At 51.3% G+C, this 70,918-nt stretch overlaps 3 protein-coding genes across 3 annotated transcripts; 1 reads left to right on the forward strand and 2 right to left on the reverse strand.

The window, feature by feature from the left end:
• Nucleotides 1-15,572: 15,572 nt before the first annotated feature.
• On the reverse strand, nt 15,573-17,463 carry LOC144246957 (olfactory receptor 14J1-like). Its single transcript, XM_077785988.2, has one exon. The coding sequence runs from the start codon at nt 17,262-17,264 to the stop codon at nt 16,341-16,343; it is 924 nt and encodes a 307-aa protein (XP_077642114.2). The 5' UTR covers nt 17,265-17,463; the 3' UTR covers nt 15,573-16,340.
• Nucleotides 17,464-32,663: 15,200 nt separating this feature from the next.
• Nucleotides 32,664-34,595, reverse strand: LOC146764139 (endogenous retrovirus group K member 113 Gag polyprotein-like). The gene has a single exon (XM_085565460.1). The coding sequence runs from the start codon at nt 34,593-34,595 to the stop codon at nt 33,252-33,254; it is 1,344 nt and encodes a 447-aa protein (XP_085421586.1). The 3' UTR covers nt 32,664-33,251.
• Nucleotides 34,596-44,571: 9,976 nt separating this feature from the next.
• Nucleotides 44,572-46,394, forward strand: LOC146764140 (endogenous retrovirus group K member 6 Gag polyprotein-like). The gene has a single exon (XM_085565461.1). It carries the CDS (start codon nt 44,631-44,633, stop codon nt 46,392-46,394), a length of 1,764 nt encoding a protein of 587 aa, XP_085421587.1. The 5' UTR covers nt 44,572-44,630.
• The last annotated feature ends 24,524 nt before the right edge of the window (nt 46,395-70,918 follow it).

The following is a 70,918-nucleotide window of genomic DNA, read 5'->3' on the forward strand; positions in this document are numbered from 1 at the left end:
CAGCTCCTGCTCTGGGGGAGGAAGGACAAGGAGAGGATGGGATTTGCCAGAGGGAAGGGCAGGGAGATCCCCCGAGTGCGTCCCCAGCAGGAGGACACCGGCAGCGGGGCTGTCCTGCAGCTGGGGGCCAGGCTGGGCTGGGAGATGGAGCAGGAGAGAGAGGGAAAGGGGCACTGACTTCCTCCTCACCTGCCTGGGCATCCCAGGGCATCTTCCTCTTCCTTGCAGCCTCCTCCTCCATCTGGAAGATATTTGGAGATGGGAAATCCTGTTTTTAAAGGAAAACAAGGGATGAGCACAGTGAGTTTTGTACTGGTTTCAAAGCAAACCTGGGAGAGAGTCTAAGCCAGAAGGACAATTTAATAGGAAAATTAAGATCAAAGCTATGATACAGAAAGACTGGTTTAAACTCACAGAGTCAGGATATAACCTGACACCCTGATAATCAGGGTGGTGGTAGCAGGCTGATGAAATGGTGGCTGCAGTCCGGCTGGAGTGATGAACGTGATTCTGTCAAAGCAGTGATCCTGTAGAAGGGTCTGGTCTTCCTCTGAAGGTCCAGTGGTGGTTATGGAGCTCTTGTCCTCTGGGAATGCAGTAGGCAAGGTGGTCGTGGTGTTGCAAGGGTGAGATTATATCCAGGTAGGAATGCTTGGTTCCTCCCCCTGGGCGGAGCATCCCACAATGGGATGATGTAATTTTATCAGTCCTGCAGTGACACTCAATGGCCCATTAAGAGAAGATGGCCCCTGGAGGGCGTTATCAGGGCTGAGCCATGGAAGAGATAAAGAACACTGCCCCACCTGTTGATAACAGTTTATGGACATGGGGACTGAAAACACTTTTGGTTACATCTGACACTGTAACCTGAAACAGTGAGGCAATCCCTGCTCGGGGTGGGGATGAACACCACCCCCCTTACCCAAACTGGCTCAGGTGTAAAACCCTCACCCTGGGAAGGCCACGCACACAGGGGACAATGTCACACTTGCCCTGTCCCAGGGGAGATCTCTGTTCCTGTCAGTCCCTTGCTCTCTCCCCTTTTCTCTTTCTTTCCATCTCTCTCTCTACCTCACATTTACTGTCAATAAAATCCACTTTGGATTTGGTCTCCTTAGCAGCTTAATTGCGGCAGAGGCATCTCTCCAACAATTTTGTTAACCAGATTGTGACATTATTTTTGCACAGTGAGTTCAGGGCACTGTTGTCTGACCCCAAGCGTGTTTGACAGCAGCGTGGTTCCCTCCTCTGAGAAGGTTTTGCCTCTTTCTGGAGGATCTCTTGGAAACTTGGATGCAGCTTCCTCTGAGTGACTTTTGGGAGAATTTATGAGGAGAATGGCTCTCGTGGGTGGCCAGTGTAGAGAAAATATTTTGTTTTCCTTCTTTGAAAAGTCTGTTAAAATCACTGGAAGAAAGGGATAAAATCATACCAGCAAGACTGGCAAGGATCATTCACCACGCAGTGAGGAACAAAAGGTTACTAACGTCCCACAAGAAGTCCTGCTAAAGTAGCTAAATGCCAAATAACTCCTGAATACACAAGCTTTGGGGCTTTGCCAAATGTGAGAATCATTTTCTCTTGCTACCTGTCTCCTTTGTGACAGCTACAATGAGCTTTCCCTCCCTTTTAATAACCTGTATTGGGCTAAATGTCCACTTTTATCACAACCTGCCAGCAGCTGAGCTGGAGTTGTGCCGGAAGTGGTGAAATTTGGAATTGCCACAGAATTGCTTCTATTGTCAGTTTATTAATGTTTGGGATTTGTTTGCATTTTCATCACAAGTGACTTGTGGGAAGAGCAAATATTCCTCAAGGCATTTTTTGTAGGGTTAAGTTTGATTTCTGGCAAGTTTGTTTAATCTGGTCCCCAGGGGATGCTCGAGTGGTCTCTGTGCTTCTTACCCTGGGGGATGCTTGGGAGGGGCTTGGATGGGTTGTCCCTTTCCCTGTCACTCCAGGCCATTCCCCAGGGGTGTCCCTGGCCCTGTTACCCCAGGGCATTCCCTGAGGGGTTGTCCCCATCTCTTTCACCCCAGGCTATTCCACAGGGGCTGTCCCTGTCCCTATCCCTGTTACCCCAGGCCATTCCTGAGGAGGTGTCTCTCTCCCCGTCACCCCAAGCCATTCCCCAGGGGGTCTCCATCATTCTCACCCCTATGCCAGGGGAGTGCTCTGTCCCTCTCAGGCAAGATGTGCTTGGGCGTTGAAACAGGGTATTTTACAGGTTAAATTTAACAGGGTAGAAATCCATTTGGATTTAGGTGAAATGTGCTGTTTTGAAGTATTAGCAGCTTGCTAACATAGGTAAAATGTGCTGTTTAATCTGCTAGCTCTGTTGCTGAAACGCAGATAGAAAATCAATCCCCACAAATCCTGTAAGGAGTTGTATGGACGGTATGTTTATTGCAGCGCTGGACGCATGTGGGGATCGTTCCCCTTCAAAGGACATCAGCACCCTGTGTAAGAGACGGTCCCAAGTTCCCCTCATTTTTGCCTCATGTTTGCCGCAATGGCAGAGACTGAGATCCTGGAGACCCTGATTGGAGTTCCGGCTTGGAGAGGTTATTTTTGCAGGTGTATTTGCTGTACCACCACAGACCACTTCTTCGAGCAGGGCCTGGCAAGGACCTGGCAAGGAGTGGCTTGTTGTACATGCTCACACCGGCTTCATGATACCTGCTGAACCCACGGATTTTCCCACCTCTTGGCCAAATGAACTTTGGGGTAACTCTGGTGATCTCTCATGGAAGACCCCTCATCTCTCTCGTGACCACTGTGACAGACAGAGATCGAAGCCCCTCCCAAGGACTGAGACTGAGACCCCCACCACAGAGAGGAGGGCTGGCCTGATCAATGTGAGATGTTTCCCAGGTGTGGTTGATGGACTAAGAAGACAATGTCTCTCTTTCACAGCTGAAAACATGACCTGTTCCTCCTCGGTGGCTTCAATGGACTTATTCTTCATTCTACCTGTTCCCCCTCAATTACTTCAATAGACTTTCATTTTCTTTTGCCTGTTTCCCCCACTTAGACAGAGGACCATGAAAGACCCCTGAGATTACCAAGATTTTGAGATTCTCCCTGACACAAGAAAATAGATTGTCATTGTCTGGACCAGAGAGGATTTTGTCTGCTTTGAAACTATAAACCTCTTTCCCCTCCTTTTCTTTCTATCCTTTATTTCCCTTCTGTCCCCTCCATTGCATTTGCTGTTGGCACTCTATAATTAAGATGCATTTGTTGTGATTAAAGTGATGGTCCCCTGCTGTTTGCCTTTTTGCATTTTCGGGATTAGTAAATGAAACATCATGACACCCTGCTCCTCCAAACGGATCTTGACACTCCCTCACGGGATTGGGACCTGCAGGCAGGGTCCCTTCCTACCCCAATAGTTCTGGGATTCTGTCAGGGACTCGCTTCCCTTTCCTTCTTCCCTCTGCTTCCAGCTGTGAATGTGTCAGAAAATGCCCAGCAAATCCACCTTTGCTGTGTGCTTTGGGAGCTCACACAGCTGCTGCACCTTGTCCCCTGCCCTGCACAGCTCCTTGGGAGGCACAGCAGGAGCAGCACCCTGAGAGCCTCGGGAATGCCCCTCTGGGATCCATGTCACACACTCCCAGGGGCTGGAATTCCAGTTCCCAGCCAGGAAAAGATGTTCCTGCCCTTGAAGGAAAAGCTCTTAACAAGGACCCAAAAGCCAAGTGGAGCAAGATCCTACAGTGACATTTCACTGCCAGCCTTCATAACTTCACCCATGGTTGTTGTAGCTCATGGATTGGGAATGAAATCAGGGCAGGGTCTTTTGTAAGAGCTGCCCTGGGTCAAGGGAGACACTGAGAGAGAAACAGAGCAGGTGAAGGAAGGCAGGAGAGAAAGGAGGACACAAACACAATCAGCTGAGAAGGTGGCACTCTGAAAACAGAAATGCCATGGACTGAAAATGAATGGGATGAAAAGAAATAATTTTGTATCTTGTATTTCCAATCAAAACACAATTTCCTCACTTTTTCACCAACCTCCTCCTGGTGTCATTCAGTAGGGCTGTCAGAAAGTTCTTCATTCTGAGCGGATGCTCCAGGCTGCAGCCACAAGGAAACAGGGAATGGGGATTTTCCTACTCCTGGGGAGTTTGACATCATCAGCTGAGGAGAGAAGGAGGCAGCAGCAGAAAAGGACAGCTGGGCTTCACCCTTCCAGAAGAAAGAGGAGGGGAAAAATCTCTCATCATGTTTGCAGCTGCTCCCACAGGGATGTGAGGGCTGATCCCAGAGCCCCAAGGATCACATTCAGGGCAGCCCTCAGGGAATGTTCACCTGGTATTGGGGGGCTGCATGGGAGCACCTGGATCTTGGAGCACCCAGCTGCCCCCCATGTTTGGAGGTGCCTGAGGAGGGCTGGGACGATGCCAGGGACATCCTGCAGTGATATCCCCCGTCCCACTCTGTGTGTGCTCAGTCCCAACCCTGACCCTGATCCTGGTCTCAATCTCACTCCACGGTTAGACACACTCAGAGTTCCGTATTTAATCTCAGCCCAGTGCCAAACTTATCTAGGCCCAGACCCAATCCCAGCCTCAGCCCTAAAGCCAATCCCATGTTTTGCCTTAACCCCAATCCCAGCTCTAATCCAAATCTCAGCCCCAACTCCAACCCCAGACCCAATTCCAGCCCTTTCCTAAATCCTCAGCCCCAAACCAAATCCCAGGTTCAGCCCTTCTGGGGGTTTGGGGGTGTCTCTGTCCCTCTGACCCCAATGATGTTTGGGTGGGGTCACACCAGGGCTGAGAGGGACAGAGACCCCCCGGCCTCCCCAAGGATGAGAAGGTCGGAGAGCCCCCCCAGCCCCGAGCACCCTCAGCGGTGAGAGGGACACAGAGCCCCTGGTCCCCAGCCCTGCACAAACTTTCCCGGAGGTCAGAGGGATGAAGACCCCCTGAGCATCCCCCAGGGTGAGGGGACAGAGACCCCTTGAATATCCCCTGGGAACCAGACAAAATAAACTTGCAGAAATCAAACATAACTCTGCATAAAGTACTTTGATGAATATTTCATTTTCCCACAAGTCACTTGTGATGGAAACGCAAACAAATCCCAAACATGAATAAACCAAGAATAGAAGCGATTCTGTGGCAATTCGAAGTTTCATCAGTTCCCATGCAGCTCCAGCTCAGCTGCTGGCAGGTTCAAATAAAAGAAAAGTGAAAATTTGGCCCAATACAGATTATTAAAAGGAAGGGACTGCGCTGTGTAGCTATGACAAAGGTGACAGGGAGGAAAAAGATATTGATTCTCATATTTGGACAAAACCTCCAAACCTGTGAATTTGGGAGTTATTCAGGAATTTAGTGAGAGCTGGGCTTCTTGTAGGACTTGTCAGTCTTGCTGGTATCATTTGTTACCTTTCTTTCAGTGATTTTAACAGACTTTGCAGGGAAGGACAAGAAAATATTATCTTTACACTGGCCACCTACAACAGCCATTTTCCTCATAAGTTCTTCCATAAGTTGCTCAGAGAAAGATGCATCCAAGTTTCCAAGAGATCCTCCAGAAAGAGGCAAAACCTTCTCAGAGGAGGGAACCACGCTGCTGTCAAACACGCTTGGGGTCAGACAACAGTGCCCTGAACTCACTGTGCAAAAATAATGTCACAATCTGGTTAACAAAATTGTTGGAGAGATGCCTCTGCCGCAATTAAGCTGCTAAGGAGACCAAATCCAAAGTGGATTTTATTGACAGTAAATGTGAGGTAGAGAGAGAGATGGAAAGAAAGAGAAAAGGGGAGAGAGCAAGGGACTGACAGGAACAGAGATCTCCCCTGGGACAGGGCAAGTGTGACATTGTCCCCTGTGTGCGTGGCCTTCCCAGGGTGAGGGTTTTACACCTGAGCCAGTTTGGGTAAGGGGGGTGGTGTTCATCCCCACCCCGAGCAGGGATTGCCTCACTGTTTCAGGTTACAGTGTCAGATGTAACCAAAAGTGTTTTCAGTCCCCATCTCCAAAAACTGTTATCAACAGGTGGGGCAGTGTTCTTTATCTCTTCCATGGCTCAGCCCTGATAACGCTCTCCAGGGGCCATCTTCTGTTAATGGGCCATTGAGTGTCACTGCAGGACTGATAAAATTACATCATCCCATTGTGGGATGCTCCGCCCAGGGGGAGGAACCAAGCATTCCTACCTGGATATAATCTCACCCTTGCAACACCACGACCACCTTGCCTACTGCATTCCCAGAGGACAAGAGCTCCATAAGCACCATTGGACCTTCAGAGGAAGACCAGACCCTTCTACAGGATCACTGCTTTGACAGAATCACGTTCATCACTCCAGCCGGACTGCAGCCACCATTTCATCAGCCTGCTACCACCACCCTGATTATCAGGGTGTCAGGTTATATCCTGACTCTGTGAGTTTAAACCAGTCTTTCTGTATCATAGCTTTGATCTTAATTTTCCTATTAAATTGTCCTTCTGGCTTAGACTCTCTCCCAGGTTTGCTTTGAAACCAGTACAAAACTCACTGTGCTCATCCCTTGTTTTCCTTTAAAAACAGGATTTCCCATCTCCAAATATCTTCCAGATGGAGGAGGAGGCTGCAAGGAAGAGGAAGATGCCCTGGGATGCCCAGGCAGGTGAGGAGGAAGTCAGTGCCCCTTTCCCTCTCTCTCCTGCTCCATCTCCCAGCCCAGCCTGGCCCCCAGCTGCAGGACAGCCCCGCTACCGGTGTCCTCCTGCTGGGGATGCACTCGGGGGATCTCCCTGCCCTTCCCTCTGGCAAATCCCATCCTCTCCTTGTCCTTCCTCCCCCAGAGCAGGAGCTGCAGATGGAGACCAGGAAGGACAAATCCCCGCAGCAGAACCTCATGGAAGAGGCCATTTTGACTGGCTCCACAGCACAGGAACCCAACGGGGAGGAAAAGCCCCAGAGATCCCGCAGGAGGAGGGGCTGCAAAACCAGCCCAAGGTCATCTGAGGAGGAAAGACACACCCAGTGTCAGGAAGGTGGGCAGAGCTTCAGCCAGAGCTCAGAGCTGGTGGTCCATGAGCAGCTTCATGATGGGGAGAAGCCGTACAAGTGCTCGGAGTGTGGGAAGAGCTTCGGGCGGAAATCCCACCTGATCCGCCACCAGATGATCCACACCGGGGAATGGCCCTACAAGTGTGGGGAGTGTGGGAAGGGCTTCGGCTGGAGCTCAGAACTCATCATCCACCAACGCATCCACACTGGGGAGAGGCCCTATGAGTGTCCCGAGTGTCAGAAGAGGTTTAGGTGGAGCTCTGCTCTCTGCAAGCACCAGCGGATTCACAACGGGGAGAGGCCCTTCCGCTGCCCTGACTGCAGGAGGGGCTTCAAGCAAAACTCCCACCTTGTCCGGCACCGGCACATCCACACCAGGCAGAGGCCCTATGAGTGTCCCCTGTGTGGGAAGAGCTTCTCCAGGAGCTTTCACTTGACTCGACACCAACTTAGGCACAGGTAAGGGAAGCCCTGTGACTGCCCCGACTGCAGGAAGAGCTTCGTGCGCTGCTCCTACTCCATCCCCCTTTAGAAGACCCATGTTGGTCAGAGCCCTGGTGACCCACATTCCTTGTGATCTCTGATGAGAAGACACCTGGAAAGTGGTCTTCAAATCCTCCTGGATGCCCATAGACACCTGGATGAACACAGACCAGGAAAATCCATCGGGACTCTGATCAACATTGAAAATTAATTGGGAAGAGCTGTTTCTTTGACTTTAAAGCCCAAGAAATTCTTACCTGCTGTGTCACTTTTTCTTCTGGTGGCATCAAGCAATAATGGATGATCATGGAGATCTTTTCCCACCTGAATAATCTCCTTGTTTATCCCATCAAAACACCTAGAATTGGGGTAAAAATAAAGAAATCAAGTAAAGAGATCTAAAGCTGAATCATTTTACTGGGATTTGAATGTGAATTTGAGGTTAAGGGGAGGATTTGGTTGTTCTGGGACCATCCAAGCCAAGGGACATGGCCATGTTCTTGTAGTTGTTCCAGCAGAACGGGTCCATCTAACCTCATCTGTTCTCCAGGAATTCTGGCTGTCTGTCCCAGTCCCTGGCCTGCGTCTGCCCAGTCCAAGTGTTCCCCACAAAATGCCCAAATTGCTGCTGAAGTGTCCTAGCTGACCCTTGCTGGGGATGTTCCTGTCCACCAACCTTTCCCGCTCAGCTCCATGGAGGGCTGGGAGGGGTTTTAGGGACTCCTAGTGGGACTGAGAGAGGCTGTTGTGGCTCTTGGGGCCATTTGTGGTGCTGGGAGGGGGTTTGGGGGCCTGCTGGAGGTAACTGGGATATACTGGGAATGAGTGAGGTCATCCTGGGGGCAACTGGAACCATACTGGGGACTCTGGGGTGACTGGGATCGAGCATGCTGGGGGCAATTGGAATATACTGGAAGTGTCTGGCACCATACTGGAGGGGACAACACTGGGAACAGCTGGGACCATTTTGGGGGCAAGTGAGGGCAACTGCGAGTGACTGTGTCTGTAATGGGGGCCACTGAGGTCATACTGGCAGTGAGCAGGACTGTACTAGGGGTGACTAGGTGCAACTGGGAACATACTGGGTGGAACTGGAACAACACTGAGGGGGACTGGGATCATACTGGGAGTGACCAGGAACATTCTGAGGGCAGTTTGGACCATGGTCGGTGCAACTGGGATATACTGGGAGCAACTGGTACTGCACTGAGGGTGGCTAGAAGTGGTTCTGGGCAACTGGAATTATGCTGGAAGCAACTGGGAGGAAGTGGGTGTGACTGGGAGCATGCTGGGATCAAGTGGGATATACTGAGAGAGACTGGGAATCACTGGGATCATACTGGGAGGGACTGGAACCATAGCAATGGCCTGGGCTGGGTGATGTGGGGCCTCAGAGAGCGCAGGGAGCATTGTGACACTGCGGGGCCTGATGGATCCAAGGGGACATTGTGACACTCTGGGCCCGGCCTGGCCGTGGGGTGTTTTGGCAGCCCCGGGGTACCCAGGGCAGCAGAGCAGAGCCTCTGGCTCAGGGGCAGCAGCTCCTCGGGAAAACCTGGGCGGGCAGCAGGGGATGCGCAGGGAGAAGAAGCCATAGCCCAGAGCCCCAAGGGTGGCACTGGCTGAGGGACGGGGCAGGAGGGAGAGGCCACTGCTGGGATGGCGCCGGAACTGCCCAGCATCACAGGGCCTGTATGACATTACAGACTGGGCTGTGTGACATCACAGAGATGGCTATGTGACATCTGAGAGGCTGTGTGAGGTCACTGGGGAGGTCACTCTGCCCCATTCCCCTCCCAGTTCCCCCAGAGAAGTCCAACGCTGCTCGTGCACAGTGGGGTCCCCTGTGCCCCCAAGTCCCCCTGCCCCTGGCGCCGCAGCCTCCCCCAGAGGATGTTCCACGAGATCGACCCCAGAGCCTGACACGGGGACGGGGGCTGGAGCCATGGGGGGTGGGACAGGGGGACAGGGACCCCCCGGCAGTGTCCCCGTGTCCCCCAGGGCCAGAGCCTGGGCCAGGGCTCCTTCAGCCTGTGACCAATGAGGGTTTGAGAGCGCTGAAAAAATCCCCAGCAAAAACCAGATTTAATATTAAAGTGACAGCAGCACAAAGTTCCTTGGCAAGAGTCACTCTGCTCCTGACTGGACACTTCAGGCACAGCAAGGAAACAAAGCAACAACAAAACCAAACAAAATCCAGGCAATCAAACCAGAAATGAACCGAGAACTGTCCCTGTGTGTGTGACACAAAAAAAATGAGGGCAAGGATAAAAGGAATATGGCCCAAAACCTTAACAGACCTAAAACCTAATAGGAGTTACCTTATACCTTTACCTTAATTTCTACATTAAACTTAACAATTTAGCAAAAGAACAGAGCTTAACAGTATTTAACCTAACTTATAACCTATAACTATGCAATTTAAAACAGGAATAACATTTAACAATATTTAACTTAACATATAACTTATATTAAACATATGAACTTAGCAAAAGAACAACTCTTAGCAGCGTTTAACTTAGCTTAGACCTCGTGATTTAGCCTTACCTACAGGCCTGACTGGCTCAGCTATCCAAGGCAGTCAGACCCCTCAGGGAGCAGCATTCCTGCCACATTTCCCCAGCACAGGCACTCCTGTGTGCACACAGACACAGAGAGTCAGTGCAGGGCACCTGTGAGAAATTCCCCTGAGCAAAGGGAAATGCTCCCTGGGGATGCTTTGGCATCTCCCCAGCAGGGAAGGGTTGAGCCTGGAGGAGTGGGGGGATCGGCCCAGGCTCCCTCGTTGTTGGGGATCCCCGAGTGCAGCAAACGGGAGAGTTCCCGGCTCGGAGAGGCCCCACTCAGAGGGAGTCGCTGGCCCAGGAGAGCTCCAAGGGCTCCTTTGGGAGCGCTGTTTGTAGGGCCCCAAGAGAGGGGCTGCAGTCCCAGCCATGTTTCACCCTGGCCGCACTTGGCATCAGCAGCTTTCTTTGGCAGGCTGAGAACAGGGATGTTGTGCCACCGAGGGAACACAAACAGTTCCCAGGGCTGCTCCTAAAGCAGCCAGGAGCTGGCTGGGCAGCAGCAGTGCCTGGAGCAGAGCGTGTTTGTGCTGAGCTCCAGAGGAGCTGAGCCCAGGGGCTGCTGGCCAAGGCTGAGGCCAGCGAGCATTTCTCATCTGGCAGGGCGGCCTGAGAAGGGGAGGGGGGAATGCACCAGCACAGGAACCATGGAACCAAGGGAGCATTGTGACACTGTGGGGCCTGTGGGACCAAGGGACCATTGTGACACCGTGGGGCACCATGGAACCAAGGGGCCATTGTGACACTGTGGGGCCTGTGGGACCAAGGGACCATTGTGACACCGTGGGGCCTCATGGAACCATGGAGACCCTTATGACACTTTGGGGTGTCATGGGACCAAGGGATAGTTGTGACATGGTGAGATCCCAGGGAGCCAAAGGTCCATTGTGACATTGGAAGGCCACATGGAATCATGGAGACACCATTAAGAGACTTCACAGCTTCATGGAACCAAGGGGCCATTGTGACACTGTGGGGCACCATGGAATCATGGAGACCATTGGGATACTGTGAGGCCCCACGGAATAAGCAAAGCATTGTGACACTGTGAGGCCTTACAGCACCAGTGAGACCATTGTGATCCTGGGGGTCCCCACAGAACCAAGAGGACCATTGTGACACTGTGGGGCCTCATGAAACCAAGAGGCCTTTGTGGCACTGCAGGGCTGCAGGGAACCAAAGGTCCATTGTGACACTGCAGGGCCTCGTGTCATCAGTGCTCCATTGTGACCCTGTGGAGCCAAAGGAGACCATTGTGACACCACAAACCCCCAGAGTCCAAAGGTCCATCGTGACATTTTGGGCCTCATGGAACAGCGGAGTCACTTGACATTGTGGGGCCTGGGAACCACGGAGACCACTGGGACACTGTGGGGTCCCAAGGATCCAAGGGAACATGGAGCAGGTCTGGCTGGTTTGACCTCCAGGGGCTGCCTGACAGCTTGGCACCTGCAGGGTCTCTTCTCACTGGGGCTCGGGGCTTTCCTTCCTATAGAAAAGAACTGTCCTTCTCCTGCAGGTGTCAATGGCCATATTGGGATTTCAGCACCAATGTTGACTGTTGTGACAGACTGGAGGAGATTGCTGGCTGGAAACATTTCAGTGTGGGGGAGGAAGGGGCAGGTCCAGCCTTGCCCTGCCCTGGAACCCCAGCACTGCCCTGCCCTGGAACCCCAATCCCCCCAGGGCCTCTATCCCAGCCCAGCAGTGTCTGCCAGTCCCTGGCACAGTACAGGCAATGCTCCACAGCCACCTCTGGAGCCCCAGCCCAGCTCCTGAGTGACCAAATGACCCCAGGTCCCACTTGGGGGAAGGGCTCAGGAACACCAAGGGGTATTTAAGGCTGACCACAAGGCAAGCACACATCTTGACCCTTCCTCCTCTTGGAATTTCCAGCTGAACATTGCTGGAATCCAGGAGTTGGTAGCTCTGTGTGTGCTTCTCTAAGTATTATTTTTCTCTCTTTCTGTGTCTACTTCTTCTGTTTCTGTCCTCTTGCAAATTTTGATTATCTTAAAATTGAACAGGCTTAGAGTTTCTGAAGTTGAATGGGCCAAGTTCATGCCTTGAGAAGTTTTTTTTGTTGATTGAATGCCATATTAAAACATTTGCCAAAGTTTCTCTGATTTTTCTAAATTTCCCAGTAAAGGCTGTTTTGTTGTTTAGAGCTCCTGAGAAACTCTTGATAGTATTGCTCCAGTCCATCCAACTCAGAGGACAGAAATAATTGTCATTCCTTTTGAATGTCTCCTTTAGAGAGTTTTTTAGTGGATGGGGGTCAGGGCTTGTCTGTCCTGCTTGGCACAGCCCAGGCAGGGCTTTCACAGCCCCATCCCACACTCCATTTCCCAGCTGGAGCCACTGGTGCCTCTGAGTTCTGCTGCCCCAGCCCCAGGGACGCTCTCCTTGTCTGCCCATTCCCCCAGGGCCTCTGGGCAGGGATGGCCTCAGTGGGGGCTGCTGACATCCTCAGCAACTTGGAGGCTGCTGCTGAATTTTCCTGCTCCAGAGGCTTCTTCAGCCTTCAGCTCTTCAGTTCAGGTATTCAGTGTTCCAGGGCTCATTAACATTCAGAACACCTTAACAAGCCAAGCCTCTGGGAATAATTTGATTTATGTTTTCAAATCCTTTGTGGTTAGTTAGGCAGATTCCATTAGTGTAATTGAAATGAATGAATTTTGTTTACACAGGGAGTGAGGAACCATTTTTTAGGTCCCATTTTGATTTTTTAGTTAATACATTGATATGTGCAATCTCCAATTGACACTGAATCCAAGTACCTCCTCATCCAGTTTGAATAGATATGAAAATAAAGACCCTTTATGGCTGACAATCCAACAGACTCTGTCCCTACCCTCACCCCACCATTTCCCCCATCCCAGCCCTGGCACTCCGAGCAGACTTGTGCAAATCTGAGCTCCCTCCAGCCCAGGCTGCACCTGCAGGTTTCAGCTCCTGGGCTCCAACTCCCACCTGCTTTCCTTGGAGAAGGAGCTGCCTGAGACACAGAGGGATGTTCATTTATTGCCAGCCAACAAAGCCTGGGGAAGGCACAGCTCCATCAAATACAAAAGTCATTCCTCTGCTGGCTATTAAATCCACTGTGCACAGCAGACAGTCTCAGAGCAGTGGAAAACACCTTCTGTGCCCAGCACAGATCCCAAGGTCCCCCAAAACCTTCCCTGCCCCAATTCTTCCCAGATTTGCTCTTTGCACACACGAGTCACAGGCTGAAGTCAGGAGCTGCCTCCATGCCCAGAGGGAGGAAAAGAGGGAAAGTGGATGAAGAGCTCTCCTGTGCAGAGCCAAGGTCCAAGTGCAGCCCCTGCAGTGGGAACCACAACTCATCAGATTTGTGTCCTTTGGGCTCAGGGATGGTGACACTCAGAGGCACAGAAAGATTTCTTGCCAACGAACAAAAGTTAAACATTTGATCAGTTTAATAACCATTTCAGCTCTTCCCTCAGCTCTCTGTGATGCCCAGCAGCATCTGACATGTCCCTCATCCGCAGGGGATTTCTGTACAGGAACAGTTTTAGACAAAGACATAGGAAATGGTAATTCTGTGATGGATATAAACACAATAGGATATCATTCATATTTATTCGAACTTCAGAAAGATAGGGTCATTCCGTGTTGTTCAAAGCATGAATCGAGTCACTTGAGAGGCCCTTGAATGACCAAAGAGCACCTAGAGGAAGAAATCTGGGGGCAACAGTTAGGACACAGAACCAGCTGGTCTGGTGAAGAGATGCCCTAAGACATGACCATTTCAACAGGAGAACTGTAAACCACTGAAGAAAGGGGGAGATGTTACAAAGAGAATACTGGTGATTCAAGAAGATGGGAAGATCAGTATTGCTTCTCTTTCCCCAACAGTACACCTCCAGGAAATTCCTGTTAAAGGTGGGGAAAACTTTGATATTTTTTAAAAGTAACGAACTGACCCAGACAATAAAAATGTCCTTGTATAACAAGAAATGTACAAGTATTAATACCTGTGTCCCTTTCCAGGCAGACATCAGCTGTGTGCCCATGAACAGGCAGTGCCACCTGTGCCCTGAGGTGCTGAGCTGGGACTGGATCTCTCAGAGAGGAGCTGAGGGAGAGCAGAGCACCTTGCAAGCTGCAGGTCCCTGCCAGCCCCGCAGGGCTCCTGTGCCATCAACATCTGCTCTGCTCCAGTCTGGAACAGGGCCCAGCACGGTGCCGGGACTATCAGAGAGCTGAGGTTTGTGCTGGAATTCCATGCCCTCCCCATGGCACAGCAGCCCTGCATTTCCCTGCTCCAGCCTTGGTCTCCAGCACAGCCATGGAGGCTCTTTGGGCTCCTGAGTGTTCCTGCAGCCCCCAAGGGCAGCTGAGCTCTGCCTTGGGCACAGGCAGCCCTGGCCAGCGCAGGCCATGCTCAGCAATTCCTTGTCTGTGCCCGGCCTTGCTGCCAGCCCTGGCAGCGGCTGCGTGGCCCCTCTGTGGCCCTGTGCTGGCCCAGCCATGGTGCCACAGCCCCTGTGCAGCCCAGCCCAGGACAGGAGCATTGCGGCTGGGAACGGCCCCTGTGCCGTGGGGCCCTGGGCAGCCTTGGGGCTCTGTGCCCCATGGCCTCCCTGCTGGGCAGCCTCTGCCAGCTCCTGCAGAGCCCGTGGCACCTGTGGGGCTGCACAGACAGCCCTGCCCGGGCTCTGCCGGCCTCGGGGCCAGCAGAGAGGCGGCCAGGGCTGGCCATGGCCGGGAACAGGCCCTGAGCCCCGCAGGAGGATGGAGCTGGGCCACAGCCAAACTCAGCCCAGGGCAGAGCTGGGCTCAGCGGCCAGGGCTGCCCAGGGCTGGCACAGACAGAGGCTGGCGCTGACAAATGTCCTGGGCCCCTCCCTGCTCTGTCCGTGCCCCAAGGGCACAGAGCAGCCTCCTCTCTGGGGCTCTTGCCTGTTTTCAATGCCTGCCCAGGCGCTGGCCCTGCCCCACAAGGCCTGGGCTGAGTCCTGCCCCTGCCCGCTCAGCCAGGCTGAGATGGACACTGATGGTTTCTGTGCCAGGCTCTCCCAGCCCAGCCCAGCTCCCTGCCAGCTCTGCCAGCTGCCCTGAGCTCTGGGCAGCACCAAGGGCCTCTCCCCAGCACAGCCCAGCCGGCTCTGGCCCCACAGCTCTGCTCAGCCCAGGCTGCTCTGGGCACTGCCCCACGGCCTCAGCCCCTGCCAAGGGCACAGCAGCAGCTGCAGCTCAGCCAGGACTCAGCCCCACCATGGGGGAAGGGGCTTGGCCAAGGCCAAAGGAGCTCCCTGGCTGCCCTGCTCCCCTCTGCCTGAGGTGCTGAGAGCTCTGCAGCCCCTCCTGCCATCCCATCTGCCCAGGCCAGCACAAGAGCCCCGGCCCTGGGGCCCTGCAGAGCTGCTCCTGCTCCAGGCCCAGGGCCCATCCCAGAGCTGGGGCAGCCACAAAGCTGTGCCCATTTCCATTCATTCCTGCTCTGATGAGGATAGTACAAAAAGTTTTAAAAAGTGGTTGCATATTCATTTATTTCACCTAAATACAATGTAAGACTCCCTTCCTACACAATATCCCTGGGTCGCACAAGAAGGAGGGATAATTAAGATTAAGAGGGTAAATAATAGCATTTATTTTAATATAACAGAATCAAAAGCAGAAAGAAATTAAAATATACTTAAGGGCAGATTTAGCCTCACATGACATATACTGAGAGTTGCTGACAGAGGACAGCAGGCATTCTGTGGCTTCTTCTTCTTGTGAGTAGCCTCCGCTGGAGTCCACGTGCCTACCAAGTCACTCTAGCACTCCCCTCCTTGGCTGGACAGGGGAGAGAAAATAATATGGGAGACAAATCGTAGATTTAGGTAAGGCAGTTTTCTGTAGCAAAAGAGGAAGTTTTTACATGCACCAGCAATGAGAAAAAAGCCAGTAATTTTATTCTCTCCTTCCCATCAACATGGATGTTCAGCCACTTCCCAGGAAGCAGGAATTCAGCAGGTGGAGTGGTTGATCAGGAAGGCAAACACTGTAGATAAGAAATGTCCCCTATTTCTCCTCTTTCCTTAGCTTTTGCACCAGAACTATAGCCATACAGCCTGGAATACCCATTTGGTTAATTTGGGTCACTGGCCTGGTGTCCCTTCCCAGCATCTGACCCACTCACAGCCACTTGATGGAAGGAGAATGCTGGGACACAGCAGGAGCCAAACCAGGGGTGTGTTTCCAGCTCCTTTCTGGCTCCCAGTGCGAAGCACTGTCAGGGCTTTATGTTATGGGACAATGAAGAGGCTTAAAAGTATCCAGTCACAGCTTTCCTGAGAGATTTCTTGAGCTCATGGTTCCTCAGGCTGTAGATGAAGGGATTCAGGGTTGGAGGCAACACTGAGTACAGAACTGACACTGCCAAATCCAGGGATGGGGAGGACATGGAGGGGGGCTTCAGGTAGGCAAATGTGTCAGTGCTGAGGAACAGGGAGACCATGGCCAGGTGAGGGAGGCAGGTGGAAAAGGCTTTGTGCCGTCCCTGCTCAGAGGGGATCCTCAGCACAGCCCTGAAGATCTGCACATAGGAGAAAACCATGAACACCAAACAGCCAAAGCCAAAAGAGAAGGTGACTACAAGAAGCCCAAATTCCCTTAAGCTAGAGTGTGAGCAGGAGAGCTTGATGATGTGAGGGATTTCACAGAAGAACTGGCCCAGGGCATTGCCATGGCACAGGGGCAGGGAAAATGTATTGGCCGTGTGCATGAGAGCATTGAGAAAGGCACTGGCCCAGGCAGCTGCTGCCATGTGGGCACAAGCTCTGCTGCCCAGGAGGGTCCCATAGTGCAGGGGTTTGCAGATGGACACGTAGCGGTCATAGCACATGATGGTGAGAAATGCAAATTCTGATGCAATGAAAAAGGCAAAGAAAAATACCTGTGCAGCACATCCTGAGTAAGAGATGGTTCTGGTGTCCCAGAGAGAATTGTGCATGGCTTTGGGGACAGTGGTGCAGATGGAGCCCAGGTCGCTGAGGGCCAGGTTGAGCAGGAAGAAGAACATGGGCGTGTGCAGGTGGTGGCCGCAGGCTACGGCGCTGATGATGAGGCCGTTGCCCAGGAGGGCAGCCAGGGAGATGCCCAGGAAGAGGCAGAAGTGCAGGAGCTGCAGCTGCCGCGTGTCTGCCAGTGCCAGCAGGAGGAAGTGGCTGATGGAGCTGCTGTTGGACATTTGCTGTGTCTTGGCATGGATATCTGCAAAATAAGTAATATGGAATCGTTCAATTTGTGGAAGATTTTAAATATCCCAGCACAGCCTGGGGGCCCTTTTCCCACTCTGCTTGCCCAGGGCTCTTCTGCCTGGGGCTGTCCCTGTCAGCAGCTGCTTCCCTGTGCCCAGGGCTGGATCCTGACAGATCCGCCAGAGCCCAGCCCAGCCCTGGGGGCTCATCTCTGCCCTGCAGACCCCTCCCAGATCTGGAACTGCCCAGGGGCAGCTCTGGCCCTGCATGCTCTCATGGCAACATCAGAGCAGCCCTGAGGGGGCTTGAAAAGCGATACTGATGCTACCTGTAAGAGGACCCTGTGGTGATTTCTGTTACTGCCTGGTTTATCCAGATCAGAGAGAAATTTTTTTTTGTTTTTTCTCAACCTGAACAGAGAGATGAATATCTATGGGCAATTTCCCATCCATGCCACACAGAGATGTAGATTTAAAAAGCAGGATTTTTCTCTTTTATGCAGCCCCTGCCTTCCTGTGCTCATCACTTAATCTACTAGGAAATACCCTGGAAGTAAATGTCATGCTGGGAACAGTCCTGAACAATGCAGCATCCTCACCACACAACATGAACACTTCCAAGCCTTACCAGCTGTCTCCTTCCAGCCAGATCTTGTCCCTCAGCACTGTGATCAGCTCCTCAGGCCAGCTGAGAGCTTTCCCTGGCAGGCAGCAGAGTCCCTGGCCCAGCACAGCGCCCTGGGCTGCAGGACCCTGCTCTGCAGGACAGCCCTGGGCACCCCTGGCTGCTCTGCACAGGAGATGAGCAGAGAATGCACTCACTGGGTCTGTGGGCATTGGCATGTTCCAGCTTTAGGAGATCTCTCCAGGAGCTGCAGCTGCATTGTCCTGCAGCCGGAGATTCCCCTGTCCAGGGCTGGCAGTGATTCTGCCCCAGGCACTTCTCAGAACCTTCCCAGCCCTGACTGATTGAAGCTCTCTGTTCCTCTGTGCTGTGCCTCAGTCCTGCTGGGATGGGAGAGGAGCTACTCCTCAGGAGAAATGCCTTTTTGAAGCTTTTATTGGATGCCAGGAGCTGCCTTTCTGCCTGGAGCCTGGCCCAGCTCAGCAGCACAGACACAGCACCAGGACTTTAATGACCCTCTCAGGGCTTTGATGTTGTTTACATCAGACTCAGTCCCAGAGAGTGTCTTCAAAAAACTTCTCAATAACTCAAAGGTAAATTAAAACTCCAAAGTTTCTTGAAGTTTTAATGGGCCCCACTGAGAGACAGGACTGAGAAAGTGTCCCCAGGTTCCAGTCAGAGCAGAACACTGGAGGCAGAGATGACAGCAGGGGACAAACAAGGCAAAAGTGTCTCTGGTGCTGAGCAAACCTGGATGTGTTTCAGGAATGCAAAGGGCCCAGGCTGAGCCCCAGCCCCTGGCAAGGCAGATCCTGTCCCTCCCTCATTGCTCAGGGCTCTTCCCGGGATTGGCACTGGCATGTGGGGATGTGCAGTGCCAAGGGCAGGACCATGGGGCGGCCCCTGCCAGGCTGCTGAGCAGGGACAAGGAGGCACTGAGGCCCCAGGTCTGCAAGGGTCACTTGTCCCCTGGTGGCCTCAGGCCCAGGGCCAGCAGCCATGGCCAAAGGGCTGCACAGGTTGGCTCTGTCAGGGCCTTGCAGCTGCTGCACATCCCTGAGCCCTCTGCAGCCCAGGCTGTCCCACGGTGTCCCTGCCCTGCGCCTCTGTCCCTGCAGGCTGTCGTCACCCCCGCCTGCCCCACCTCGCTGGCCCTTCCTTTGCTGGCAGCTCTGCCTCCTGCTGCCCCTGCCTGGCCACACAAAGCCTTGGGCTGATACCCAAAGGGTTAATTCCATTTTTACCATTCCTGGGAACTTTTAACACAGGAACAAGTTGTGCAGGAGCTGCTTTTCCAGCAGGGACAGTTGGAAGTGTCGAAGACATCTGGCTCAAGAATGCAGTGATAGAAAAAGCAAGGACTGAAACTGGGAACTTGGGGTGGGTTTTATGGCAATGGGTAAATTGTAATACACATTTAGTGACTGTGTATAAGCAACACACTGGTAGAGTTACATGTCCACATAAGGTTAGGAGTTATCCCTCACTAGACCCAAGGCCTGAATAAATGACCCCCTCTTAAATAGCAAATTAGTATTAAGGAGTCTTGTTCTGATATTTCAGAGATTTGGTGACCACAGGGCCTCACAGAACCCAGGAGTCAGCTGTGACTCTCTGCAAACTCATGGAACAAAGGGTCCATGGTGACACAGTGAAACCCCATGGAGCCAAAATCCATTTTGGCACACTGGGGCCACATTGAACCAATGGTCCATTGTGACACCACAGATCCAAGGAGACCATTGTGACCCTGAGAAACCTCTTGGAACCAAGGGGCCATTCTGACACAGCAAGGCCTCATGGAACCACAGGTCCATTGTGACACTGCAAGGTCACACGGAACCAAGGTGGCCATGGAACCAAGGTTCTGCCATGGAACCTCATGGAACAACGGGACCATGGTGACACTGTGGAACCAGGGAGACTGTTTTTGGCAGTAGGAAAGCTCATGGAACCCCAAGTCCATTGTGACACAGCAAAGCCTCATGGAACCAAGGGACCATTGTTAAACTGTGTGGCCTCATGGAACCATGAGCCATTGTGACACAGCGTGGCACCTCATGGAGCCAAGAGTCCATTGTGACACTGTGGGGCCCTGTGGAACCAAGGAGAGCACAGTGACTTTGTGGGGCCTCATGGAACAATGGAGACTGTTCTGACACTTTGGGATTCACTGGAACCAAGGGGCCATGAGAGCATGGCAGGGCCTCATGGAACCAAGGGGACTGCAGTGAACACTGTGGGTCTCCGTGGGATGAAGGGTCCAATGGAACCATTGTGTCACCATGGTGTCACTCTGGGGCATCCTGGAACCAAAGGTCCATTGTGACCCAGCAGGGTCTCATGGAACCATGGAGACCATTCCTACATTTTGAGGCCTTGTGAAACCAAAGGGCCTCTGTGGCACTTCAGAGCCTCGTGGGGCCAAGGGGACCATCGTGACACTGTGGGGCTCAGTGACACCAATGGTCTGTTGTCACACTGCCAGGCCTTAGGTGTGGGTGCTCTGCTTGTTTTTTCTACCTGTGTCCTGGTCAGGATTTTAGGTGCCTGAGACGATAATTTGTGTTCAGACTCAGGTGCTTCTTGTTTCTTATCAGTGTTGCAGCCTCACAACTGTGAGTTCTGCAGTCTTTCATTAGCAAGTCACAAAATGGCCAAATAATTTCTTGTTACAAGGTCTTTAAAAACTATCCAACCAAGAAATGACACCTATATTATTTTCCCTTTTGACCCAATAACTGATCCCTCAAAGTCAGCAATGCGGACTTTTCTGTCCAATCACAAAATATCACCCAAAGCCATAAAGAATAATGTAAGAAGGTAAATAAGAAGAATGTGTCTCCACCCTAAAACCTCCATCTTGCTTCATATTTATTACTATGTTCTGAAACCCCAAACTATAATTTTTCCACCCTGTGGTAGTATACACCTCTAACCAACTACGCACCTGTAACCCCAATGCTATTAATCAATTTTGGAAGCCTTCTCCACAACCTCAGGTCAAATGCAGTGTTCTCTTGCAAGTCTGTGCCTTTCAGCACAGCAAGTTTAACATCCTCAGCATCCAGGGTTCCAACACTCATGGAATCAGGGACACTCCTGTGACACTAAAGGCCTCACTGAGCCATTGTGACACCACAAGGCCCCATTGAACCGAGGGGCCATTGTGACACTATGGAGTGTTGGCAGGCCAAGGGGCAGCTGTCACACTGTGTGGCACCATGGAACCAAGGAGCTACAGGGCCCATGAAACTAAGGATTCATGGAACAGTGTGGGACCCCACAAAACCAAAGGTCCATTGTGACATTGTGGGGCCCATTGGAATCCTGGAATCCATTCTGACACTTTGAGGCCTCGTTGAATCAAGGGGCTCTGCAGGGCCCCATGGAGCCAAGGAGACCCTTCTGACACTGTGAGTGCCCATGGAACCAAGGGTCCATTGTGATCCTGTGGCACCAAGGAGACCCCTGTGACCCTGCAAGGCCTCATGGAAGCAAGGGACCATTGTGACACTATGGAGACCCATGGAAACAAGAGGCCAGCGTGACACATCTGGGCCTCATGGAACCAAGGATCCAATATGACAGCACCAGTGTGACACTGCAGGGCCCCATGGAAACAAGGGGCCAGTGTGACCCTGCAGGGCCCCATGGATCCAAGGGAACAGGTCACAGGTCTGGCTGGCTTGGCCTGACTGGTCCAACTGCCCTTGGCATGTCGAGGGTTTCTTCTCATGTACCCCTGAAACAGAGCCCTGGGGCTCTGGGCTTTCCTTCCAATGGAAAAGAACTGCCCTTCTCATTCAAGCATCCATGGCCAAAATGGGATTACCCCCTCCAAAATTCCCAATATCCAGAGATTGCTCCTAAACAAAAGCTGTCATTAACAAGTGTGTTTGGCCTTGTCTTCCTGAGAGCTGGCTCTCACCTGCCTTCAAACACTTAGGCTCTGTGCTTTTCTTCCTGTGGAGAAGAACCGTCCCTCCTGCTCATGCAACCATGGCCAAAACTGACACTTTTCCTCCAAAATTCCCTACGTGCAAGGGTTTCTCCCAGACAAAAGCTGCCAGGACAGACTGCTCTGGCTTGCCTTGGCCTCTGGTGGTCTCCCTATTCTGCCCTGCAACACTGGGGCTTAACTCTTTCCTTCCTATGAAAAACAATTGTCTTTCTTCTTCATTCTTCATCTGTCTCCTTCTTTTGGCCAGGTGTCCATGGCCGAAATTGGGATTCCACCTCCAGAAGTCCTATAGTCAAAGATTGCTCCTGCACAAAAGCTGCCATTACAGACAGGTCTGGCTGGCCTTGGCCTCCTTAGGGGGGGCTCTCACCTGCCTTCCAAACACAGGGGATCCATGCTTCCCTTCCTATGGAAAAGAACTGGCCTTCTCCTCCAGGCACAAATGTCTGAAATTGGGATTCTACATTCACAATTCCAAATATCCAAGGGTTGGTCACAGATAAACCTGCCAGGACAGACAGGTCTGGCTGGCCTTGGCCTCCGGTGACTGAAGAATTCATCAGATCCTGAAACACAGGGGCTCTGTGGTTTCCTTTTTGTGAGACCATTGTGACACTGTGGGGCCTTGTGGAACCCAAGGGTCATTGTCACCCTGCGGGGCCTCATGGAAGGAAGGGGCCACACTTCAGAAGCAAGGAGAACATTGGGACACTGCAGAGTGCCATGAAACCAAGGGAACATGGAACAGGTCTGGCTGGCTTGGCCTCCCAGGGCCACCTGACAGGTCCAGCTGATCTTGGAATGTTGATGGCTGCCTCTCATCAGCCCCTGGAGAACTGGGGCTCTGTGCTTTCCTTCCTATGGAAAAGAACCATCCATCTTTCCAGGTGCTCATGGCCAAAATTGATATTCCCCCTGAAAAATTCCCTTTATGAAAGGGTAATCCCACCCAAAATCTTCCAGGACAGACAGCTCTGGCTGGCCTTGGCCTCTGGTGGTCACATCTCATCTCAAGGAAGCCCTGAGGAAAGTATTTGAGCAAGTTTGACTGCTGGAATGTCAATGAGTCTCTTGTCGTCTGAAAAACTCAGATGCTCTTCTGGTCATATGTGTCTTTTATTCCTCATTGTGTACTATGTGTGAAATATAATTTTCAGCTAAAAAATATTATTCTTATCACTCTCCCAGTGTTATCTGACACAAAACACCTTGTCTACATATGGATCAAGGCCACCTGTATAAGCAAACACAATGAAGAATCCAGCAGGAATTATTTGTCTCTGTTCCCATCTCCTCTGGAGCTGGAGGTGCAGCCCCAGCACTTGGAAGGGCTCAGGGGGTCAAAAGCTCAGCTCCCACACAGAGAACTTGTGGACCTTGGATGCTCTTCCTGCCCCTGCCCGCTCAGCCAGGCTGAGATGGACACTGATGGTTTCTGTGCCAGGCTCTCCCAGCCCAGCCCAGCTCCCTGCCAGCTCTGCCAGCTGCCCTGAGCTCTGGGCAGCACCAAGGGCCTCTCCCCAGCACAGCCCAGCCGGCTCTGGCCCCACAGCTCTGCTCAGCCCAGGCTGCTCTGGGCACTGCCCCATGGCCTCAGCCCCTGCCAAGGGCACAGCAGCAGCTGCAGCTCAGCCAGGACTCAGCCCCACCATGGGGGAAGGGGCTTGGCCAAGGCCAAAGGAGCTCCCTGGCTGCCCTGCTCCCCTCTGCCTGAGGTGCTGAGAGCTCTGCAGCCCCTCCTGCCATCCCATCTGCCCAGGCCAGCACAAGAGCCCCGGCCCTGGGGCCCTGCAGAGCTGCTCCTGCTCCAGGCCCAGGGCCCATCCCAGAGCTGGGGCAGCCACAAAGCTGTGCCCATTTCTGCTCATTGCTGCTCTGATGGGGATGCATCGTCAGCCCCTTGGAGGCTGCTGATGAATTTTACTGCTCCAGAGGCCTCTTCTATCTTGAGTTCTTCAGTTCAGGAATTCAGTGACAAAAGGCTTATAAACATTTGTTCAAAATGCCAAAACAAGGAAAAACCCATGGGAATAATTCAAGTCCTCAATTCTTCTGTGCTTAATTAGACAGATTTGAGAAATGTATACAAAGTGAATATACTATATCGAAAACAGGGCAGAGAGAATTGTTCTTTTCCTGTTAATAGACTGATATCAGCAATGTCCAATTGATATTTAGCCCCAGCACCTTTTAACACTGTCTGAACATATATGAAAATCAAGACCCTTCATGGCTGACAATCAATAACACTTTGTCCCTACCCCCCCCACCATTTCTCTCATCCCACCCCTGGCACTCAGAGCAGCTGAGGAATGGAGTCACATCCAGGGGTGTCCCCAGGGCTCAGGACTGGGGCCAGGTCAGTGAAATATCTTTATTGCTGATCTGGACGAGGCCATCAAGGGAACCCTCAGGCAGTTCCAGGTGAGCCCAGGCTGGGTGGGAGTGTGGCTGTCCTGGAGGGCAGGAAGCTCTGCAGAGGGATCTGGACAGGCTGGAGCCATGGGCCCAGGACAATGGGATGAGGTTCACCAAGGCCAAGGGCCGGGTCCTGCCCTGGGCTCACAACCACCCCAAATCCCTGGCCGTGCCCTGCCCCTGATCCCCACAGCCTGTCCTGTTTCCTTCATCCCTGCATTGCCAGGGACTTTCTGGGACAAGGGAGCTCTGCTCTGGGGGTGGAGGGAGCTCCATGTGCCACCACTGGAGTGGGAACCACAACTCATCAGGTGTGTGTTCTCTGGGGGTCAGGAACTGGTGAGACTCAAAGGCACAGAAATTTTCTCCTCATGGCCAACAGACCATGGTTGAACAGGACACAATTTAATAACAATCACGCTCTTCCCTGAGCTATGTGCAGCATCCCAGCAGCATCTGATGAGTCCACCATCCACTAGTGACTTACATGCTAAAATTATCTTAGACAGGAGTGTGGGCAAAACAGCTCAAACAATACCTGAATTGCAAAGCTGTCAGTGGTGGATGGAGAAGGGAGGTCAGGCTGCTTTTGGTGCTGAGGAAATGCTGAAATCAGCCTGTCTCATTTCATCTCCTCCTGCCCTGGCTGATCTCCCCTCTTTCCCCTTCCACCCATTGGCTTCTGTCTCCCACCAGGCCCCTGGTGAAGAGCCTGGCTCTGTGTTCTCCATCCCCTCCTCGCTGGCACTGCCAGGCTGGGATGAGGAGCACCTCAGCCTTTCCTGCTCAGGCTGGACAAGCCCAGCTCCCTCAGCCTCTGCTCACAGCCCAAGGGCTTCAGTCCACCTTGGAGGCCCTTCCCTAACCCTGCTCCAGCTGCCAGACATCTTTCCTGCCCTGGGGAACCCAACCCAGGCAACAGGCACCTGGATAATCCACATCCTTGATGTCCTGGTCACACAGCCCTGGCCCCTTTTCCCCATGTCAGGCTCTGGGGTGGATCCTGTGGAACATCCTTTGGTGGAGGCTGTGGCTCCAGGGGGACCAGGGGGATACCAGGGGACAGGGACCCTGCTGGGCATGAACAGCATTGGACTTGTTGGGAGAAACTGTGAGGGGGAGCTGGGGTGGAGTGACCAACCCAGTGACCTCACAGAGCCCGCCTGGGATGTCACACAGCCCCTCTGGGATGTCACAGAGCCCCTCTGGGATGTCACACAGCCTCTCTGAGATGTCACAGCCCATTCTGTAATGTCACACAGCTGGTCTCTGATGTCACAGACAACTCTGTGATGTCACAGTCTGCTCTGCAATTTCAAAGCTCTCTCCTGTGATGTCAAAGCCTCTCTGTGATGTCACAGAGATGGCCTATGATGTCATAACTTCTTGATGACATCACATTAACCACTCTATGATGTCATGGACCATTCTGTCATAGATCACTCATGTGATGTCATAGCCCACTCTTTGACCTCATGTAACCAGATGATAAATTGTCTCCACCACGTGAGCTGACACCTGGAGCTTGTTCTCCAAAACCCCAGGTCTATGGAGACCCCACAATGCCCACTGTGGGAGAAAGGGAACTGGAAGTTCACCAGCCTCAGTGTCCTGCCAGCTCAGCCAGGCCCACAGGAACACTGGGGCCCACGACCACCAGAAACCACCAGAGAGATCTCCAGGACAGAAGAACACATGGGTAATGGAGAGGGGAAATATGTTAATGGTTTTGAGGAAATGATTATCAGATGTGTGTTTAGTCCAGCACAATCAATGAATATGTGTGCAAAATACAGAATATGAACAGAAACTTTCCTGTACTCAGCATGCTCGGCTTTGGGAGGAGCTATCCCCTGTGCATCCCCCTGAATAAAGAATGCTGCTTCTTAATGCTGCACTGGTGTTAAGGAGTTTTCTGTTTTACCGAATTTTTGGTAACACTCCAATCCCAAGGAAAGCTCTGTCTGCTGCTGTTGACAAAGAGAGAAGGGCTGGTGCCAGATGTGGGGGTCGGAGGCTGCCTGGGGCACAGTGACCATGAAATAATCAAATTTTCAATGATCTGTGGCAGAAGGAGAGGCAGCAACAAAACTTCCACACTGGAATTAGGAAGGGCAGACTTTGGCCTATTTAGGATGCAGATTTGGGGAGTACAAAATCAGGTACTGATTTTTTAAGGAAAAGAGCCCTTAAAAACAAAGGGGTTCAGGAACGATAGACACATTTTGAGAAAGCAGTCTTAAGGAGGATGGAGCAGCCTGTCCCAGTGTGGCAAAAGATGAGCTGGTGAGGAAAATGACTGTCCTGACTGCCCATGGAGCTTTTGTGGGAACTCAGGGGAAAGCAGAGAGAGCATTAACTTTGGACAGAAGGTCAGGCAACTTAGCAAGTGTTTAAGGATGTTGTTACATCATGCAGAAAGAGAAAAGGAAAGAAGTGAAATTTCAATTAGAGATTAACCTGGCCACTTTTGTGAAAAATAATAACAAATGTGTCTATGATTAATAGCAAAATGTGGTATAAGGAGAAATTCTACTCTTTATTGGATGCAGTGGAAAATAGAGTAAATAAAGATAAGGGAAAGGCTGAGGTACTTAACACCTTGTTTGACTCAATTTTCAATATATGGAGAGATTCTCCTCAGGACAAGAGTTCTCCTGAGCTGGTAGATGGGCACAGGGAGCAGAACAGGTCCCTGTAATCCAGGAGGAAGCAGCTGGTGACCTGCTGAGCCACTCAGATGCTCACAGGTGTATGGGATCAGATGGGATCCATCCTAGGGGGATGAGGGAGCTGGTGGATGAGCTCCCCAAGCTGCTCCCCATCATTTACCATCAGTCTTGGCTCACCAGGGAGGTCCCAGAGCACTGGAGGTGACAGTGTGAGCCCATCCCCAAGAAGGGCTGGAAGGAGGATCTGGGGAGCTCCAGGCCTGTCAGCCTGACCTCAGTGCTCGGCAAGGTTATGGAACAGATCACCTTGAGAGCCACCACAGGACACCCACAGGATGGCCGAGGGGTCAGAGCCAGCCAGCGTGGATTTAAGAGGGGCAGGTCCTGCCTGAGCAACCTGATCTCCTTTTATAACCAGGTGACCCTCCTGTGGATGTGGGAAAGGCTGTGGATGTGTCCATCTGGACTTCAGCAGAGCCTTGGACACTGTCTGTGACAGCATTCCCTGGAAAAGCTGCAGCCCACGGCTTGGGCAGGTTCCCTCCTGGCTGGGAGATGGAAGAGCTGGCTGGAGGCTGGGCCCAGAGAGGGGTGGGGATGGTGCTGCACCCAGCTGGTGTCCAGTCCCTGGTGCTGTCCCCAGGGATCTGTGTTGGGCCCAGTCCTGTTTAACATCTTCACCGATGATCTGGGGGAGGGGATTGAACCCACCATCCCCAAATTTGCAGGGACACCAAGCTGGGTGTGAATGTGGATCTGCTGGAGGGCAGGACAAGAAGACACAGCCTCCAGCTGCACCAGGGGAGGTTTAGGCTGGACAAGAGGAAGAAGTTCTTCACAGAAAGGGTGAGTGGGCATTGGAATGGGCAGGCCAGGGGGGAGGTGGCAGAGTCACTGTCCCTCTCCAGTGGCATTCAGTGGCATGTCTGAGTGACAAGGCGGTATTAGGGCATTGGTTGGACTTGATGATCCCAAAGGTCTTTTCCAGCCTATTTGATTCTGACATTATGTGATGATTGGGACACTCTGGGGCCACTGTGACCCTGCAGGGCCTTGTGGAACTAAGAGGACCATGGTGACCCTGTGCAGCCCCATAGAACCAGGGCTCCATTGTGGTGCTTTGGGGCCAAATGGAACCAGGGAGTCCCCGTGACACTGGGTCCTGGTGGAACCACAGAGGCCATGGTGACACTGCAGGGCCTCGTGTGACCGAGGGGTTTCACCACTGTGACACTGCCAAACCAAGGAGAGCATTGGGAGAGTCCAGGGCCCAGTGGAACCAAGGGGCCCTTCTGACACTGCAGGGCCTCATGGAACCAAGGGGACATTGTGACACTGCAGGACCTTGTGTAATCAAGTGGCCACTGTGACACTCTGGGGCCTCAGGGAATCTGGAAGGCCGTTGTGACACTGTGTGGCCTCGTGGAAACAAGGAGTCCATTGTGACACTGAGGGGACTTGTGGAAGCACAGAGAGCATTGTGACAGTGTGGGACCTCATGTGACCATGGGGCCTTTGTGACACCCTGGGGCCCCATGGAACCAAGGGGCCACTGTGAAACAGTGGGACCAACGAGAACATTGTGACACCGTGAAGCCCATGGAACCAAGGAGTCCATTGTCACGTTTTGGGGCCCAATGGAACCAAGGAGACCAGTGTGAGAGTGCAGGGCCTGGTGTAACCAAAGGGACATTGTGACACTGAGGATATCCATGGAACCAAGGACAATTTTGTATATGTTCAGAAAGTGGGATGTGAGTGTTGACCTGCAGGAGTACAGGAGGGCTCTGCACAGAGACCTGGACAGGCTGGATCGAGGGCCCAAATCCAACAAGGTCAGGTTTAACAAGTCCAAGTGCCGGGTCCTGCACTTTGGCCACAACAACCCCTGCAGTGCTACAGGCTGGGGACAGAGGGGCTGGACAGCAGCCAGGCATGTGGAAAAAATGACGGGAGACAAGTCCATTCTATAATGTCAACAAGTCTCAGTTTATTTCAAGCACACATGTATAGTTATACCCGTTATAATGAAGCTCATGCATATTGCAAAATTTAGGCTCATCATTGGTGTATGGAAAACAGGTCAACCCCGCCTTTGGAGCTTTCTAAGCTTGCTTTGTCTTCCCTTACATTTATCTATTTGCTGAACATTCTACTGTTGAGAACCAGCTTAGCCAAGGACATAAGATATTATTGCTACATCTGCTATTGCTGCACTGTGCAATTTTCAGCTACTGCTTCACTAACTGCACGTAGTCATGTCCTTTCTCACGAAGCCATTCTTCCACAAAACTCTCCATATTTCCCCCGTTTTTGTTTTGGACCATTAAGTAATCCTAGCATGTATTGATACAGAATGATCAGAGAGATTCATGCAACACATTCCTTCAAATTCCTCACATCCATGTCCCTGGGCTAACAACAAAAAATCAATGGCTGCTCTGTTCTGCAGTACAGCATGATTTACACTTTGTACATCCATAGCAAGCATAGATAAAACCTCCGATGTTTTGTTAAGTTCATCTTTAGTCCAGCATCCTAATTGTTCAGCTAACACCATAGCCTTTTTGGCAGCTCCTCCTGGTAACAGGGTTGCCACTATTACCTGTTTTAAAGTACTCCAAAATTGAGGTTGTCCAACCTGATCACATTTTAAGTCATGCACATCACGCCTCTTCCTTGTCGTCCCTAGCCTGTCCCATTGCAGTAGCAAGGATATATTAGGATGGAACAGTGCTAGTTTTCCTAGGTAACAGGGTCCCCCTTGTGGTTTTACCGGTATTCCATTCCAAGCTCTATCTCCACAAATCAAAAACACACCCTTTGGCAACCTTAAGGGTTTCGTTATCTTGGAACCATCACAGTTGGAATATAACTGAGATGATACCCTTTCTGAATCCAGTGAAGAGTCCAGAGAAGCCCATTTGTTTCTTGGGTTATTTACACTCTGCAAATTCAATGGAACAAAGCTAAACCATCCTCCTGTTGAAGCATTCCCTAAACTAGCATTAGCACTTCCAAAGAGATCTAATTCCTCTGGTGGAGATTGCAATGTTTCTTTAAGTGACAGTATCAACAAACATTGCCTATAGCCATCTCGTTGAGCTTCTGTGTAATTAATATTCTTGTCTGGCCCTTTCACCTTTGCAAAATTCTTGCAAAGCGTCTGATTCCTTATCAACCCACAAAATTCCTCTGGTCTCCAGACAGGAACACCTGTTAAGCAGGTACGAAATGGATTTGTCACTCCTCCCAAGCTAAGGCATAGTGAACTTTGATTACTCATGTTAGCCAAGGTTACCCAAATATTTTCTCTGGGCTGATTAAATTCTATTAGTCCATGACAAAGATTAGTCAAAAGAACAAAATAGACTATCCACCTTATCGCTCTCATGATTTCTTCTGCTTGGATTTTAATTTTAATGTCTGCACATATTTAATAAGCTTATCTAATTCTATGTCTGGATTTCCTACTACTGGTTTTCCTAAATAAGATCTTATAGATACCTTCACTTGCTTTTGACACCTTGTTGATAAAACTTTTGAATTTGCTTGCTTAATTAATCTATCACAAGCGTGTTCTGCTTCCCACCTATAAAAAGCTAATATTTTTTGTTCTGGTGCTTCAAATAACTGTAAAGCTATAGCAACTCCTAAGCCTGTATCCCGTATTAAATCTCTCTGCCAAGAATCTCCTCGTTTTTGAAAGTCACAATGTTTACACCAAAAATGTCGTTTTAAAAATACTTGATCTTCCCAGTATGTTTTTCCACAACCCCCACAAACAAAAGCAATCCAACTGTTACAATTAAAATTCCCACAACTAAGACACTCAGGATTCTTTGGTCCTGGAATATGAACAGTCTGTAAAGCCTCAATAGCTGTAACAATTGCTGTAAAAGTTAACTCTGAAGGCAAAAGTTGATCAATCACTGGGGAAAGTCCTCTTATCTCTTGAAGAATAGGTCCCACTGTGCGAATCAGCTTCTCTTCAATTCTCCTCTGGTCCTGATCCGTCAGGCGAGCTAAGAGACGACTCATCCAGAGCTGGTTTAGTCCACTTTGCTGGCACCCAGAGTGAACTTCCTTGATAGCAGCGTCCTCTATTCTTTCCACGACACCAACTACATATAAGGAATCTGTAACAATGTTCAAAGGCCCCTTCAGGACTGTTAGAGCCCATACCACAGCTGCTAACTCCAAGGTCTGAAGGGTATCTGAGTCATCTGCAGTAAGAATTTCATGATTCCAGACTCCCTGCTCCTGCCATGTAATTGCTGCTGTTCTTGACCTCTTCCCTGCATCTGTGTATGCCGTTATTGCACCAGGAATCGGCTCCTTTTCTCGCTGTGGCCGAACCATCCAACTCAATTTTCCAATCCACTGTAATGGAGGATTTTTAATACTTTCAGTTATGACAGCACCTCCTATTCCTAGCAAAGCTTCTTGCAATTCTTCACTATTGACCAAATACCATTGTAAAGAGTCCTTTTTCATAGGAATCTGTATTAGTTCAGGCTCTCGCCCATCAACCTGCAAAATTCTCTCACGACCCCGTTTTATCAAAGCTGCTAACAGTTCAATTTTTTGAATTAAAGTTTTTGTTTGCTGAAGTGGAGGGGATAGCCATTCCAACACCCTTATCTCCCCCGTTTTTGTTTCTAGCTGTGTTAAAGCTCCCAGCAAATGTTTTTCACCACACCATATAGTGAGATTAAGCGGGATTCCCAGTATTCGCCGATGTACACGACCCTGAACCACACAGTCTGTAATTTGCTGAAGAGTTCTTTTCTGCTGAGGATTAAGAATCACTGGTGCTGTTGGGTCTGTGCCCTTCAATAAGGGTCTAAGAGAATCCAACAGTTCATTTGGAAGGCCCACTATAGGTTTAAGCCATTGTAAATCACCTAGTAATTTTTGAGCATCATTTAAAGTAACAATCTGTGTTTTCAGTTCTAATTTCTGAGGTGTTACCAAACTTTGAGACAATGTCCATCCCAAGTATTTCCAAGGAGAAGTTAACTGTATTTTCTCTGGGGCCACAACAAGCTTAAAACGTCCCAGCAAGTTTTGTACATGTTTAACCTGTTGACTTGTAAATGACTTAGGCTGAGCAATCAAAATATCATCCATATAGTGATAAATGATAGCTTGTGGCCACTGTTGCCTCAATGGTTGTAATGCAGAATCTACGTAAAGTTGACATAAAGTAGGGCTGTTACGCATACCCTGAGGCAAAACCGTCCATTCAAATCTTTGATCTGGACCTTCTCTGTTCAGAGCTGGCAAAGTAAATGCAAAACGCTTTGTATCCCTGTCATGCAAAGCTATTGTGAAAAAGCAATCTTTGAGATCTATTATCAATAGAGGCCATCCTTCAGGTAACATTGCTGGATTAGGCAGACCTGGCTGTAGTGCACCCATTGGCTCCATCTGTTTATTAACTTCCCGCAAGTCATGTAGCAAGCGATATTTCCCTGACTTTTTCTTTATCACAAAGATAGGGGTATTCCAAGGACAAGGCATGAGCATGTTGCAGACTTTCCCTTTTTAAAGGCCATTGCTTTACCCATATAGGCTCATCACTTTTCCAAATTATGGGAATCGGGAAAGTCCAAGCAATGGCTATTATCCCAAAGGGTGCTCATTTGTCAGGACAACCCCTAACTGTGTTAAAATGTCTCGCCCAATTAGGCATTGCACTGTAGGTGGTAACTGAACAACAGAAAATATTGCCTTTATGATTTTACCATCTATTGAGACAGTAAGAGATGGCGAGCGACTTGCAAGAGTTAAACCTCCAACTCCTGTTACTGCTGTAGCAGCTGGCTGTAAAGGCCAATGTGCAGGCCAACACTGTGGTGCAATAATACTTGAATCAGCACCCGTGTCCAGCAAACCTGTAAGCATGCATTTTTGTCCCTTATATTCCAACAAAACCTCCTTTCTTGGTCTGTCATTCAGATCCAAAGTTAATAGAGTCAAACCTCCTGTAGATCCAAATCCATCTCCTCCACGGCTTTTCCGTGAGGATACAGCCTTAGTAACTTGCTCTAGAGGAACCAATTGAGCAATCCTTTGTCCTTTATTAATCCGAATAGGAGGAAATGGAGTATGAACCATAATCATAATTTCACCAGTATAGTCTGCATCAATGACACCAGGCAGCACAAATAATCCAAGCATAGAGGCCGATGATCTTCCCAATAACAAAGCTCCCATTGTCCTGCCCTCGATTATAATAGGTCCATTAACTCCAGTGGGGATCTTCTGCGGCTGTGGTGTCATTAAAGTCACTTCTACTGCGGCTGCCAAGTCCATCCTGAGGCTCTCTCTTGTGGCTGGACGCAAGGTGTCGCTGTTGGAAAGGCTGGAGCAGCTATTTGTGTCGGAGCGCGGCTGCTCTTGTTCGCGCTGTTTCGGGCGTTTCCCGGTCTCCTCTTACAGGCAGCAATGTTATGAGTATCCGATTTGCACTTAGGACACCATATTCCAGCAGCAGAGCATTCTCGCCGAACGTGTCCTGTCCCTCCACATCGGAAACATCTCATACGGCTGCCGTAAACATTTCCCTGGGTTGCTACTGACGCTTGGAGGGGTGCAAGAGCAGCTAACACTTGTGTCTGTGAAGCTTTTGCCTGCTCTTTTAATCCCTCTCCCAGCTCTTTAATAGCCTCAACTAAAAATGCCTGCTGCCCCGTTGGTATAGTAGCCATCCTCTCTAATGCATCTTCTATAGTCCAATTAGCTCCTAATGTGTTTAGCACACTTCTTGTAGAAGCATTACAATTTTGCAAAGCACACTGCTTCAACAATGATCCACGCATAAACTCAGGCACTCCAGCTCTCTCTATTGCTGCCGCTGCCTTATCAATAAATGCTCCAAAAGTCTCATCCCTTCCTTGTTTAATTCCCATATACGCTGGCAAACCTCCCGGGTCTTTCACCTTATCTATAGCCCTTCGAGCTAGTCGCATTGCCTCTCGACACTTCTCAGGTCCTAGCATAGCTTGTGCCTCAGTGCGAAAATATGGTCCTAAGCCCATCAATTCATCCATAGTTACTCCATGAAGAGGATCTCCAGGCTGTCTTTGTATAGCTACAGCTTCATTAACTTCTGCTTGCCAATGTGCACCAAACAAAAGCCTCTGATGTGGCGAGAAAATAAGCTTAGCAAGACTTCTACAATCTCCTGGTAGCAATATATTAGTACTCCAAACATAATCCAATATCTGCCTAGCCGGTTCACTAGTAACTCCAAATTGACTCACTGTAGCTCGCAACTGTGACAACAACTTCCAATCTAACGGTGTAATCTGAGCTGTTAACCCCCCGCCTGCCTGCTGCTGAAAAATTACAGGACAAGCCAGTTCTGCTGCCAGCTCCAAAGCCTGCCCATCTCCTTTATCCAGCTCCTCTCTTGCCAAAGTCGCCCAAACTTCCCTCCGTTCCCTGGCCAGAGCCTCCGTTAGGTCAGACTCTGCCCTAGGGGTCGGCTTACTGACAGACAAACTTTGACGAACTGTCGATTTCTGTTCTGAGGGGGCTGGAGGAGCCGTGGGCTCACAACGCGACTCTGTTTCTGTGTCCTCAGGCACAGGTCGCAATGGAGGTAACTCCACTGTAGACACAGCAGGTGGCATGGAAACACCAGGCAACCAATCCTCCCCGTTAAAACCTCTATTTTTCTCTAGTGCTGAAGTTCTCTGCTCGGCAGCTTTCTTTTCTGCCTGATGTTGTAATAATTCATTGTGAACTATCTTCCACCACTTTCCCAACTTTTTAGCTGTCTTATCATCATCTAAAACTTCCTCCCATAGTTTATCCCCAAACTTACGCCACTCAGACAACTCATGTACTGTATGAGGATTTACAAAGAACCCCTTAGAATACCCATATGTTAATAACCCTGGCAGATCTTTTTGCAAATCAATGCCTTTAATCTGCCTTTTCTGCAAGAATGCAGTAAATAAATCATATGCTGCTTGCCTCTCCATACCTATATTGTCAGCGCTGTTGCAGCCCTCCGAGGTCGTCGGCAGCACGTATCGGCCAGGCTTGCCTCTGCAGTCACCTGGGGCACGGTGCACTCTATTTCAATTCAGCACTTTTGCCGTCCTGGCTGCATCAGGACCCGAACCCTTTTTCGTCACTCCACCGTGGCGCCTATCACGTCGATCGGGTCACCATTTTGTGGAAAAAATGACGGGAGACAAGTCCATTCTATAATGTCAACAAGTCTCAGTTTATTTCAAGCACACATGTATAGTTATACCCGTTATAATGAAGCTCATGCATATTGCAAAATTTAGGCTCATCATTGGTGTATGGAAAACAGGTCAACCCCGCCTTTGGAGCTTTCTAAGCTTGCTTTGTCTTCCCCTACATTTATCTATTTGCTGAACATTCTACTGTTGAGAACCAGCTTAGCCAAGGACATAAGATATTATTGCTACATCTGCTATTGCTGCACTGTGCAATTTTCAGCTACTGCTTCACTAACTGCACGTAGTCATGTCCTTTCTCACGAAGCCATTCTTCCACAAAACTCTCCATACAGGCAGAAAGGGACCTGCAGGGACTGATGGACAGCAGGCTGGACATGAGCCAGCCGTGTGCCCAGGTGGCCAAGAAGGCCAATGGCTCCTGGCCTGGATCAGGAATGGCATGGCCAGCAGGAGCAGAGCTGCTGTGCCAGCACTGATCTGCCCAAGCTCTGCACACAGACATTGCTGCTGCAGCTCCAGAGAAGGCAATAAAAGAGCATCTCTGCAGAAAACTCTGCTGGGAGATTCTTTATTTCTTTTAAAGCCACCAAGAGAACAGCTCCTCATTGACACAATCTGTGGCCACAGGGAAGGTGGAGACACACAAAATGACAAATGGCACAAAAATTACATTTATTGTGGATAATATGAAAAAAAACTAAAACAAAGGAAAAAAAATCCCCACAACTAATTCAACAAGAAGTGTCAAAGATGACTTTTGTAACAAGTGACTACCAGAATTTGGCCAGCATTTTAATGTTCCTGAAAGCATCCAGTCATCAGTGTCCACACTGCAGCCTTGAGCTCCTGGTTCCTCAGGCTGTAGATGAGGGGGTTCAGGGCTGGAGGCACCACCAAGTACAGAACTGACACTGACAGGTCCAGGGATGGGGAGGAGATGTAGGGGGGCTTCAGGTGAGCAAACATTATAGTACTGACAAACAGGGAGACCACAGCCAGGTGAGGGAGGCAGGTGGAAAAGGCTTTGTGCCGTCCCTGCTCAGAGGGGATCCTCAGCACAGCCCTGAAGATCTGCACATAGGAGAAAACAATGAACACAAAACAACCAAATACCAAACAGGCACTAACACCAATGAGCCCAAGTTCCCTGAGATAGGATTTGGAGCAGGAGAGCTTGAGGATCTGGGGGATTTCACAGAAGAACTGGCCCAGGGCATTGCCATGGCACATGGGCAGGGAAAATGTATTGGCTGTGTGCAGCAGAGCATTGAGAAAGGCACTGGCCCAGGCAGCTGCTGCCATGTGGGCACAAGCTCTGCTGCCCAGGAGGGTCCCGTAGTGCAGGGGTTTGCAGATGGACACATAGCGGTCATAGCACATGATGGTCAGGAGGGAAAGCTCTGTTCCAAGGAAGAACAGAAGGAAAAAGAGCTGAGCAGCACATCCTGTGTAGGAGATGGTGCTGGTGTCCCAGAGGGAATTGTGCATGGCTTTGGGGACAGTGGTGCAGATGGAGCCCAGGTCGCTGAGGGCCAGGTTGAGCAGGAAGAAGAACATGGGCGTGTGCAGGTGGTGGCCGCAGGCTACGGCGCTGATGATGAGGCCGTTGCCCAGGAGGGCAGCCAGGGAGATGCCCAGGAAGAGGCAGAAGTGCAGGAGCTGCAGCTGCCGCGTGTCTGCCAGTGCCAGCAGGAGGAAGTGGCTGATGGAGCTGCTGTTGGACATTTGCTGTGGCTGAACATGGGCACCTGTTCATGGAGAAAGGACAGGGACAAGTCAGGAGAAGCTGCTTGGAGCCAAACCTGGGCCATTCCCTGCAGCCTGTCCTGCTGGGACTCACCCACCCTTGTTCCTGCTCTGGGAAAACCTTCACCCAGGTCCCTGCCTGAGCTCCAGTTGTGCTGGCTGAGTGTGCCAGGAGCAGCGAGGTCTGTGTGTGGGGGCTCTGGAGGAGCCATCCCTGCCCTGCTGCCCTGGGTTTGTGGCCATGGGGCAGAGGGACAAGGCTGGATATTCAGGATTTTTCAGGGGAATCACTCCTAATGCAGAAAGGATTGGTAGCATCTGTACTCCCAGGTCAAAAGGATGGAAGGAGATGGTTTTAGGAACTGTGTTCCTACCCACTCACAATTGCTGGCTCTCTGAGGTCAGAAATCCCCAGCTTTCCTGCTGCACTCAGAGTTTGCCACTGAGAGATGTGAGAGGCAAAGGATTCCCCGTGGCTGAGGGAAGGTGACGGGCTGGATGGGCTTGCTCCCCCAGCACTGCTCTCTTCAGCCCCCTCTGCTTCCCTGAGCATCTCCCTGGGCCTGGACATCCCCTCCTGAGAGGTGCCTTGTCCCTGCCAGCGCTCACAGAGCCCATCCCACCCTGTGTGCCCTCGGCCCGGCCCTACAGAAACCTGCCTGTGTGCAGGGCCCTGGCTGGGGAAGGCTCTGTGTGCAGCTGGGCAAGGGCAGCTCAGGAGAGCCCTGCTGGGCCCTGCAGAGGTGATGCTGCTGCTGCCCAGGGCTGAGGAGTGGCTGAAGGCCCTTTGGGAGGCTCCCAGCAGAGACACTGACCAGCCAAAGTCACAGATCTGGAGTCTCTGTACAGGTTCAAACATTCCTTTGATGATCCTGTGTGCTCCTTTCAACTCAGAATGTTCTGTGATTCTGGGATTACAATTCCTGTTACGCTTCTCTCATCCCCCAGATCTTTTAAATCAAAAAGGAAAAAAACCCTCTCTGAACAGTGCTAGAACAGTAAAGGGAAAACCAGACTTTAATTGGAAGCTTTCAGGTGTCTCAGTGGGGATGAGGAAAAATCATACCCTGATTTCAGCCACTCATTAAGTATGAATAATTAGGTTATTTAACAGGAACATCCTATAGGGGATTCAGTTGCCCGTTACATACCCCTGGCCCAACCCATTGGAGTAGGTCCAAGGACTTCTTCGCCCAGCTTTTTCTTATCTCTGCTCACATTCAAAAACTGAAATGTTCTTCTTGTAGGTCCTCTTCCTAATAATAAGACTATACAGAATTTCTGGAATGCATTTAGATAATCAGCTTATTGTTCTACAATCTAAGGGAAAATTAAGGAAACCTACTAAGGTTAATTACGGATTATAATTATGTTAACTATATAATAGTAGTTTAAAATAGTTATTTAAATTTTAATACAGTTAGGTAAGAATTATAGTTTTATAACTATATCATAGTAATTTACAGAACCATGAATATATGACAAATATAGGAAAAGCAAAAATATTCTTGTCACCACCCCAACATTCCCATCCTACTCCAAGCAGGAAATTGAAAACACTCTCAAGAAAGCTCCTGATCTTTACAGCAATCCCAGCCTTACCTTCTTTGGGAAGTGTCCTCCGGAGCTGTGCCCAGGCTGGTCTGGAGCTGGGAGCAGCCCTGCCCCAGCCAGCCCCTCTCAGCAGCAGCACCTGCCCTGCTCATGAAGCTCCTTCCCCCCACAGCTCCTGGCCAGCGCTGGGAGCAGCTCCAGGGCCGGCTGAGAGCTGTCCCTGGCAGGCAGCAGAGTCCCTGGCCCAGCACAGCGCCCTGGGCTGCAGGACCCTGCTCTGCAGGACAGCCCTGGGCACCCCTGGCTGCTCTGCACAGGAGATGAGCAGAGAATGCACTCACAGGGGCTGTGGGCATTGGGATGTTCCAGCTTTAGGAGATCTCTCCAGGAGCTGCAGCTGCATTGTCCTGCAGCCAGAGGTTCCTGTGCCAAGGGCGGTCAGTGATTCTGCCCCGGGCACTTCTCAGCCCCTTCCCAGCACTGACTGATTGAAGCTCTCTGTGCCTCTGTGCTGTGCCTGGGCTGGCTGCAGGCAGTGCCCCAGCCCTGCTGGGCTGGCAGAAGAGCTGCTCAGCATGAGAAATGTGCTTTTGAAGCTCTGCTTGGTTACCAGGATCTCCCTCTGTGCCAGGAGCCCGGCCCAGCTCAGCAGCACAGACACAGCACAAGGACTTTAATGACCCTCTGGGGCTTTGTGCTCAGCCCTGAACATCAGGCCCTGAGAGGGAGCTGCAGAAACCTCTGGAGAACTCCATGTCAGAATCCAACTCCAAAGTTTCTTGGACTTTTAATGGGTCCCACTGAGAGACAGGACTGAGAAAGTGTCCCCAGGCCCCAGGCAGAGCAGAGAACTGGAGGCACTGATGCCAGGTGGGGACAAAGAGAAGCCAAGTCTTGGTGCCCTGGGGCACAGCAGGGTCTGTGCCACCAAGGGCTGTGAGGAGACACCTTGTCCTGAGGCCCTGGGGCCTCCTGGCACAGCCCCAGCCAGGCTGGGCACTGTCAGCCCCTGGTCCTGCCCTCAGCATCCCCCCTGGCCCACATCCCAGTGGCCTGAAGGATCTGCTGGAAGGAGTCCCTGGGGAGCCTTGGTCAGGAATGGCCCTGGGGGCTCCTTCATGCTCCCAGGGACTGCAGGCTTTTCAAAGGACTTTGGCTTTTCCTTTTGCCTTGGAGTCTCTGAGAGCTTTGTGCAATCATGGCCTCCAATTATCTGCTGTAATTAGTCCCTGGAGAGGCTTTGTCAGGAACAACACTCATTAATGCTTCAAGGTACTTCAGTTCTTTTAAGGTACTTGGTGTTTCCCTTTTGATACAGACTCTGTGGGAGGTTTGTGCAATCATGGCCCCAATAATCTGCTTTAAGGAGTCCCTTGAGAGCTTGGCACTGACACTCAGAGGAGCTCTTTAATGCTTTGAGATACTTTACTTTTGTAAGCTACTTTGGAATTTTCATTTCCAGACTGAGAAGTTTTTGTGCCATCCTGGCCTCCAGTTCTCTCCCTCAAGGAGTCCATGAGGAGCCTGTGTTGGGGATGGACCTAAGTAAGTCCCATTAGTACCTCGTGACACTTTGGGTTTTTCCTCTTGATTTTAACTTCTGGAAGGTTTTTTGCAATCTCCTCTCAGGCCCTGAGGTTCCAAGGCTCAGCTCCAAGTGCACCACGGGGCTCATTAGGATCAAGCAAGTCCTGACAAACCATGCTTCTGCCTTGATTTGCCACTGTTGTAATGTAGTTCATCATGAACATTCCTTTACTGGTTTTGCTTCACCAATTTGAGATTTCCTGGCTAATGCATCGACTAGTGTAGTGGGTTCAGTGTTGGCTAATTATCAGTGCACACACTAGAATATACTTACTCAATTCCTGCTGTGAGGTAGGATTAGGAGAAAGGCAAAGGTCAAACTTTTAGAGTAAAAAGAAAAGTTTACTAACAGTAAATAAAAGAAGGAGCATTAAGGACCAGAACAAAACTTTCAGAACACTTCCTCTCTCCTGACAACCTGAAAATGTAAAGAGAAAAAACCAAATATTTTCAGTCAGTTTACCATCTCTAGAATTGTCTTTCTTCTGTTCACTTAGGTAGAGAAGTTCCTCTTGTTTATGTTATGGAGGCATCTCCACAAGAAAACAGTTATCGCATGGCTTTTAGCTTCCACAAATAGTAGCTGCTCAGAAAAATCTGCAATTGTGAAGTCCCTCCAATTTTCTCACAGGCTTTCTCAGAGCTGTGTTTATGGGCCATGTCAGTTTATGGGGTATTAGTTTAAAGAAGAGCTGTTAAAAGCAAAAGTTCTCTCCTTCTATTTCTAAAATCATCTTCATCTCTGGGAACAGAGGTCTTCTTCTCTCCCTGAGGGCACAGTGTCTCATCACTGTGCTCTCTTTCTCTGTTCAAACTTCTCGTGGGATCACAGCTACTGCAACATTTGCTTACTTTATCATGGAGGCCTTTGCTGAGCAAGTCATCTCCCCATAGTTTTCAATGCCTTATAGCCAAAAAGAGAGTCTGATGTATCAATGACATCCTTCTCCACAGCTTTAGCAGAGGATTTCAGCCCCAAGATCAAGGCATCTCCTCATCCCTCCCATCTGGGACTCAACTTCCTCTTCCCTGCCCTCGGTGTGTCCATGTTGCTCCTCTGTGTGCCTGCCCTGTGTCCTTTTCTCTCACTAGAGAGAGGATGGCAGCTCTGGAAGAGTCAATATCTGCCCAGGGCTGCAGATGGTTCCGTGAGCCCGGCCGGGCTTGGTGGCCAATTCTAATTTTGGCCATGGTCCCTGGACATGAAGACCAGTTCTTTTCCATAGGAATGAAGGAACAGAGTGCCAGTGCTTTTGGGGCAGATGGGAGGTGACAACCAGAGGACAAGGCCAGCCAGAGCTGCCAGATTTTATTCTGAGACATGCCCTTGAATATAGGGCATGTTTTAGGCAGAATGTCAGTTTTGGCTATGGACATCTGAAAAGCATTCCATAGCAAGGAATGCACAGAGCCCCCGTGCTGCAGGAGCTGATGAAAAGCAGCTCTTGACATTCCAACATCAGCCAGACCTGTCAGGTGGCCCCTGGCAGGCCAAGCCAGCCAGACCTGGTCCCTGTTCCCTCACTTCCATGGAGCCCCACAGTGTCCCAATGGTCCCTGGCTTCCAGGAGGCCCTGAGGTGTCACAATGCCCCCTTGGTGACACCAGGCCCTGAAGGGTCGGAATGGTCTCCATGGTTCCATCAGGCCCCACAGAGTCATAATGGTCTCTGGGTTCATGAAGCCCCGTGGTGTCACCATGGCCCTTTGGTTCCATGGGCTCCAGTGGTGCCACAATGATCCCCTTGGTTCCATGAGGTGCCCACAGTGTCACAGTGATCTCCACGGGAAGGAAAGAACCGAGCCCCAGTGTGGCAGGGGCAGCCACCAGAGGCCAAGGCCAGACAGACTTGATGGTACTGGCAGACTTTTCCTTGGAGGAACCCTTGGATATACGGAATTTTAGAGGTGGAATCCCAATTTTGGCCATTTCCTGAATAGATAAGAAAGTCAGTTCCTTTCCATAGGAAGGAAAGCACAGAGCCCAAGCATTTCAAAGGCAGAAGAAGAAAGAGGTGACTCCTGGGAGGCTCAGACCTGTTTGTCCTGGCAGCTTTTGTCTTGGAGGAATTCTTGGATATATGGAATTTGTGAGATGGAATCTCCACTTTGACCACAGACACCTTGAGAAGAAAGAAGGTTCTTTTCCATTAGAAGGAAAGCACCAAGCCCCAGTGTTTCAAAAGCAGATGAGACACAGCTCCCAAGAGGCCAAGGGCAGCCAGATCTGTCTGTCCTGGCAGCTTTCACTTGGGAGCAATCCTTGGATGTACAGAGTTTTGGAGGTGGAATCCCAGTTTTGGCCATGGCCCATGGAGAAGGAGAGTTCTCTCCCATAGGAAGGAAAGCCCAGAGCCCCAGTGCCTCAGGGCAGGTGAGAAGCAGCCCTCAACATGCCAAGGTGGCCTGGTGGTCCCCAGGAGGCCCAGACAGACAGACCTGGTCCATGTTCCCTTGGCTTGGTGGTGATGCCTTGAGAGGCTGCCTAGAACAGAGCTAGGCAGTGTTAAAGGAATAAAGCAGGTATTTATTAAAAGACCTTCAAGGGATACATCTTGGGCAGTACAAGAGCCTGGCCCTGGCTCCATCCTAGATGGAGCCCAGGTTATGAGTTTTCACTGGGGCAAACAGGGAGATTTGATCTGGCAGGATGTGTAAAACAATCTCCTGTAATATCTACCTGTTCTCACACAGAGCACTTGGCTGCAGGGACACATTCCCATCATTCCTGCCCAGGTTTCAGGATTCAAACAGTGCTGTCCTTCCCAGGAGCTGTTCCTTCAGCTGCTTCGGGAGGCCCTTTGGCCTCTGGACCCACACTCTGGCTCCAATATTAGCACTGCAGGATCAAAACCCTTTATCTCCACCAACAGCAGTGATTTGAGGTGGATCTCCTTTTTTCCCAATTGTTTTAAACACTGACAATATCAATAATTGTGCTACCCTGTCATGGGGTTAAGTAATCCAATCTTGTTCAATATTGTTTAACACAATTACTTCAATTTCTCCTTGATAATCAGTTCCTCCTCCCATGACATGAGCACTTTGCAAGGCCAAGCTCCAGTGAGCAGTTACCAAACCAAAGTGTCCTGGAGGAATCTGGATTCCTGTTCCTGTTAATACTCATTTGCTTCTGATTTATCCTAACTAATTCCAGTCGATGAAGGTCCAGCCCTGCAGCCTCTGGGCTGGCCCTGCCAGGGCCATCACACCCAGAACAATTTCCCAGGCAGTCCCAGTCTCACTGTCCAGGGCTGTATTTGCACACTGGGAGCAGCCGTGCACAGCCAGGGGGTTTCCATTTCCCCAGGGGCCATTGGTAAGGGCATGGAGCACATCTGGGAGATGGGTTCTCCATGGGGACAGGTTCCCAGCACTCATTCTTTAACTGCTCTTTTAACAACCCCTTCTCCGCCTCCTCCTCCTCATCCTCCTCCTCATCATCCTCATCATCCTCGTCCTCGTCCTCGTCCTCGTCCTCGTCCTTGTCCTTGTCGTCCTCCTCCTCCTCTTCCTCCTCCTCCACCTCCTCCTCCTCTTCCTCCTCCTACTGGTCTTCCTCATCCTTCTTGTCCTCTTGCTCCTCCTCGTCCTCCTCCTCTATTTACTTGTCCTCCTACTCGTCCTCCTCCTCCTCGTCCTTGTCCTCCTTGTCCTCCTTGTCATCCTAGTCCTGCCCCTCCTCCTCCTCCTCCTTGTCCTGCTCATCCTTATCTTCCTCCTCATTATCATCCTCCTCCACATCCTCATTTTCATCCTCTTCTCCTCTTCCTCCTCCTATTCCTCCTCTTCCTCGTCTTCCTCGTCCTCCTCCTGCTTGTCCTCCTTGTCCTCCTGGTCCTCCTTGTCCTCCTCATCCTCGTCCTTTTCCTCATCCTTGTCCACCTCCTCCTCCTCCTCCTCCTCCTCCTCCTCCTCCTTATCCTCCTCAACCTTATCCTCCTCCTTGAAGAGAGCCTGACAGAGGAATGGTTGAACGACAAGGGACATCATACTGTAAAGTTAATCCAAATAGGGGGGGCTACGTGACTGCTGCAAAGTTCGCATGGCCCTGAAGAATAGATGATGTGCAGAAAGCAGGATATTGAAATTGCTTAGTATGTAGAAGTAGATAGAGAAGAACAAAGGGGGTACTAAGCTGTTCTAACTGCAAGGCCAGCCGGACAGGCATGTATCGATCATAACGATACTTTTAAGATAATAGTACAAGTCACATAGCAACCAATCATGAGCTTGGCTTTTGCAATATGTATGAGCTAATTAACGAACATATATAAACTATGTAATCTGTTACAATAAACTGAGACTTGATGATCATGATATCATGAGTCTTGTCTCCCGTGGCATTTTCCTCTAACAACTGGTGCCCGAAAGCAGGGACCTGATCCGAGCCTAAGGCGAGAGGGGTGCTGCGTTGGAGTGCGGGTCCTGCGGCTGGAAGGACGGCGAAAATAAAGAGAAGAGGCGAAACGCTCTGCTCTGCGCCCTGAGTGACCGTAGAAGCGGGCTCAGCCGATACGTGCTGCCGAAGCCTGAAGGAGCCAGCAACGGTACCGACGTAACCATGGAAAGGCAAGCAGCATATGATTTATTTAGTGCTTCTCTTAGAAAAAGGCAGATTAGGGGGATTGACTTAGATAAGGATCTCCCTTCGCTATTGCATCATGCTGAGTCTTACGGCTTTTTCGTTAACCCCCATAGTGTTCATGAACTTTCCGAATGGAGGAAATATGGGGATAAGTTGGTGGAGTTAGTGTTAGATGAGGATAAAACGGGTAAGAAGATGGGTAAGCTTTGGCGGGTAGTTCATAGTGAATTGCTAATGTGTCAGGCAGAAAAGAAGGCGGTGGAAGGGATACGGACAGCCCGGGAAAAAAATAAGGAATATGAACCCTCGCTTTCTTCTAGTGAGCCTAACCCTCCGGTCCTTACAAATTTCCCTGTCCCCATCTCTGCTCCTGAAATGCCTGCACCGCCCACAGATACTAGTGGCATTGAGGTGCTGCCATCAGCTCCCCCTCTACCCCCACCATCGCGTCCCCCTCTGGCAATTCAAAATGTTACCGTAGCACCCTCCTCGCGGCATCCGCCGTCTCCCGGCCAGGCGCCTGTCCCTAGGGCAGATTCTGACCTCGTGGAGGCCATGGCTAAGGGAAGACGTGAGTTATGGGCTGCTATTGCACAGGAGGGCATGCAGACGGGGGACGCTGAGCTCTTCACGGCAGCACAGGAAACCCTTGCGTTTCCGGTGATATTTTCGCCGAATGGCGACGGGGGGTACACTGCGCAGGTCCAAAGCATGGACTGGAAACTGTTGACACAGCTGCGCGCCACTGTGGGGAGCTATGGTATCGCCAGTGAGCCTGCCAGGCAAATGCTTGATTTTATTTTTAATGCTCACACTTTATTGCCTTCCGATGTTAGGGGAATGGCCAAATTGATCTTCACGCCGCATCAACGCTTACTTTTTGAGGCACGCTGGAGAGAGGAAGCGGAGAGAAGTGCCAATTTACCAAGGGCTCAGGGGGATCCTTTGGCAGGGCTTACTGTAGCCGAGCTCATGGGACAGGGTAATCATGTACGCTTAGAACAACAGGCGGCACTAGGACCTGACAAATTAAGAGAAGCCACAGTGGTGGCAAGAAGAGCCATAGACAAAGTCAAGACCCCGGGTGGAATTCCAATGTATATGGGGATTAAACAAGGCAGGGAGGAGCCTCTTGGCACATTCGTAGATAAAATAATGGAGGCGTTGTCCAAAGCAGGGGTGGCTGATCATATGCAGGATGCCCTACTTAAGCAGTGCATACTCCAGAATAGCAATCCCACAACTAGAAATTTGATTACTTCTATCCCTGGGGATTGGACTGTCCAAGCATTGTTAGAAAAGGCTGCTTCAGTACCAGTTGGAACTCAGGCACTATTGGTTAATGCTTTGCAAGAGATAGGACAGGGATTACGAGAACAGGCAAGCTCTCAAAATCAGGTTTTAGCTTCTCAAAATCAGGTTTTAGCAGCCCTTGCTCCCCTTCAGGCTACGGCTGGGCGCCCCCATTCTAATACTACCGGGGGGGCACGTGTAAAATGCTACCGCTGTGGAAACTTAGGTCACACTCGAAGGGAATGCGGAGCAACAGGAGTCTGGTGTGGCAGATGCCAATCAAACACCCACAACTCTAACGCATGCAAAAGGAAGCAGGGAAACTTCAGGAGCAGCGCGATCAGCGGCCGCGCCGGGACACAAATAGCAGCTGCAGAAATGAGGCTACTCAGCAATTCCAGCCTGCCACCTGCGGGAGCCTCGGCCTGGACTTGGCAGCCGCAGTAGACACTGATCTCCTAACTTCAAGACCACATAAAATTCCAACTGGAATCCATGGCCCCTTGCGAATACACGGACAAGCTATGGGAGGACTCATTATTGGCCGCTCTTCAGCCTCTATTTTAGGCCTCTTTGTGGAACCAGGGATCATCGATGCCGACTGCTGCGGCGAAATCATGATCATTGCTCATACGCCATATCCCCCCGTGACAGTACCAAAAGGTCAAAGGATTGCTCAGTTAATCCCACTGCCACAAATGACCAAAGGATTGGAACCTATATCCCAAGTCCCCAGGACTCCAGAGGGATTTGGCTCAACAGGAGGTCTCGCATTGCTTACCTTGGATCTCAACACCCGCCCCAGGAAATCCTGTCGCTTGATCCATCAGGGACACAGCATTGTGCTTAAAGGACTTCTGGATACGGGCGCAGATACCAGCATTATTGACCCAGGTCATTGGCCTGCATCTTGGCCCACCCAGCCCACAGCAACCACAGTGAGCGGCATCGGCGGAATGACACTCGCAAGCCGCACCCCAGTGCTGACTGTTGAAATTGAAGGGAGACAGGCGTCTGCAGCGCTCTCTATAACAACCTTACCACCCGCTGTTCAATGCTTGATTGGCCGTGATGTTCTGGCCCAGCTGGGCCTCGTCCTTACCAACGATCATTCTTTTCAGTGACGGCCATTGCTTGGATCTTCCCGCTACCACTTACATGGACTACTAACGAGCCTGTGGTAGTTAAGCAATGGCCTTTGAAACGGGAAAGTCTGGAGCAGGCACATTTGTTGGTTGATGAACAATACAAGCAGGGACATCTTAGACCATCCACAAGCCCTTGGAACACTCCGATCTTTGTTATCAAGAAAAAGTCGGGCAATTACCGGCTCTTGCATGATCTCAGAGCAGTAAATGATCAGATGGAACCTATGGGAGCACTGCAACCTGGGATGCCGAATCCTGCTATGTTACCACAAGAATGGCCCATCTTAGTTATAGATTTGAAAGACTGCTTCTTTACTATTGCTCTGCACCCTGCAGATACTAAAAGGTTTGCCTTTACTCTCCCTGCCCTCAATCATGGCGAGCCAGCCAGGAGATTTGAATGGACGGTTTTGCCACAAGGAATGCGTAATTCGCCTACAATTTGTCAGCTATATGTGGATGCAGCACTTCAGCCACTGCGACAACGCATGCCCGATACCATCATCTATCACTACATGGATGATATTCTGTTCGCACAAGCAACCCCCTTTTTAGACTCTCAAATCCATGATATCCTGCATACCTTAGAGAAGTCTTCTCTCGTCATTGCAGCCAACAAAATTCAATTTTCTGCTCCATGGAAATACTTGGGATGGACGATCACTCAACAGCGAATTACACCACAGAAGCTATCTATCCAGTCATCAGTCAACACCTTGCATGAAGCGCAAAGGCTTTTGGGCAACCTACAATGGCTCAAGCCAATTACTGGAATTCCTAATATCCTTTTAGACAAACTGCGCCCACTCCTCAAAGGAACCGATCCCTGCACTCCAGTTCGTCTGACGTCAGATCAACGTCGTGCTTTACACGACATTACACACTGCATCTCTACTGGTTTTGTGAGACGTCTTGATCCTGATCTTCCTTTACATTTGACCATTTGGAACACTGAGGACCACCTATTAGGGGCTGTCACCCAGCATGAAAAGAAAACGGGGGAGACAGTGGTGCTAGAATGGATCTCACCCCCATTACAGCAAAAAAGAACAGTAACCTCCAAGGTCGACAGCCTGGCAACACTTATCAAGAAGGGACGTACTCGTATTTTAGAGATAAGTGGTTCAGAACCAGTAAAAATCAATATACCCATGGAAAAACCCACTTTGGACTGGTACCTTCTAAACTCTGCACCCCTTGCCGAAGCATTGCTTTCATCTGCAGCTACTGTTAGTACAGGACCCCTTACACCCAAACAATTACAATGGGTAGGAAAATGGACATGGATACAGAAACCCCTCAGAAAGGAGAAGCCTATTTCAAATGCCATTACAGCTTTCACAGACGCAGGCCGCAAATCACGCAGAGCGGCTGTGGTCTGGAAGACAGAACAACAATGGCATTACCAGATACTGGAAGCAACATTTCAGGACAACTTACAGACATTGGAGTTAAGGGCAGTTATTTGGGCAGTGTCTCACTTGTTGGGGCCGCTGAACGTTGTTTCTGACTCACTCTATGTCGTAGGAGTGGCATCAAGGATTGAAGATGCCGCCATTAAGGAGGTCCAAAATCAGCGCCTTTACGAGCTCCTTCTTCAATTAAAGCGCGCCTTAAGGAACAGAAGGGAGGCATATTCTATCATACATGTACGCAGCCACAAATGGAATGAAGGACTGGGAGCAGGCAATGCCAGAGCCGACAAATTAGTGTCAGTGTCAATTGCTCATCATGTAGTACTTCCACGGCAAACGATGGCCCGAGAGAACCATGCTATCTTTCATCAGAATGCCAAAGGCCTATCACAGGAGTTCCGTATTCCACTACAAGAAGCTAGAGCTATTGTTAAGGCTTGCCCCATATGTAGCCATCACAACAGAGGAGTGGGCCTGGGAATAGGAGTAAATCCGCGAGGCCTGCAAGCTAATGAACTTTGGCAGATGGATGTCACCCATGTACCTAGTTTTGGTCGTTTGAAGTACGTCCATGTGACTATTGATACTTACAGCCATTACATATGGGCTACTGCTCAGACAGGAGAACGGGCCCTTCATGTGGAGCGACATCTCAGCAGCTGTATCGCAGTTATGGGAGTGCCTCAGAAGATCAAGACTGATAATGGCCCTGCTTATTGCAGTAAACGTGTTGCCCGCTTTATGCAAACATGGAACATCACACACGTTACAGGGATTGCAAACTCCCCTACTGGACAGGCAATAGTAGAGAGAGCCAATGGAACTCTTAAACAATATCTGGAAAAATACATTGATACAGTCAGCGTGCAGGATAGGTTATTGAAATGCCTGTTTGTGCTTAATCACTTATGTATTTTTGGAGATGGGGGGTTACCCGCAGCAATTACTCATTTTGCCTCTAAAGCCCCTACCCCTCCGCAAATGGTAGTCAGGTATAGAGATCCAAAAACAGGGATTTGGCAAGGTCCAGCCAAAGTATTATACTGGGGCAGGGGCTATCTCTGTGTTTCTACACCAACAGGTACTGTGTGGGTCCCAGCTAAGTGGGTGCGGCCCACCAATGACCAGCCCGGAGCAGAGAAGGAGGCAGCGCCTACAGAGGACGATCTCCAGGATCCTGTATGAACTAGAAGAAGAGTTTCAGATTAAATTCCTGTTTGACTCGGAGAGAGAAGTTGAAGACTGCCTCTTGCCTCAGTTAGCTAGAGACTTTGACCGCTTTTGTTCGCTTGCTTGCTTGACTTGCAATAGTTATGACCACCAATCTTGGGTAAAAATATATTGTGGAGGGTGCTCTCATCGTTGGTGGATTCATCAGCACCACCTTACCTCTGCATTCTGGTGTCTTACCTGTCAGCGCCAGTGGAGCTTTGACTCACCACAGCGCGCTTTAACATGATTAACAGGTCAGCCTATCAGGGAGAGCCTGAGATTAATAGAAAATACAGAAGACCTGGAATTAAGAAGGCTAGCTTGGAGGGTACAGCACTTAGTAGAGAAAATTCTAGGTGTTAAAAGGACAGGGATTATAGATTCCTGTTGTCAGAATGGTATTGGCATCCCCATTCAGTGGCAAGTTGACCCAGAGGAATGGGACACGCAGTGTAGGAGGTTTCGTCGTCGCAGCCGTGCTGCTAAGTGTGCAGGCATACGTCCCACCTCAACCTAAAACAAATGTATGGGTCACAATGGCAAATCTAACAGGGCAAGAGTCCATCTGTCTTGCTTTATCTTCCCCAGGCAATCCGTTCTCCACCTGCCTAGTCGGTCTACCATTGGATACATGGCCATGTCCTACACGTGTTCCAACTTGTGATAATTTAAATTTGAATACTACTGTAGATAATTGGGACAGGTGGGTGCCCTACTTACCGATCGCCCCGGCAGAACCCCAGGACATCATCAAATATGGCATAATAGTTCTAAGCATAATTGTGATACTTTTGCTTGTTTTGCCCTGTGTGTTTACTTGCTTACAAGGCTTGATGCAGCAGCTTTTGCAGAAAATGTTGAATGCACACCTTCTTGTCCAAAAGGAAAACGGGGGAGATGAAGAGAGCCTGACAGAGGAATGGTTGAACGACAAGGGACATGATACTGTAAAGTTAATCCAAATAGGGAGGGCTACGTGACTGCTGCAAAGTTCGCATGGCCCTGAAGAATAGATGATGTGCAGAAAGCAGGATATTGAAATTGCTTAGTATGTAGAAGTAGATAGAGAAGAACAAAGGGGGTACTAAGCTGTTCTAACTGCAAGGCCAGCCGGACAGGAATGTATCGATCATAACGATACTTTTAAGATAATAGTACAAGTCACATAGCAACCAATCATGAGCTTGGCTTTTGCAATATGTATGAGCTAATTAACGAACATATATAAACTATGTAATCTGTTACAATAAACTGAGACTTGATGATCATGATATCATGAGTCTTGTCTCCCGCGGCATTTTCCTCTAACACCTCCTCCTCATCATTCCTCCTCATCATCCTCATTCTCCTCCTTCTCCTCCTCCTCATCTTCCTCCTCCTCTTCCTCCTCGTCCTCCCCATCCTGCTCGTCCTCATCCTCCTCACCCTTCTCCTCCTGGTCCTCCTCATCCTTGTCCTCCTCCTTCTCCTCTTCTTTATTCTCCTCCTCCTCCTCCTCCTGTTCATCTTCATTTTCCTCCTCATCCTCCTCCTCCTCATCCTCCTTGTCCTCCTCATCTTCATCCTTTTCCTCCTCCTCCTCCTCGTCCTCCTCTTCGTCCTTCTCTGCCTCCTCCTCTTCCTTGCCCTCGTCCTCCTCATCCTCGTCCTCATCCTCCTTGTCCTTGCCTTCGTCCTCCTTGTCCTCATCCTCCTCCTCTTCCTCCTCCTGCTCCTCCTCTTTCTCCTCCTCCTCATCCTCCTCCTCGCCTTCATCCTCCTCATCCTTCTTCTCCTCCTCCTCCTCGTTCTTCTCCTCCTCCTCCTCATCCTACTCATCATCCTCCTTGTCCTCGTTCTCTCTCTTCCTCCTCCTATTCCTCCTCCTCATCTTCCACCTCATTGTTGTCCTCATCCGCCTCCTCCTCCTCCTCCTCTTCCTTATCCTCCTTCTCATTCTCGTCCTACTCCTCCTCCTCCTCCTCCTCCTCCTCCTCCTCTGAGTGTGGTTCTCAGGATTCAATGACTCTAGGATTCCAGGAACCTGGAACTCTGGGATTCCATGGCTCTGTGACCCCATGGATGGATTCAGGACTGTCTCCAAGGCCATGAGGGAACGTTGGTGCCAGCGGGAGGGGCTGCAATGCAGGGGCACCAACAGCTGAGAGGCGACTGCAGCTGCTGCTGCTGCTGCTGCTGCTGCTGCTGCTGCTGCTGCTGCTGCTGCTGCTGCTTCTGCTGCTGCTGCTGCTTGTGGGGGTGCTGCTGGCAGGGGCAGGGCCCTGGTTTGGCTGAGCATTGCCATCTCAGCCTGGGAGCTCCTGGGAGCTCAGGACAGAGCCAGGACTGACCCAGGTTGGCACTGCACTTGAGGACAGACACAGAGAATGGAAAGTGCCCACAGAGTGGTTCCGAGCAGGTCTGTGGGAAGGAGGAGGGAGGGAGGATGGATGCCCTGCCCAAGGCTGCCAAGGGAAGGCTTTGGGAGGGAAAGGAAGCCTTGACCTGACACTAAGTCCTTCAAGGGCTCAGTTGCCCACGCGGAGCAGGATTTCATCGGGTTTTGTCTCATGACATTGTCAGGGTCAGAAGTGGTGGGAGCAGCTGGAAAGCAGGGCTGTGTATTCCCTCCCCCCAGCCCATTTGGGATCATCTGGGCAAGGTCTCCATTGTCTGCCTGCAGCCAGCTTGGGGGCCCTTCCTCTCCTTCTCCTGCTTGGGGGACTGGGCTTGGTTTCTTCTGCCATCTGCAATGCTGAGCTTCTCTCTCCTCAAACCCGGCTGCACAGGTTTGTGTCCCTGTGTCTCGCACCTTCCTCCTCTTCCTCCTCACCACGTGCTCATGGAGCCTCTTTGGGCAGCTGGACTGGAACTGGCAGCAGCAGGCGAGCCCTGAGGAGCACCTCTGGCCTCCAGCCTTTCTGCAGGGCTGGCCAGAGCCTTCCTGCCAGGGGCGAGCCTCTTTCCTGTCTCTTCCCGAGGCAATATAGTCTGGATCTTGGCTCTGTCCTCCTTTCTTTCTCTTTCAGGGAAGGATCAGCCATGGCTGAAGGAATCTTCTATAGGTACCTGGTGCTGATGGCCATTCTCAGCATCAACCAGCCCTCTGGAAAGAATGGGATTTCTCCTGAGGATGATAAAGGAATTGTCCAGAGGATGAAGGAGCAGGAGGTGATCCTTTGGCAGCACCAGCTGCACTTGGAGGAGGAAATTGCAGACCTGGAAGCCAGACAGGAGTGTCTGGCATGGCCTCTGTGGGAACTGGAGGAAAGATCCAATGGCACACATGCACAGTGGTTTGCTTGGCTGTCCCTGACACGTTCATGATCTGGAGGCAGCGTAGGAATGGAGCCAGAGGGGAGCACAGAGAAGAAAAGACTGACCCGGGGCTCCTGGGGAAAGCCTGGAAAGGATTTGCCTTCCTGACAAAGCCCTTTGTGCTGCTCAGGGCCATTTGCATCTCCATGGGAAGAACTGGAGGATATCTTCCAGCATTTATGGATAGACTTGTTGAATTACCTCTTCAATTGCTTCATTCCTGTAAGAAAAACTTGCTGCTTGAAATTCCTTAAGTTCCTTAGGTTAAGAATGTCCTTATTTCTGTGTAATGATTGTTAAATATACTGTATTGATTGCTATAATCTCTTTATTGATTGTTAGAAATACTCTACATTGTTAGAAATACTTTTAATTGACTGTTAAAAATACTCCATATTGATTGTTAGAAATAGCTTCTGTATTGATTATTAGAAATACTCTCTGTATTCATTGTTATAAACACTAGGCTTCCATTAATAAGAAAGATTTAAACAAAGGAATAAACTTTTCAGAATTGTTTGCTTGCAACCAGATGACTTCCTGTTATCTTTTACCTCTGGCATTCTCCTTGCACCCTGTGCTCCCCTTACAGGCTGAAATGCAAACACCACAGAAACAGAGACCCTGTGTGCAAAGCACAGCCAGGGGTGTGTACTCCTCTGAAGGGACAGACATTTAGGGGAGGATGTCTCAGAGGGAGGCTGTGGACATTGTGGCTGGAAAGCAGGGAAGGAACAGTTTGGCACGAGCTTTCCTTCAGCAGGAGGGGAGCACACAGAGGAGTTTGTGTCAAGTGGAGTCTGACACTGCCATCCAGTGCTGGCAAGAAGGGTGGAGCAGAGAAGCTGAGAAAAGGGCCTCAGCATGTTTAGTGATGATGTCTGGACTTCAGTGATGGGGACAAAGCCTTCCTAAACTGAACATTGAATCTCAAACCCATAGCATTTTGGGAAGGAATGTTACTTTCTTCACAGTATCAATATATTTTCCTACCCTTTTCAGGTAAGAAAGGATTTCAATCCTTGTCTGCATAAATGGATGCTGGAATTCCTAGTGCTCCCTTCGGACTTCCAGGGATTGGAGGGTGCACTGCAGGCTCTGAGGAAACTCTTCCCAGGCATGGTCGAGGTTGTACATCTTTTCAAACAAAGGGGAACTGGAGAGGGTTCTTTCAAAGTGTGACTCCTCCCTATTCCATCAGCAATAGTCTCACAGGATTTATGGGTCAGGAACATGTACAACACATGGCAGGGAAGCTGGGCAAGCAGTGAGTGCTGTACCAGCACGGCCAGAACAGTGCAAGAGCCAGCGCCAAACAGGCTGAGGCAGCCAGGCCAATCCCAACTTTCCAGGGCTCTGGGCTGAACACACAGCTTCAATAACGTCAGGTGTGCTCCCCACAGAGCCTTCTGCAGAGCTCTGGGTTAGGACTGCCAGCTTTCCTCTTTATTTCATATCAGAAAGGGGAATTTTTCTCTCGTTTTGCCCATCTTACCTATGCAGATGTGATGGGAGGCCATCTCTCTGTTTGTGTAGGTGTTGAACTTGGGAAAGACAGTCTGTAGTGTCAGATGGATACCTAAGGGCTGTCACATAAGCAGTAAGTGTGAGCTGTCAATTTAAATCATGATAAGGAATGTAGTATGTTCCAATCCTTAACATTAAAATTCAGTGCCACCTGTGGCTCCAGTGGGATGTGGATCAGGCATGTGTTTTTACCAAAAATGTAATGGTTATTAAAATACTTTTCAATTGGGATTGGCTCAAAAGCAGGAGGGTCTTGGTGCGAAATTAGTATCCAGCCTAATCATTACAACTAATTATGAATTTTATTGAATAAATGCACATGCACAAATGTGCCAGCAGCTAGTCTCGGTGATGAATAGGTTTGAGGCATTTTTTCATTTAGTCTGTAGTGTGAACTTCAGTGCCTGAAGACTTACATATTAAATTTCTCTCTTGGTCACCACTTGATGATTATCATCACTAGAATTAAATTGTAGTGAGGAGGTGGGAAATAGATAAGAAAGTCTGTTGGGTTAGCATGGCCAGGTTTTGGTAGGTGAAGTAATGGTTTCTGTAAGAAGCTGTTGGAAGCTCCCCCATGCCCACAGAGCAAATGCCAGCTGGCTCCAGGAGAGGCCCACTGGCCTGGGCCGGGCCTGTCAGGGATGTGCTGATGCCTCTGTTATTGCTGTGAATATGTAAACTCACTGAAGAAGGGAAAAGCAATTGCAGCAAAGAAATTGTGTCCAGAAAGGAGCGAGGATGTGTGAGAGGAGCAGTCCTGCAGACAGCCAGGTCCCTGCAGGAGGGGCAGGAGGTGCTCCAGGCACGGGGATGCTGAGATTGCCCTGCAGCCCTGGGGCAGCCCTGGGTAGGCAGCTGAGCCCTGAGCACAGGGAGGGCACGGGGATGCTGAGATTGCCCTGCAGCCCTGCAGGAGCACATGCCCCAGCAGGAGGATGCCTGAGAGGAGGCTGTGAGCCCGTGGGAGGCCTGTGCTGGAACAGATTGCTGGCAGGGACCTGCAGACCTGTGGAGAGAGGAGCCCACCCCAGAGGAGGTTTCCTGGTTGGACGTGTGATCCTGGGGGGACCCGAGCTGGAGCAGGCTGTCCTTGAAGGACTGCGCTCTGTGGAAGAGTGATCCCCGTTGGAACAGTTTGGGAAGAACTTGTCAGGAAAATTAATCCACAAACAACAGAGGTTTATGTCATTGTCACATGCACCCAGCTGGGTAATAATTAGCATTGACCCCATGATTCACAGAAGGCTGATCAACCTCTTCATTATATTATATATCATTATTAAGAAACCCATTGCTTTTATACAGTTATAATACACCTGGACCTAATTGGTCCACCAATCCAAACACCACCACCATTGGCTAATTAAAAAAACACCCTTTTGGCAAACAAATCTCCATAACACATTCCATATGTTCACAACAGCAGGTGCAGCAAGTGAAGATAAGAATTTTTTCTCATTCTTTTCTATGATTTTCTCACAGCCTGCCCCCAGGACAATGCCTGGGAAAGTTGTTTCTCTCTGTGGCCAGAGAGCTGCTGCCACAGGTTTATGTCCTAAACAGGGACAGAGGAGTCCTTTTATTTTATTCAAATAAAGGGAGAGGCCATGGGGCATTCTCTTGAGGTCTTTCCAATTTTTGGAGGATGCAGCCTCCTTTTTATCCTAATTTCCCTTCTGTCTTCCCACACTGGATGAGGCACTTAAGCGGTACAGACTTCCTGATATGCCTGATACCAAAGATTCCCCTCTAATCTATGACCCTCACTTTTAGATTTTCATTTTCATGGAATCTATGTTTTTTCCCCATCGTTTCTTTCATCTTTCAATATCCAATTTCATTTATCAGTAAACATACAGTTTGTTTGCTGTCTGAGATTGAGAGGCCAGATGTTTTCTATTGCCATCTGTGTAGCAGTTGCCTCTGGACTGTTTTCCTTATCTCCTGTGAATGGGCCCATCAATGTTTCCCACATGGCTCAGAGATAACTCCCTCCAGAGCCATTTCTGTTTAACAGGGGATCAAGTGTTGCAGCATTTCTGAGCATTTCTGAGGTCATGATTTATGTTTGGAATGAGATTTGAGCTACTCCAGTCTGGGCCTCAGATTTGGGCCCTGTGAGGCCTTCCAGCCTCTGACGCAGTTAGAAATTAAGAGTTTGTGGTGCAGTTAGAAATTGTATTAAGGTGTGATGGGGAGCACTGGGCTGTCTGGGTGTGAAGTAGTATAGGTTTATAGTGTAAGGTTTCGGCCACTTTAAGACAAAGATAAACAATGTTAGCTTGCCAATCAGAGTGCCTTTGTAAATTGTAAACTATGTAGAAGTGTATAAAAACTGCCATCTTCTCTCAAATAAGTGGAGAACATTGCATTAATTATATTGTTTGGATGTGCGTTCTGTCCGGCCAGCTTTCTGGTTTTATGACGTCCCTGGCTTTTATCAAGGACCCACTGTGTTACTGAGAATGAAATCAGCCCATGGTGAGATGCTCCATCCAGGGGGAAGAGCTAAACATTCCCACCTAGATATATCCTGGGATTTCTAGACAGAGAGGCAGCCTTCCCACAGGTTTCCAAGAGGACACAGCTGGGGTTTTCCACTGGACCAACTACACCTTTTCTACAGGACCACTGCTCCAACAGAAACCAGCTTTGGCTGCCCTCGGGCAGAGAAGCCCTTTTGGGGCACAGGTTTCTGGGGCAGGAGACGGGCACCGGTGCTGCCAGGGCTCGGGGGAACTCTGCTTGGGCGGGGACTGTGCCTCACCTGCTGCTGTCAGTGCTGCCCGGGCCCCAGGGCTCAGAGCAGCATTCCTGCCCTGGCCCACACGTTCCTGGTCTGTGTCCCACGGCCGTGCTTAGGATGGCCACCATGTGGGACGTGTCCCGAGGAGGCCGTGCCAGCTTCTGTGGAGGCCCCGTGCCCTTCCCGCCGCGGCTGCGTCGGCAGCTGCGGGGGCTCCTGCTGCTCTGAGCCCGCAGAGCAGGGCAGCGTTTGCTGATGGGCTGAGCCCTTCCTAAAGATCCTGTTGGGCTGTCTGACACACCTGGGGCAAGGCATTCCTTCCACCCTGGGCCACTCTGGGGGGCTGGGGGTGGCCCCAGGGCAGGTGGCAGTGCGTGCAAGGGCCCTTGGTGACACGGTGGAGGATGCTCACCGTGGAATGGAACGGGACAGGGGATCCAAGGGCCCTTGGTGACACGGTGCAGCATGGTCACCGTGGAATGGAATGGGACAGGGATTCCAAGGGCCCTTTGTGACACGCAGTGGCATAGGTGTTGGTAGTGACAAGGCCACACCACAGTGCTCGGTGCACGTGACGGGACAGGACAGGACAGAGTGGTGCTGTGAGGAGCCCTCGCACAGCCACTCGTTCCTGGCTGACTCCGAGGCTTTCCCGAGGCGTTACTCCTGCAGGTGATGTCGTGGGCAGAGCAGAGCATTTGGTGACCCTTGGCCTTCCCAAGGCATCTCTTCTGCAGCTGCCCTCGAGGGCAGACTGTGGCATTTGCTTTGCACCATCCTTGACAGGAGTCTCCTGTCCTTGTGGCTGGAGCCCCCAAGAGCAGAGTGCAGGACTTGCTGACTTGGACCTTTTCCGAGCCACCTTCTCCTACAAGTAGCCATGAATCCAGGTAGTGACGTAGAGCACAGACCTACAACTGTGCCCAGGGTGGCCTGGGGCAAGGAAAAGAAAGAAGGCCCTGGAGCTGCCCCAGCACAGCAGCCTGAAGAAGTGAAGCAGTTCCAGCCACGGCAGAAGGGTGAGTGGCAGAGCCAGGCCACTTGGACACAGACAGCTTGGCCCCATCCCATCCCATCCCATCCCATCCCATCCCATCCCATCCCATCCCATCCCATCCCATCCCATCCCATCCCATCCCATCCCATCCCCTGGGGACGTGCCCATAGACAGGACAGAAGAGGGCCTGGGCAGACACCCCGCAGTGCCCGTGCTACATGCCCTGGGGCATCCCGGGTCTGTCCCTGCCTCGGCAGAGCAGGGCTGGGCTGTGTTCTCCGGCCTCTCCCGCAGCCCCTCAGCTCGGGCTGGGCTCGCTCTTTGCCAGGTGCAGCCGTGCAGCGCACACGAGAGCAGGAACGCACCCGTGGCCGCTTCCGCAGAACAGCGCAGGTACCTGCAGCCATCCCCACCTGGGCTGGGCCTGCTGGCACTGCTCAGCCCAGAAGCACGCCTGCAGCACTCCGTGGCTTCTTGACCTTCTCCAAAGCTCGTTTGCAAATTCATCAAGAGAATTCGGCAGGAAGAGACCAGCGCCGTGGGCCCTGGGCTCAGAGCCTACTCAGAGCTCCTCGGACATGAGACCAGTGCCGCCCTGCTGGATTTGCTTGTGCAGAGGGGTGTTTCCAGAGCAGAGCAAGTAGGCAGCTGTGGCCAGGCTTCAATTCCCCCATGAGTCACACGGCTTCCCAAGCCACAATGCTGGGCCCTGTGAGCCTTTGAGGCCATCACATTGTGGTGGGAAGGGAAACACTTCTCTGGGGACACTGGGAACACTGCTCCCTCTGGCAGCTTTCCAAGTCTCCCTGTGCCTTCTCCAGGTGCCTGCCATGGTGAGGTACATCCACCAGTGGCTCATGGCCAATGATTCTGCAGAGCACAGGCTGGACAATGCCCTGCTGTATCTCACAGAAGCGCAGCCAAATGACGCAGTAATGACACTCCTGCGTGTGGCCCCATCCTGTGACAGGTACGGGGCCCACCTGCCCAGAGGGCTCAGGGCTCAACCCAACCCATCGCCCTGCACAGCCTGTCCCAGGTGTCTGACCCACAGAGAGTCCCAGGGCCCTCTGGCTGCTCCCTTTGCCAGCCCTGGCAGGTCAGCGCCCGAGCCTGCTGCCATTCTCCCTCGCTGCCCCACAGGGGCCTGTCCCCACAGGGCTGGGCTGCCTGGCTGCTGCTGGAGAGGGGCAGTGAGCAAAGGCAGAGCCAGCAGTGAACCTGGGCCCCTAGAGATGCCCAGGCCACGGTGCTGTGTCTGAGATCCCCTGAGACAGAGCTCTAACCCCACAGAGCTGCCATGGCCATGTGGAAGACCATCATGTGCACGCCCTGGACTGCAGAGCTGGCACAGCAGATACTCCTGGATGTGCTGGGGAGCTGGCCAGAGCACAGCACGTGCACCTCCGATGGGGACAAAATGGGTGTCTTTGTCCTGGCTGTGAGTTTCTGCCAGTGGCCTTTGCTGGCCCCAAGGTCACCTCTCCAGCAGCTCTCCATCCTCCTTCCCCCACTGCATCTCCCTGCCTCAGGCGCTGGGCTAAAACCTGGCCTCGGGGCAGCTCCAGGGCCACCAGGCCCGCTGCTCCCCCTGTGGCTCTCCGGGCCTCTCCCTCCCGTGCTCGGGCCCTGCCACACAAACACCTCGGCACTGAGCCCTGTCTCAGGGGGCTTTGTCCTTTGCAGGCAACTGTGGTGATATGGAAGATCCTCCAGGAGTCCTGTGTCCCAGATATAGTGATGGAGCATTTCCCACAGTTATTTGTGCATCTGCTCTTCCAAGTGCTCTTCAGAACCAAAGAGATGCCAGAGGAGGTCGATACCTTCTGGAAGGGATTCCAGGAAGAACACGGCCTTGCCACTAGCCCCAAATAGTGCTCCATCCCAGTCCTTCTGTCCCTGCCACACGGCCAGGGCAGGAGCCAGTGCTCCCAGTGTGACCCGGGCTTTGCTCTGCACTCAGGTTTGCAGTGAGGACCCTGAAGTCCCTGCTGTGCCAAATGGACTATGAGGATGTGGTGTTGTCAATGGAACGCAAGCGTGGCTGGGACACGCTGCTCTGTGCTGACACCCAGCATTATGCCGTGGGTCTGCAGGCTAGATGAGACCCCCTTCTCCCCATTGCTCCCGGCATTTGTGCTCTGTGTCTGGGGTATTCCACTCAGTCCCTGTGGCTGTGGGCCAGAGGCACGAGGGATGGCCAAGCAGACTGGGAAATGCTGGGAGAGGAGGGTGCCCAGTAGCAGCCACATCTCAAAGGGCCCAGGTCCCCCTGCAGGGTGGGGGGTAGAGACAAGAACTCCGTCAGTCTGTCCTGGGAGGGGCTTCCCCCCCGGCTCAGGGTCTTAGTGTCATAGGAGCGGGCCCCCAGCCGGGTAATCATTTTCACTGACTCCATGTATTGCAGAAGTCTGATCAATAATTAACTTTATTAGGAAACCCATTGTTCTTATAGATAGTTATGATATAGGTAGATTTAATTGGTTTTCTAGTCTAAACACTATCACCATTAGTTAATTAAGAAAGAACCCTTTGGTAGACAAATCTCCATAACATATACCACATGTTCACAATACGAGGTGCAGCATGTTAAGATAAGAATGTTTTTTCATTCTTTCCTCTGATCTTCTCAGACTTTCTAAGGTGATGCCTGGGAAAGTTGTCTGTTTCTCTCTGAGGCCAGAGAGCTGCTGCCACATCTTAGTGCCATTTTCTGCCTTCCAGGGAGATGCACAATGAATCCATCGATTTGTGTAAAAGCATCTCATGCTGTCTCCTTCAGTTGCTCAGCAAAGAGATGTCATACTGGAACTTCCCTGCCATGGCATTCCTTGTGGAGGTGAGTCTGAAGGCCGGCGCTGCCTCCCAGCTCTCTGCCCTCTCGTAGCCGCAGCTGCCTGGGATGGTGCCCACGCCCTGTGCTGCTGCCTGGTCCCCGCCCTGTGCGGTTCTGGGCTCCTGCCGGCCGGGTCCCCTGTCACTGCCCTGTGCCTTTCAGGTCCTGCATTGCCTGGACTTGAGCGCATGCAGTGACAGCATCATGGATCTCTTGTCGAGGCACTTGCTGAGTGAGAGCACAGAGATGCGCCGCCAGGTTCTGAGGGCCCTCCTCTTGCTCAGGGATAATCCCTCGCTGGTAAGGAGGGGCAGCAGCTGAAGCCGTGCAGGCAGCGTGGGGCTGTGGAACGCAGTCGCTGGAACTTGGCTGGGCTTCAGGCACTGGGGCAGCCGCTCCCAGCTCTCCTGCCTCCCACTTCAGCTGCCCGAGGGCTGCGGGACAGGCCTTTGGCCTCTGGGCCCTGTGGCAGCAGGGTGGCCTTTCACACACCTTTGCTCCGCACAGGCCAAAAGAATGTGGAGCCTGACCGAAAGCCTCGGAGAGCTCCTGCAGGAAAATGATAGTGATGTGGTCAGGATGGCCATTGTTCTAGTTAGTGATTTGTTCCTGGACAATGACGCCCCAGTACCCAGCCTCATCACCCTGCAGCTGGCTAAGGTGCTCCTGCCACTCTTTGAACACGTAAGGCTCTGTGCCCTCAGCCACGGCCACTGGCTGCTGCCCAGACACTTGGTGCCCTGTGGAGATGCAGGCCTGCACCAACGTGGGCCAGAATCAGCTGATGCCAAGGTCTTGTTTCCTTCCTGTTCCACAGGATGATAGCCACGTGCAGCAGCTCTCCATGTCTGTCTTTCGTACCTTGCTGTCTGCTGTAGCAGAAGAAGGAAAAAAGCCCCTGATGACACAAGTGTGTAAGAGCCTGCTGCCACTCTTCTTCCACTGCCATGAGGAGAATCAGTGTGTGGCAGAGGTGAGGACACCTGGGCTGCTGCTGTTCCCCTGGGAGGGGGCTCGGCTGCCTCCTGCCCTGGCGCCTGGCGGGCTGCAGCCTCCTCCTGGCCCTGGCACAGGGATGCTGATCCTGGGCCCTGGGCTGCGGGGCCATTTCTGTGTCTCTATTGCTCTCCAGTCTTCTCGGGAAACCCTGCTTTGTTTGGCCAAATTCCTGAATAGGAGGGACCTTGAAAAATCTGTAAAGAAGGAGAAACTGTGGAGGTTCATTAAGATCCTGGTAAGGAGGGCCGGGAAGCTGCAGCCCCAGCCTGGAGCAGTCCCTGAGCGCGGTGCTCGGTGTGCGGGCTAGCAGCTGTGCCCCTGCCCGCTGCTGCAGCCCGAGGCCGCGTGGGCTCTGCTCCAGGCTGTGCTGTCAGTGTCACATCACAGACATGTCAGTGTGACATCACAGAGATGACCGTGTGACATCACAGAGAGCTTCATGGTATCATTGAGATGTCAGTGTCACATCACAGAGAGCTGTGTGAAATCACAGAGATGTCTCTGTGACATCACAGGAGCTTACATGACATCACAAATATGTAAGTGTGACATCACAGACAGCTGTCTGTGTGACATCACAGACATATCATTGTGACATCACAGAGATGTCAATGTGACATCACAGAGAGCTGTGTGACATCACAGGGATGTCAGAGTGACATCACAAAGATGTCTAGGTGACATCAAGTGGAGCTTGTGTGACATCACAAAGATGACCTTGTGGCATGACAGAGAACAGTGTGACATGACAGAGAGTTGTGTGACATCAAAGAGATGTCCATGTGACATCACAAAAAATTGTGTGACATCACAGAAATGTCAGTGTGACATCACAGATGTGACCGCGTGACATGACAGAGAGATGTGTGACATCAAAGGGATGCCAATGTAATATCACAGTATTTTGTGCGACATCACGGATATGCCAGTGTTACATCACAGAGATGTCCGTGTGACATCACAAAAAGTTGTGTGACACCACAGAGAGCAGTGTGACATTAAAGAGAGTTGTGTGACATCACAGAAATGTCAGTGTGACATCAAAGAGAGTTGTGTGACATCAGAGAGATGTCTGTGTGACATCACAAAATACTGTGTGACATCACAGAGATGACTGTGTGACATCACAGGAGGTTGTGTGACATCACTGAGATCTCAGTGTGACATAACAGAGATGACCGTGTGACATCACAGATATCTGTGTGACATCACAAAGAGCTGTGTGACATCATAGAGATCTCCATGTGACATCACAGAAATGTCTCTGTGACATCACAGTAGGTTGTGTGACATCACTAAGGTGTCCATGTGACATCACAGACAGTTGTCTGTGTGACATCACAGAGATGTCATTATGACATCACAGAGTGTGTGAAATCACAGGGAAGTCAATGTGACATCACAGAGAGCTGTGTGACATCACAGAGATGTCAGTGTGACATCACAGAGATGTCATCTTGACATCACAGAGATGTTCATGTGACATCACAGGAGGCTCTGTGACATCACAGAGATGTCCATGTGATGTCACAGAGAGCTATGTGACATCACAGATATGTCAGTGTGACCTCACAGATATGTCTCTGTGACATCACAGGAAGTTGTGTGACATAACAGAGATGTCAGTGTGACCTCACAGAGAGCTTTGTGACATCACAGGGTTAGTGTGAAATCACAGAGAGCTGTGCCACGTCACAAAGGTTTCAGTGTGACATCATAGAGATGTCATTGTGACATCATAGGAGGTTGTATGACATCACTGAGCTGACCGTGTGGCATCACAGAGAGCTGTGTGACATCACAGAGATGTCAGAGTGACCTCACACAGATGTCTTTGTGACATCAAGTGGAGATTGTGTGACATCACAAAGATGATCTTGTGACAAGACAGAGAGCAGTGTGACATCACAGAGATGTCCATGTGACATCACAAAAAGCTGTGTGACATCACAGAGAGCTATGTGACATTAAAGACAGTTGTGTGACATCACAGAAATGTCAGTGTGACATCAAAGAGAGTTGTGTGTCTGTGTGACCTCACAAAAAGATGTGTGACATCACAGAGTTGATTGTGTGACATCACAGGAGGTTGTGTGATATCACTGAGATCTCAGTGTGACGTCACAAAGAGCTGTGTGACGTCACAGACATATCAGTGTGACATCAAAGAGAGTTGTGTGACATCACAGAGATGTCCGTGTGACATCACAGAGAGCTGTCTGACATTAGAGAGATGTCAGTGTGACATCACAAAAATGTCTCTGTGACATCAGAGGAGGATGTGTGAGAGCACAGCGATGTCCATGTGACATCACATAGAGCTTTGTGGCGTCACAGAGTTGTCTGTGTACATCACAAGAGATATTGTGACATCAGAAAGATGAACCTGTGAAATCACAGAGAGCTGTGTGACATAACAGAGATGTCAGTGTGACATCACAGGAAGTTGTATGATATCACAGAAATGTTTGTGGGACATCACAGAGGGCTTTGTGACATCACATAGCTGTCACTGTGACATCACAAACAGCTATGTGACCTCACAGTTTCAGTGTGACATCACAGAGATGTCCGTGTGACATCACAGAGAGGCCGAAGGCCTTTCCCAAAGCACTGGGGCCGGTGAGGCAGGAGAGCTGGGAGCAGCTGCCTCAGCTCCTGAAGCCCTGCCAGCCCAAGGGGCTGCTTTGCCCAGCGCAGCTTCAGCCACTGCCCCCTTCTCACCATACAAGGATCCTTGGTGAGCACTGCGAGGCCTCAGTCAGGCTCCACATTCTTTTGGCCTGTGTGGAACAAAAGTGTGTGAAAGGCCACCCTGCTGCCACAGGGCCTAGAGGCCAAAGGCCTGTCCCGCAGCACTCGGGCAGCTGAAGTGGGAGGCAGGAGAGCTGGGAGCGGCTGCCCCAGTGCCTGAAGCCCAGCCAAGTTCCAGCGACTGCGTTCCACAGCCCCACGCTGCCTGCACGGCTTCAGCTGCTGCCCCTCCTTACCAGCGAGGGATTATCCCTGAGCAAGAGGAGGGCCCTCAGAACCTGGCGGCGCATCTCTGTGCACTCACTCAGCAAGTGCCTCGACAAGAGATCCATGATGCTGTCACTGCATGCACCCAAGTCCAGGCAATGCAGGACCTGAAAGGCACAGGGCAGTGACAGGGGACCCGGCCGGCAGGAGCCCAGAACCGCACAGGGCGGGGACCAGGCAGCAGCACAGGGCGTGGGCACCGTCCCAGGCAGCTGCGGCTACGAGAGGGCAGAGAGCTGGGAGGCAGTGCCGGCCTTCAGACTCACCTCCACAAGGAATGCCAGGGCAGGGAAGTTCCAGTATGGCATCTCTTTGCTGAGAAACTCAAGGAGACAGCATGAGATGCTTTTACACAAATCGACGGATTCATTGTGCATCTCCCTGGAAGGCAGAAAATGGCACTAAGATGTGGCAGCAGCTCTCTGGCCTCAGAGAGAAACAGACAACTTTCCCAGGCATCACCTTAGAAAGTCTGAGAAGATCAGAGGAAAGAATGAAAAAACATTCTTATCTTAACATGCTGCACCTGGTATTGTGAACATATGGAATATGTTACCGAGATTTGTCTACCAAAGTGTGCTTTCTTAATTAACTAATGGTGATAGTGTTTAGACTAGAAAACCAATTAAATCTACCTATATCATAACTATCTATAAGAACACTGGGTTTCTTAATAAAGATTATTATTGATCAGACTTCTGCAATACATGGAGTCAGTGATAATGATTACCTGGCCGGGGGCCCGCTCCTACAACACAAAGACCATGAGCTGGGGGGGAAGCCCCTCCCAGGACAGACTGACGCAGTTCTTGTCTTTACCCCCCACCCTGCAGGGGGACCTGGGCCCTTGGAGATGTGGCTGCTACTGGGCACCCTCCTCTCCCAGCCTTTCCCAGTCTGCTTGGCCATCCCTCCTGCCTCTGGCCCACAGCCACGGGGACTGAGTGGGATACCCCAGACACAGAACACAAATGCCGGGAGCAATGGGGAGAAGGGGGTCTCACCTGGCCAGCAGACCCACGGCATAAATGTGGGTGTCAGCACAGAGCAGCGTGTCCCAGCCACGCTTGCGTTCCATTGACATCACCACATCCTCATAGTCCATTTGGCACAGCAGGGACTTCAGGGTCCTCACTGCAAACCTGAGTGCAGATCAAAGCCCGGGTCACACTGGGAGCACTGGCTCCTGCCCTGGCTGTGTGGCAGGGACAGAAGGACTGGGATGGAGCACCTGTTGGGGCTGGTGGGAAGGCTGTGCTTTTCCTGGCATCTCTTACAGAAGATAGTGACCTCCTCTGATATCTCTTTGGTGCTGAAGAACACTTGGAAGAGCAGATGCACAAATAACTGTGGGAAATGCTCCATCACTATATCTGGGACACAGCGCTCCTGGAGGATCTTCCACATCACCACAGTTGCCTGCAAAGGACAAAGCCCCCTGAGACAGCGCTCAGTGCCGAGGTGTCCGTGTGGCAGGGCCCAAGCACGGGAGGGAGAGGCCCGGAGAGCCACAGGGGGAGCAGCGGGCCTGGTGGCCCTGGAGCTGCCCCGAGGCCAGGTTTTAGCCCAGCGCCTGAGGCAGGGAGATGCAGTGGGGGAAGGAGGATGGAGAGCTGCTGGAGAGGTGACCTTGGGGCCAGCAAAGGCCACTGGCAGAAACTCACAGCCAGGACAAAGACACCCATTTTGTCCCCATCGGAGGTGCACGTGCTGTGCTCTGGCCAGCTCCCCAGCACATCCAGGAGTATCTGCTGTGCCAACTCTGCAGTCCGTGGCATGCACATGATGCTCTTCCACATGGCCATGGCAGCTCTGTGGGGTTAGAGCTCTGTCTCAGGGGATCTCAGACACAGCACCGTGGCCTGGGCATCTCAAGGGGCCCGGGTTGACCGACGGCTCTGCCTTTGCTCACTGCCCCTCTCCTGCAGCAGCCAGGCAGCCCAGCCCTGTGGGGACAGGCCCCTGTGGGGCAGCGAGGGAGAATGGCAGCAGGCTCGGGGGCTGACCTGCCAGGGCTGGGAAAGGGAGCAGCCAGAGGGCCCTGGGACTCTCTGTTGGTCAGACACCTGGGACAGGCTGTACAGGGCGATGAGTTGGGGAGCCCTGAGCCCTCTGGGCAGGTGGGCCCCGTACCTGTCACAGGATGGGGCCACACGCAGGAGTGTCATTACTGCGTCATTTGGCTGCGCTTCTGTGAGGTACAGCAGGACATTGTCCAGCCTGTGCTCTGCAGAATCATTGGCCATGAGCCACTGGTAGATGTACCTCACCATGGTGTGCACCTGGAGAAGGCACAGGGAGACTTGGAAAGCTGGCAGAGTGAGCAGTGTTCCCAGTGTCCCCAGAGAAGTGTTTCCCTTCCCACTGCACTGCGATGGCCTCAAAGGCTCACAGGGGCCAGCACTGTGGCTTGGGAAGCCGTGTGACTCATGGGGGAATTGAAGCCTGGCCACAGCTGCCTACTTGCTCTGCTCTGGAAACACCCCTCTGCACAAGCAAATCCAGCAGGGCGGCACTGGTCTCATGTCCGAGGAGCTCTGAGTATGCTCTGAGCCCAGGGCCCATGGCGCTGGTCTCTTCCTGCCGAATTCTCTTGATGAATTTGCAAACGAGCTGTAGGAGAAGGGCAAGAAGCCACGGAGTGCTGCAGGCATGCTGCTGGGCTGAGCAGTGCCAGCAGGCCCAGCCCAGGTGGGGATGGCTGCAGGTACCTGCGCTGTTCTGCAGAAGCGGCCACGGGTGCGTTCCTGCTCTCGTGTGCGCTGCACGGCTGCACCTGGCAAAGAGCGAGCGCAGCCCGAGCTGAGGGGCTGCGGGAGAGGCCGGAGAACACAGCCCAGCCCTGCCCTGCCCAGGCAGGGACAGCCCCGCGACGGCCCAGGGCATGGAGCATGGCTGTGGGATGTCTGCCCGGCCCCTATTCCATCCTGTCTATGGGCATGGCCCCAGGGGATGGGATGGGATGGGATGGGATGGGATGGGATGGGATGGGATGGGATGGGATGGGATGGGATGGGATGGGATGGGATGGGATGGGGAAAGCTGTCTCTGTCCAAGTGGCCTGGCTCTGCCACTCACCCTTCTGCGGTGGCTGGAACTGCTCCACCTCTTCAGGCTGCTGTGCTGGGGCAGCTCCAGGGCCTTCTTTCTCCTCCTTCCCCCATGCCAGCTTGGGCACGCTCGCAGGTCTGTGCTCTACGTCACTGCCTGGATTCATGGCTGCTTGTAGGAGAAGGTGGCTCAGAAAAGGTTTGAGTCAGCAAGTCCTGAACTCTGGTCTTTAGGGTCCTAGCCGCAAGGACAGGAGACTCCTGTCAAGGATGATGCTAAGCAAACACCACAGTCTGCCCTCGAGGACAGCTGCAGAAGAGATGCCTCGGGAAGGCCAGGGGTCACCAAGTGCTCTGGTCTGCCCGCGAGGTCACCTGCAGGAGTAACGCCTCGGGAAAGCTCTGGGTCAGCCAGGAATAAGTGGCTGTGCGAGGGCTCCTCACAGCACCGCTCTGTCCTGTCCTGTCCCGTCACGTGCACTGAGCACTGTGGTGTGGCCTTGTCACTGCCAACACCTCTGCCACAGCGTGTCACAAAGGGCCCTTGGATCCCCTGTCCCGTTCCATTCCACGGTGACCATGCTGCACCGTGTCACCAAGGGCCCTTGGATCCCCTGTCCCGTTCCATTCCACGGTGAGCATCCTCCACCGTGTCACCAAGGGCCCTTGCACGCACTGCCACCTGCCCTGGGGCCACCCCCAGCCCCCCAGAGTGGCCCAGGTTGGAAGGAATGCCTTGCCCCAGGTGTGTCAGACAGCCCAACAGGATCTTTAGGAAGGGCTCAGCCCATCAGCAAACGCTGCCCTGCTCTGCGGGCTCAGAGCAGCAGGAGCCCCCGCAGCTGCCGACGCAGCCGCGGCGGGAAGGGCACGGGGCCTCCACAGAAGCTGGCACGGCCTCCTTGGGACACGTCCCACATGGTGGCCATCCTGAGCACGGCCGTGGGACACAGACCAGGAACGTGTGGCCAGGGCAGGAATGCTGCTCTGAGCCCTGGGGCCCGGGCAGCGCTGACAGCAGCAGGTGAGGCACAGTCCCCGCCCAAGCAGAGTTCCCCCGAGCCCTGGCAGCACCGGTGCCCGTCTCCTGGCCCAGAAATCTGTGCCCCAAAAGGGCTTCTCTGCCAGAGGGCAGCCAAAGCTGGTTTCTGTTGGAGCAGTGGTCCTGTAGAAAAGGTGTAGTTGGTCCAGTGGAAAACCCCAGCTGTGTCCTCTTGGAAACCTGTGGGAAGGCTGCCTCTCTGTCTAGAAATCCCAGGATATATCTAGGTGGGAATGTTTAGCTCTTCCCCCTGGGTGGAGCATCTCACCATGGGCTGATGTCATTCTGAGTAACACGGTGGGTCCTTGATAAAAGCCAGGGACATCATAAAACAGGAAAGCTGGCAGACAGAACGCACATCCAAACAATATAATTAATGCAACGTTCTCCGCTTATTTGAGAGAAGATGGCAGTTTTTATACACTTCTACATAGTTTACAATTTACAAAGGCACTCTGATTGGCAAGCTAACATTTTTTATCTTTCTCTTAAGGTGGCCGAAACCTTATACTATAAACCTCTACTACTTCACACCCAGACAGCCCAGTGCTTCCCATCACACCTTAATACAATTTCTAACTGTGCCACAAACTATTAATTTCTAACTGCGTCAGAGGCTGGAAGGCCTCACAAGGCCCAAATCTGAGGCCCAGACTGGAGTAGCTCAAATCTCATTCCAAACATAAATCATGACCTCAGAAATGCTCAGAAATGCTGCAACACTTGATCCCCTGTTAAACAGAAATGGCTCTGGAGGGAGTTATCTCTGAGCCATGTGGGGAGACATTGATGGGCCCATTCACAGGAGATAAGGAAAACAGTCCAGAGGCAACTGCTACACAGATGGCAGTAGAAAACATCTGGCCTCTCAATCTCAGACAACAAACAAACTGTAGGTTTACTGATAAATGAAATTGGATACTGAAAGATTAAATAAACGATGGGGAAAAAACATAGATTCCATGAAAATTAAAATCTAAAAGTGAGGGTCATACATTAGAGGGGAATCTTTGGTATCAGGCATATCAGGAAGTCTGTACCGCTTAAGTGCCTCATCCAGTGTGGAAAAACAGAAGGGAAATTAGGATAAAAAGGAGGCTGCGTCCTCCAAAAATTGGAAAGACCTCAAGGGAATGCCCCATGGCCTCTCCCTTTATTTGAATAAAATAAAAGGACTCCTCTGTCTCTGTTTAGGACATCAACCTGTGGCAGCAGCTCTCTGGCCACAGAGAGAAACAACTTTCCCAGGCATTGTCCTGGGGGCAGGCTGTGAGAAAATCATAGAAAAGAATGAGAAAAAATTCTTATCTTCACTTGCTGCACCTGCTGTTGTGAACATGTGGAATGTATTGAGATTTGTTTGCCAAAGGGTATTTTTTTAATTAGCCAATGGTGGTGGTGATTGGATTAGTGGACCAATTACGTCCAGGTGTATTATACCTGTATAAAAGCAATGGGTTTCTTAATAATTATATATAATATAATAAAGAGGTTGATCAGCCTTCTGTGAATTCTGGGGTAAATACTAATTATTACCCAGCTGGGGGCCTGTGACAATGACATAAACCTCTGCTGTTTGTGGATTTATTTTCCTGACAAGTTCTTCCCAAACTGTTCCAACGGGGATCACTCTTCCACAGAGCGCAGTCCTTCAAGGACAGCCTGCTCCAGCTCGGGT

Source organism: Lonchura striata, chromosome 36, assembly GCF_050655825.1.
Source record: "Lonchura striata isolate lonStrDom1 chromosome 36, ASM5065582v1, whole genome shotgun sequence".
Classification (NCBI taxonomy): Eukaryota; Metazoa; Chordata; class Aves; order Passeriformes; family Estrildidae; genus Lonchura; species Lonchura striata.

Excerpts from the sequence above, each read along its gene's own strand:
- LOC144246957 (XM_077785988.2), bottom strand. The coding sequence starts at position 17,264 with ATGTCCAACAGCAGCTCCATCAGCCACTTCCTCCTGCTGGCACTGGCA.
- LOC146764139 (XM_085565460.1), bottom strand. The coding sequence starts at position 34,595 with ATGCCACCTGCTGTGTCTACAGTGGAGTTACCTCCATTGCGACCTGTG.
- LOC146764140 (XM_085565461.1), top strand. The coding sequence starts at position 44,631 with ATGGAAAGGCAAGCAGCATATGATTTATTTAGTGCTTCTCTTAGAAAA.